A 72,089-nucleotide genomic window follows, 5' to 3' on the forward strand; every position below is an offset into this window, starting at 1 on the left:
TTTCTGTTCTTTTTGCAAGTGGATTATCTTAAATCTGATCTCCTCATAAATAATTCCTGAACAAAAATGAACAAATTATTAAAACTTGTTTGGCCACTTTAATCAAAGGAAAAAAGCATAGTTTCAGTCTTTTGCACAGTACTATTTTTCTCATTGTGAGTATTATAACATTATTCAACTCATTTCTATATGTTGTTTCACTTGTTTTAATTAATTTTATCTTGAGAAACAAAATAAACCGACTTATTCTATTAGCAGATAATTTTGCCTCTTTCAAGAAACAGTGCTTAAAACAAGCACACTTGTCTGCTTAAAGATTAAGACAGTTTTGCCATAAAAAACGACTTAAAACAAGTAAAAAATATCTTGAAACAAGTTGAATAATCTTATATTTATTCTTACAACAATCTCAAAATGAGAAATATTAGGTATATTAACTAGATTTAAAATGATTTCCCTCACCAAGATATAATTTTTACAGTGATGTATTCTGTCTCGTAGAAGTATAAATGTTAGGCATGTCAGCAATGCCATCCTAACTACTGTAAATATGCTGTTTTTGCAAAAAATGGGTGAGTTATGCACATTTTTCAGCATTTTGTATATTGTTTGACATTCCTAATGGGCCCATGCCCTCTTAATTGCTGTTGGTAATACATGCATTGGCTTGCAATTCAGATGTTTCTATTCAAAACAGCACCGCTTCAAAAATATTTTAAGCCAGGAGTTAATGAGGCTGTTATTTCTGTGTTTCCACTGAGAAACCGCAATTTTTAAAAAGCTTTAAGAAAAAGAAAAGAGTAAGCTTTTATGACTCCCCTTGACTTTACTAATTACTGTAGTTGCTTTGTGATCGTTCAGGATCACTACTGGCCAAATTAGGTGTAAATGACCAGCAATAAAATCTGTCCTGACGTACTGCGACTTTAGTTATTTCTGGCCACCCTGAGGATAAAGAACACCTTTGTGGTACAGTCTAGCCAGGGTTTCCCGGAGAGATGACTGGATCTGTTGAAGCCTCCTTGACATTTGAGTGTGTTTCCTGCAAAATGGCACCATGTTTCAGGGAGAGTGGCCGCTCAATAAGAGCTAGGGGTCCTCTGGGACTTTTTAGTTTGACGGCCGCTCCTAAGCTGGCCATGCGATCCTGTTCTGTTGGCGCTTCTGTCAGCAGAGGAGCAAAAAAGCTGTGATACACCATTTATGAATGAATAGAGTATGAACTATGATCTAAGTGCACTGAGCCATTTTTAATGAGCGCTGTTTTTGATTTCGGATGTTCAGTCGACTGTCTCCTGGAGCTAAAAAAGAGTTATACGATTGGATTTTTGGCTTCCAGATGGGATTAAATCAACTAGATTTGGAGATTAAATCAAATCAAACCAAAATCTGATATGATGACTATGAAGAAATGGCTTTAGGTCTGCAAAAGTAGCTTATAACTTATAATAATGGAAAAGAGCTTTGGGTACTGCATCTGCACCCAGTCTCTAGACCTCCACTTCCCTTTCAGCAGCACCTTTGGAGGTTTATATGAGTGACACTCGTCCACTGCCTGATTGCTCCTTTGGCAGGAAGGTCGAAACGTGTAGTGCTGCCAACTACGCAGTGGATGCATGTCTCCACTCCATCAACATCGTGGAATAGTGTGGCAAATTTCTCACAGTTTAGTTGATCTACCAAGATATGTGACAAAAATGCTAGTCCAAGCTGGTTCTCAGGTTTTTGGTGTGCGAGTTCGAGTCAATTGTCAAATATCTGGCGTACAAGTCTAAGTTGAGTCTCAAGTCTCTGGTGTGCGAGTCCAAGTCAAGTCTTGAGTCTCTGAGGTTTGAGTCAGTGAGTTTTAGTTTAGTCTCATTATTCGTTGCAGGCCTGGCATTTTACTAATGTGTCCTCCTACATATACCTGCCATGTTCAAACAGTTTCAAATAACAAGACTTTTCTTATAGAAAGACCTTCAATTGGAAGGATAGAAATGAAGCAGAAGGTCCTAATTATCAGGCTAAAAAGTTGTACGTTTTCAATCCAAGTCAAGTAGCAAGTGCGACTCAAGTCCAAGTTGCTGACTCAAGGCCGTTCCTCTGGTTTCTAGGGCTCTTGTTGAATTATGACTTTAATCCTGACCTTAAAAGCCATCATATCTCTGCTTAACGTATCACACTGAGGTTTGATGTTTTTTTCAAAGCCACAGAGAACCTAACTTGGCATTTTCTTTGTAATCCCACCCACCAAGCCTTAAAAAAACTGTTCATCCACGGTCTATTTCATCAGGAAAACTCACAGAGAGAAAGCTAACCACCAAGCGAAAGCCAACCTGACCTGACTGGGGTAGCAACAATGTCTATTCATCCATCCATTCATTCAACTAGCCCACCAGCATTCTCTGGCTTCAGCTGTGAAATGAATGAGAACGATCTTTAATACATTGCCATATAACAGCCAGATAATGTTTTAGTGAGTCATTAACAGGGTACCTGTATATATAGAGCCTGTGTCACTCCTTCTCCTTGCTTGCACTGTTAAGCTCCACTTCGGTGGTGTAGCAGGCTGGGATTGTTGGACTGAGGGCTGACAATCAGACCATCAGGATATTAGACTAAGCCTAGACAGTCCTCAGCCAAGTCTGACCAGATTTTTTAAGCTGTGTTTATTATTTTTCTACCTTGTTTTATTCATTGATTGCTGGATGTTTTACAGTACTCTCAATTGCATTGTCCTACAAAAATTTCAATATTTTACACTGTGGGACTTCAAAGAGCTAAGTGTATGTACAGGCCTGGGAACTCAGGTGCACTCTCCCACAGTTTTTAGTTATGATTATGTACCTTTATCCATGGTCCTAGATGACAGTAAGTGTCAAAACCTCATAACCAAGTCCATTTTAACCACTAAACATTGTTTGAGCCAAGTGTGTGATGCTTTATGCATGCAGTCTAAAGCTAATTGGTGGAGTGTAAGATTTCATGACTTGTTAACTATATTAGCCTCACATAGTGCTGGGCGATATGGCCAAAAATGTTATCACGATAAACAAAATTCATATCGTTCGATATTGATACATATCGCGATAAATGTCAATCATTATTTCTTTCACGTTTGAAGGCTGATTTTTGCTCCTGGGTGGTTAATTGTGGTTTTAAACTATCCTTTATGGTCGGAACATGACAAACACTCACCAAGCAGTGGAACATTTCGCAAATCTGTCATGGGACAGTGGGAGAAAGTGTCTAGTGAGCTGTTTTTATCACCTGGAAAAGCACGGCCGCAGTTTTTGTAATAGTCATAATTTAAGAAAGAAACAGATTATTTTATCTGTCTGGTGACGAGCGCTCGGCTATCCCGTTACAAATGACATCACAGTATTCAGACACCAGCTAGCGACGACTGGATTTCTCTATAGGTTACTATCGTAGTAGTTTACCGCAGTATATCTCACACCAGACAAACGGAGTCCTCCTTTAGGTACATTTAAACTGAAAATAGTGCTTTTGTGTCGTGTTTGATCTACAATATCATCAATTCTCCGTGTTTTGGAGTAACAGAGCGCTGCTTCAAGTTAGCCAGCTGCTAAAAACAGCTAGTCTGGAAAGCTAGCGCTCTCCCGCTCTCCAATGCCGCACAGCTTCCTCAGTTTACTTTCATTTAAATCAGGGCTGTAATTTACATGAACCCACTTTCTTTTCACTTTCGTTGTTGGGAATGCACTAATACTTAAATATCACTGTCCGAGCGCTGTAACAGCTTAGTTGAGAGTATCAGACGTGATTTAACGCTGCTAAAGCTGCGTTTACTGCAGGACAGTTCAGTTACACCACTGATCTCGTCACTCAGACTCGGTCACAGGAGAGCAAATCGCCGGTCGCTCCGCTCAAACAGGGAACATATAACTCCGCGTTTCAGCCGTTGCTAAAGACTCCTCTTACTCGTGGCCCCCTCCCTCTCTAATCATGTCGAAAAACTCAGAAGTGCGCCCTCTCCTGGCGACAGCAGAGTAGTGTCGCTTTCCTTGCAGTAGAAAACGCCACCACGGCTTTTGCTGAACGTGGAAGTGTGAGAATGGTGTATTATATCGAACATTTATCGAACATGTCGTATCGCTCTATCGAGGAAAAGTTATATCGCGATAATTATCGTTATCGTTTTATCACCCAGCCCTAGCCTCACAGCTACTAAAAAAACAAATCTCAGATACAAAATATGTCTTGGCTGATTTCGTGGATTTTTCACCAAACCATTCATTTAAAACCTTTAAAGCGCAGTGAGAGTGCAGGTGAGAATAACAGCACAGAGCGGGAGGGATCATGACAGAGTCATAGGCATGAAGAGACAGTTTTGGTGTTAAGCGTGTGCACAAACGGTGCACCATGGGTAGCAGCGCAGTGCAGGCCATTAATTTGCCCGCCAGGCTCAACCGGCAGGAGCCATCACTCTCGCTGTCATTCGCAGCCTTGGGATCTCAGGTGCCCTGCAGCGGCTGTTATCAGCCTCGCCATGCCATCCACCACCCTGGACGCTCCCTTGCACCGCTCCACCCACAGAATGCATTTTAATTGGTCAATCATGTTGCTGCAGCCACCCAAAAAAGATTCTTGAGTCAGTCATTCCGACTGCTTTACACAGAATTATTTTTATTATTATTATTATTAGTAGTAGTAGTAGGATCTGTCACTTGGGTTACAAAAAGATCACAGTATCCCCCACTCAGGATCACATCTTGAAACCTTCCAGCTCTGTCATGGCCCCACCCCTTCATTATCACATTCACCTGTGTCTTGTTAGGTTATCAATATTTATCAATATTACAGTGCTCTGCTGTGAAATGATTCAACGTTACAGAGAAAATGGAACCTATATCATCCATGCAAGATCTGGTAGACCAACAAAACTGTCCCTACCTGATAAACAACACTTAAAGCTTTCATCTTTGAGAGAGAGGAGAAAATCAAGCTGCTTCAGATCTGAAAACATCCACATCCATCCTTCTACTATAAGAACACAACTCAGCGCTATGAGTCTGAAAGGATGTCTAGCAGTCAAGAAGCCTCAGTTAGAAAAGGAAAGAAACAAAAACATTTGTAAATCAAACAAAGAAGCTGCTGTTTTTTTTCAGAATAACGGACTGACGACCACCTCCACATCACTAAATGTGTTTGGGATTAACTGGATTATCAGAAGCTGAAAATGCAAAACCAACTTCTACGACTGAACTTTGAAGGTGTGAAAAAAATCCCCGCAGATTTCTTTGAGAAACTAAAAGCGAGTCTCCTGAAAAGAATGAAAGCCAGAAGCTGATCTGATCTCTACGGCCAGTTTTATTATGGATCGTTATCGTAATAAATCATATCATATTATGTACTTGTCTTACCGCATCTTGATCCCTGTTATAGACTCTTCCTAAATTTGCTCCGAAAAGCAGCTCTCATGCTTGCACCCTTATGTTACAGAGATAAATTAAGGGAAATCAAATTTGACTGAAAATGAGACCATAACCTGCAAGTCTTAGACTGAGGCCAATATGAACTAAATGTGCTTTAAGATTCTTTTCAGAGGTGCTAAGTAATAACCAGGCTTGCACTTTCCAGCATCCAGCCTGCATACAGATCAGTCAAAGCCTCCTCTCAGTAATTAATCACTTCGATTGTCTCCTCCCTCATAAAGCAGGGGCCGGCCAGGGTGAATGAGACAGGCACGGTGGGAGTGGGGTGGGGGATAGTGACGATACTCAGCCTTTACTGTTAAATCAGCAGGGATAGAGAGAGATCAATCTCTGAAAGCACTGAATCCCCCCTGCCTCCGCATCAGCATCACCCTCTGCAGTCGTCACTAGAGGTGTAAAGAATGTGTCGCTGCATTGTGATGCATCAGTCCGAAGGCGGGGCTTCAACTGCATCATTGTTTTGAACATTATGATCATTTATAATCAATTCTAATAATATTCAATAATTCAGTTTTTTGCCCAAAATAATATGTTAGAATATTTACAAATGGTTTTGTTGTTATTTCTCCAGTTACTCTCCCTCGTCCATTTAAGCTTGTTTCTGTTGCCTTCTCCACCTTGGCTCCTCCTGTGTCCATGTTTAATCTGTATACACTGACCAGCCACTTCATTAAGTTGACCTCCTTGTTTCTACACTAATTGTCCCTTTTATCAGCTCCACTTACCATATAGGAGTAGTTCTACAGTTACAGACTATAGTCCATCTGTTCATCTCCATACTTTATTACTCTGTTCTTCAATGGTCAGGAGCCCCACAGGACCCCCACAGAGCAGGCATTATTTGGGTGGTGGATCATTCTCAGCATTGCAGTGATACTGAGGTGGTGGTGGTGTGTTAGTGTGTGTTGCGCTGGTGCAAGTGGATCAGATGAACTACAGTTTTTAAACACCTGTTGCTGCTGGACCGAGAACCAAAAATATCCAGCACCATCCTGTGACCACTGATGAAGGACTAGAGGATGACCAACACAAACTATGCAACAACAGATGAGCTGCCGTCTCTGACTTCACATCTACAAGGGGGACTGAACAAGGTAGGAGTGTCTAATAGAGTGGACAGTGAGTGTTTAAAAAGTCCAGCTGCACTGCTGTGTCTGATCCACTCAGACCAGCGCAACACACACTACTACACCACCACCACGTCAGTGTCGCTGCAGTGCTGAGAATGACCCACCAACTAAATAATACCTGCTCTGTGATGGTCAGTGTATCTGGCCTAACTACTCCCTAACTATTTGTTTGGTTCTTCTCCACTCGTTTCCTTTCTGTTGCTCTTCCCCTTCATGCTCTTCTTGTTTACTTTGGAGACAAATGTTCCTCATTCAGCTCCTTGTAAGGCACTGTCCTTGGTTTGTGGTTAGTTTGGTTCCTTGTTCCTAATGCATTTCTCAGTTTCTGGACATTTTTGTAAGTCTTGTGTTTGTTTCAGCATTTTTTATTTATTCCAGTGTGTTCTACTACTTGTTTTTTCATAGATTCCACCACCATCACTCTGTCTTCATGTCTCCTGTCATTGCAGTCATCTCCTCTCTTCTTGTGTCCCTGGTCTCCTGGGAAACACTGAACATTACAGTGATTTTTAGCTGGTGAAAGCAGGAGGAAGCCACATAACTCTAGGAAGCAGAATATTGTATGGAAGTCGTAGAACTAGTAATAGTCTTTAATTCCCTTTTAAAAGACAAATAGCAAAAAACTAAAGTCAGCAAGATTCAATTTGGCTTTTAAAAACTTCTAAAGTTCTAAAAACTTGTCACTGGTGTCCATTTTGTGCAGAGTCAAAGATAGAGTATGGTGTTTACTTTACGTCTTTGTTCAATAACCGAAGTTATAATAATGCCAGTCTGGTTGTATTAATTAGCCTATATAACCGAGGCTAGCAGTCGTACGTAACGCCACTGTCAGAAATCTCCAAAATGGTAACTTTACAAGAGAAGGAAAAAACCTACTTTACATTTAATGTAAGTCAATGGAACCAGATATTTTTTTTCCAAGTACTTTTGGGCCATTTCTTTTGGTCCATTCATCACGAAATTTACACACAGTATAAAGGGCAAGAGGTGTTTTCAAATTATGTCAAAATGGGAAAATAACAAAAATGGAAATACAAGGTTTTGTTCCAACCGCAACAATATACTACTAATAACTCTTAACTGTACCTGTATAATTAATGTTTATATAAGTGATATATATAATACTAAATACTAACTTTTGACTGCGCTTGTATAATTCATGTTCAAATAGGTGCTATTATATATACATATATATATATATATATATATATATATATATATATATACTAAATACTAACTCTTAACTGTAACTATGTAATTAACGTAAATCAAATAGTGAAATCTGAGATTTCAAGATGCATCAAACTGTTTCCTGGAGTATCATAACTGAAGTGAGTCACTGTCAGGTCAGAGTGAAGAATGTGCCACCACTTTTGGTCTTTTTTTTCTTGCCTTTTTTGCAATCAGCAGAAGAGCAAAGCTTTCCTTCCCCCTCATCCTGCTCTGGCTCTCCTGAGAAGGGCTCTTGGTTAAAAATTAAGAGCATGACAATGCAGAGCTTCGCCTGAGTCACCAACTCTTTTTAAAATAAAAGAATTCAAATGGACCGTCAAACATGTCACAATGTCCTTTTTTATTCTTCTAGTGATTGGCCTGGAGAGACATAGAGATTAATTATGAATACTTTAATCAGTCAGGAGATTCCAGGCTCGCAGAGCTCCGGTGCCAGACCCTGTGACGAAGCCGCCACCGTAAGCAGTGACGGACAAGCGGCCCTGGAGAATTATTTGTGCCTGGAGCTCAAATTACATCGCAAGCTTTGATAATTTAATTGAACGAGCTGACAAAAAGCTTCCAGCCAGAGGAGAACACATGGGAGATGGACAGCGAAGGTAAAATGACAGTTTTTCCATAAACGCCTCGCCATTTGGCAGCCGAACCGCTGGTGTGGACGAGAGGTTAATTGGCCTGATTTGTTTGTACTGCACGTGTGCTGAAGGCCTGATACAATGGCACTTTAGCCACAGAAACCAGCTATGACAAGGAGACCCTCTGAGAGGTTTCAAAGCAGCAGGCCAGCTGGTTAACACAAGGGAAATTTTGGCCCCTGGGCTGCAAAATTTGCCATTTGTTTTAACTAATATGAAAAAGAGAAAAAAAATGGCCTGGATATGTAACAACAACAATGAAGCAACCTGTGGAAAAGCCTGCTTAGATAGTTTATTGGTCAGACCAGCTGATAATCAGTGGCATGTTCCCTCTCAATTTTCTTTAACTTGTTTTTAGAGAGAAATGAAACCTTAATGAGATTCCTTTGTTGATTCTCCAGTAAAAAGACACTCTTTCTGAGTAGCTACTGTACTTCTATATATACAGTTCAGAACATAAAGCCTTCCCAGTAGCTCCCCCTTTTTTGAGTAGTGATAAAAGACAAAAGAGATTGCTATCCTTTTGTCACTGTGGTGTGAAACGGTAGCCAACAGCAGAAAATATGGAAACTCTTCAGTATATTGCCCTAGTGATGCACTAATTAAGCCTTAACTAGTAGTTAGTAATGTACTGGCAGCCTATTACTACATTATTACTACTTTATTAAGATGTAACTAGGGTGAATTAGTGTGTATTATACAATTTTTTGCACTTTTTGTTATTCTTTTATTACTATGCCCTTTTCAAGCCAGTAACTGGTAAAATATTCATTAAACCAATAACTACTCAGTAATTGGCTACTTATTACTACATTATTAAGACGTAACTAGGGTGAGTTAAGCATTTTCCAGAGCACTTTGTGTATTACACTTTTTTTTTGCACTTGTGCTCTTTTCAAGCCAATAAATGGTAAAATATTTATTAAACCAATAACTATTACTAAAGTTGCTGCTTATTACTACATTATTACAAAGCAACAAGGGTGAATTAAGGGTGTTTTCCAGAGCACTTGTAATGCTCTTTGTAAGCCTTACTCAGTAAAGACTGAAACCAAGTAAAAATAAATGTTTGAAATTTCTTTCTATAGAGTTCACATAAATTGTGTATGATAGACATCATAGTGACGAAATAATAAATAATTAATTTATTTATAGCTTATCTTAGTTCAACATTTTGACTTTGGGTAGCAAATATGGCTATTTAAAAATGACAATTACCAATACTTTCTTGATAAAGGCTAATCATTAGGGAATGCTTAATTCACTGTAATTACTGTGTAATAATATAGTAATATGCAGCTAAATACTTGTCAACCACTTGTTTAAAGCTTTAAAGTGTATTACAAGGGCTTTATGATGTTCCTCTATACTAAATTGTTACATTCTTTTACCAACTGTTGGATGTATTTGCAAAGTGCATGCTGGGTACTGTAGTGAAGGAACACTGATGAACAACAGTATGAAAATAATGAAGTCTGTCAAAAGTCATCAAACCAGTGGTGCCTAAAATAAAACACAATCTTCAAGTGACTTTTGTGTGTAAACCTTATGTGCTAGCTCTTCGGAATTATTGGCACCCTCAGAAAGATGAGCAATGAGCAATTTTAGAGGGCTTTTTTGCTTCTTTTTGATTGTGCTACTAATTCTGGATGGCGACATCCATGTCATCATTGCTTACAACATCAGATGTACCACACCACATAAAATGATCAGCGCTGTGTTTTACCTCAAAGTGTGACCACTTCAAGAAACAGCAGCTTTACGTTGTCCCCTTTTTTGCAGCTGAGCTTGATTCTTGGCGAGCGCAGCGAGGCTCTGGGGCTCATCAGAAGGTGCTCTGGAGTCCTTAAATTAACCACGCACTACTGAACCTTCACTACGAGCGCCAGCAGGCAAAACATCCGGATAAGAGCAAAGCAAAGGTCACAGAGAAACAGAAGCCTTTGATCGTGACACTAAATGTGTTTGAAATAAAACCACACACAAGATCGCAGAGAGGGAATCCCACACTCTCACTCCGCTACTAATTAGCCATGAATCGGTGCACTCCTGCGAGTTCTTATTTGCACCCATGTATCATCTAATATCTCATTATAATTTGCTTTACTCAGAGAGAAAGCTGATTTTACAAGGAAAAAAAAGAGGTATGGGCAAAGGCGAAGAAATGAAGCTTGCAATGAACAACAAATTGCAGTTAACATAAAGCTTGTATTATTGGAGTTCTCTGAGGGAATTGATGAGCCTGAATAGGTTGTTTGACCACATTTTGATTGACACCAGGGAACCTGGCCTGTAGCCTGACCATTTTCACCAAACTATTACTGGCTAAACATTATCCTGCATATATATTCTTGGTATTCATTTGTTATTCTACACATTCCACTGTGCACAACTATATATGCTTAACATAGATCTTATAGCTATTGGGTCACCATAGATTTTACTTGATCTCTGCTTCTGAATGATTGCTTAGTTTATTTCTGCACTGATTTGATTCTAACCAATCAGGTTGCTTTCTGAAAGCAGTAACAAACCATCATAATGTTCTAGGAGAGGAGTAAATGCACTTTGAGGTCTTGATAGCAACATAGGTTACAGTAAGTAAGTCTTTCCCTGAAATTTTTCATATACAGTCAGCTGCATGATTTTTGGCACTCTTCGGAAAGATTGTTAAAAAAAGTCATCAATAAATGTCCATGGTTAATTAGCTAAATCACACAGTAAATACAGGGAGATTCACTCCTAAGAGGTTAGGACAAAGCAATCTGAACCAAAAAAATACACTACATTCATTGACGTATTTGTAATCGATTGCATTACATGCGATGCTGGAAGTGATCTCCATTTTCTGCCAGACACATGAATGGAGGTTAAACGTCGCGATGGCTGTCCGGTGCCTACCTCATCGCTCTGACGCAGGGGCATTCCAGCTTGTTCAAAGCTCCATATACTGAGGAGCACATTGCATATTGTTTCATTCAGATTGCTTCTTCCTAGCGAGAGTTATTACAGAATATCTGGGGCCTCTATTGTGTGAATCTCCCTGTATAATAAAATCTATCCTCTAATTGAAGTAAACAACTGAAGCAGGGTGGGCTTGGCATGTCACAAAGAAAAGAACCTCATCATCACTGCTAAAGGTGGTGGAGGATCTGTGATGTTTTGGGGCTGTTTACCGCCAAAGGTCCTGGGAACCTTGTTAGGACAAATGGCACCATGGACTTGCAATGAAGTGCAAGGAAATTCTTTCTTTAAAATTTGAGTGCCAAAAAAGCTGGAATTGGGTTGTGGATGGAGCACCCAGCAGAATTATGATCCAAAATATGTCTACAAATTCATAAAGAAAGTGTTAAATGACTGTAGAATCAAGTTTTTGTTCTTGGACATCCCAATCCCCTGATCTAAACTCCTTTAAAACCTGTGAGGTAAGGTGGAGAGGACAGTCCAGAGTGGAGCCGGGCCCTGAATGTTCTGGAGAGATTCTCTATTGTGGCGTGGTCTCTGATTCCTTGATGTGTGTAATGACACACATATTTCTGTTAAATAAAAGTATTTTTGAGAAATATTTAACCACAAACAATATTTTTTCATGACCTTTTTTACTAAGGGTCTAAAAATTAAGAGTGCCAAAAGGTTCTTTGAACTGAGGCCATACAAGAACTACTTTTGTTTCTCTAAAGAATCTTTCAACAGGTTATCTATTTTTATAAATGAGATGTGTGAGTCTGAAGAAGCTTTTTGAAAGCAAAAGAACCCCCACATATCGTTCTGCACCAAGTAAAGGTTTTTGCTAGAACCATACATCCAACCCAAGCACCATATAGGAACCTGGAAGAGTGTGTGTAAGCCTCTGTGAGTTGATTTCAAGCTAAACAAAGCAAAGCAAATGCTGGAAGACACTGTGAGCATTAACTAATGACTAATGAAAGTAATAGCTCAGAAAATGAGGAATATTGCTTTCCTGCATGAATATTTTGACAATTCATAACACGTGCATAACCACATAATTATACATGCCTTGCTTCAACAGAATTTAAAATAAGCAAGGGCTCAAAGCCCAGCATTGACAATAATGAACTGTTTGTTGCCTCCAGCCTCTCACCACCCCAGGCATTTCTTTGAAAGCAGCATATTTTATCCATCTCCCTCCACCCAACTGAACTGAGGTTGGGCAAAGTTTCCGAGGTTTCAGCCAGAATCCCCACGATGTCTCGAGTTGACCACCTGGCGGATTGCTGTCTCCGGTCAAGAACTTCAAAAAGTGCTCCTTTCACATCCTCCAATGACTCAGTGCAAGAAGTCTGAGTTAATCCAACCCTAAAAAGGAGCTCCCAGACAATGTGCGCCACTGTTACGTTTCGACACGGTGACAATCGCCGCTGAAAGCGCCTCCGCTGGACCGGGGCTGAATGCCGTGGAATGGACTCAGTGTGCCAAAATTGACAAAGAGCCTAGTGAAGGCCTGCACAGTGCCATTCTCTCCTGGGCATGCGTTCTAGCTGTGCTACCGTGGAGATGCATTCCTGTGTACTGAGAAAATGAGACAGGCTGAGAGGCAGATTTCTCCTGCATGACCCACTAAGTGCAGCGCTACAGTGCATTAAGCATTTGGTTTCTTTACATATAAACAGATAATGCAACAACTGTATGAAACAGTAACATTATTAACCCTATCAGAACTAAAGTCTCAATCTAGTCAAACATTTTGAACCAAACCCAAAAAGAGCCTGAGCACATTCTAACATGTTTTGTCTGATTATCTGACTGCAACCTAACAAAAAAGATATTATGTTGGAACTGTACTGTAATTTGACAAAGCCATTTCCCAGTGCAATTGCAGCCAAACAGAATTAATATCTGAACCTATCTATAGGCTGAAAAAATTCTGTCTGAACCTCACTGCAGCCCGACAAAATTCTGATTCTGTCTGAACCTCGCTGTAGCCCAAAAAATTCTTTATGAACCCAAACAAGTTCTGTCTGAGGCTGATAAAATTCTGTCTAAACCTGACTTGCCCAACAAAATTCTGTCAAAACCTAACTAGCCCAACAAAATTCTGTCAAAACCTGACTAACCCAACAAATTCTGTCTGAACCCAACTGTAGCTCAACAAAGTGCATGTCTGAACCTGACTATGGGCCAACAAAATTCTGTCTGAGCCCAAATGTAGCATCACAAAATTCAGTCTGAACCTGACTGTGGCCCCACAAAGTTCTGTCTGACCCTGACAGTAGCCCAACAAAATTCTGTCTGAACCTGACAAGCTCAGAAAATTCTGTCTGAACTCAACTGTAGCCCCACAAGATTCTGTCTGACCCTGACTGTAGCTGCACAAAATTCTGTCTGAACTCAACTGTAGCCCAACAAAATTCTGTCTGAACTGGACAAGCCCAATAAAATCCTATCAAAACCTGCCTAACCCAACAAAATTGTCTGATCCCAAATGTAGCCAAACAAAATTTTGTCTGAACCTGACTGTAGCCCAACAAAATTCTGTCTGAACTGGACAAGCCCAATAAAATCCTATCAAAACCTGCCTAACCCAACAAAATTGTCTGATCCCAAATGTAGCCAAACAAAATTTTGTCTGAACCTGACTGTAGCCCAACAAAATTCTGTCTGAACCTGACCTGAATACAATTCTGTCCCAACTCAGCCAAACAAAATTCCATCCCAAAATGACTGTAGCCTAAAAGAATTCTGTCTGAGCCCAACTGTAGCCCAGTAAAATTCTCTTCCAACCTTACTATAGCATGACAACATTCTTTCTGAACTCGACTTCACACTAACAAAATTCTCTCCTTGTGCTGAATCTGTGCATATCTAATACATAATGTTACTGTCAAAACTAACATGAACATGCAATACACATGCAAAAGTAAAAAAGGTCACATAACACTGAGCCCAGTGGAGCTGCTTTAGTTAGTGCTTGGTGCATCCATATCCAGAGACAAACCACACTCATGACATGAACAGAACATCTGAGCTTGGTGACACATGTGCACTGTGTGGTGGAAAGGTTCAGGATCAACACAAATGAGATGATGAATTTGGAAGTCTGGAAACGCTCCTGTTCACTTCTGTGTATTCTTCGCTGAGCTATTAAATGAATGCAGTCATGCAAGGGAAAATGTCGTGGGTCCTCGTGTGGTTTGTGGGTCTAGACACATACCCTGTGTCCTGTGAGGGGTCACGGAGAGTTGAGGCAACATAGCAGTTTCCTCCGTGCCCTTACTCAGATTTGAAGGAACAGCTTTGGTAGACATACAGTCTTGTTATTGAACATATCATGAAAAAACTAAATTTACTCGAATTTTCCAAATAAAATGAAGCAAACATCACTATTAAAGCACACTTTTCACACCCTTATCCATGCATATATATTGACTAAGCTGCAAAATTGTCCATTTTGAATGTCACAACAGTGACATTGTGTGTGATGTCACAACCATGGACATATTTACATATAACCAGCCTACAGTAGTTTAGCTGTGAAATAAGTAGTGTTGTTCCTGCAGAGAGTCTGTAGCAAAGTTATTGTAGTGGAAGAATGAATAAATGTTGCGCTGTTCATGGCTGTGGGTAAGCAAATTGATCAGTACGGCTTTCCATCTAAAAGGAGCAGCTGAAGTTTATGTTTTCCCACGGCCTGAGGATTTGAGTTTGAGCTTTAAACCTTGTTTTGTACACTTCGGCTCGGACTGCTTCTTTGAATGAAAACAATTAAAACATTTACATACATCAGGCTTAAAGGCACAGTCACAAAAAAGCTTATTTCGTAAGGAGAGGTTAGAAAAAGGCCATGTTAAAAATTATTTACAACTTTTTTTCTGATGTAGAAAATAAGTAGACTTCGGTAAAAAAAGGAAAAAGGAAAAATTCAACAACAATGTAAAATATGGGCCTATTATAGTGAGCATGAATAGAACACATTAAATGTGAAATTTATATCAGTTGAGGTCAGAAATACAGTTCAAAGCAAGACAAGCTCAAAAAAACAGACTTAGTCTATATCCATGGTTTTCTGAGGCCGATGATTGTTGCATACCATTTAAAACTAAGAGATGAATTCATCCTACAGCTTGGAGAGCACAAAGAACTGCCCATCTCTCAGTGTAATCACCATCATCATCATCATCATCATCACCATCATCATCATCAATATCATCAACCTCCATGTCATTAAGTGCCATCAAAGCATTCAGAAAACACATTCCTCCTTTTTCGCATCTTATATTACTCTTTGCTATGACCAGGGGCTGAAGGCAACCTCATACTCGATTGCAATTATGTGGAAAATTGCTATTGAGTCCAGCTCGACTCAATACTTCCACCTAGCTTTCTTTTCACAGAAAACACTGATGCACAAGAGAGTTTCATTCTGAAAGCAATAACACCTGCCTGTCAGATGCATCATTGAAAAGCCCTGCAGTTTTTCTTCTTTTTTTTCATCAAAATGCATTTTTGCCATGATTTACATTTGGCATGTACAGAAATACATTGCTGCTACAAAATGTTGATGCAAAGCAGTGCATTATTGAGATTTTGATAATGATGTGCCATTAAATTAATACTAATACACCCCTACTAAGTTAACCACATGGTTATGGAATGGTGGCCTTGCATCGCTCAAACCCCTTCACACAGGTGCTTCAGGTCTAATTTGCCCTTATATGCCATTCAGAGTAGCAAACAACAAAAAATCCACAGCACTCCATGCAGATTCAGGACAAACAAACATTAAAGGTGAGTGGACGAGTTATCGATTTATGAAGCTAAGAACAATGATTCACTTACCTTCCTGCACTGCCTGGAAGGGGTTGTTGGGCTCAATAAATTTTATGGAGTGGGTGATTTTCTCACTCTGCAAAATGTCATCGTTGAGGCTGAGGTCGGAGATGGCCAGCTGGAAGACCTCATCGTCCCTCACAGCGTTCTCCTCGAAAATGGCACCTGCGGAGGCACGCAGGCGGTTATTTTGCAACTCGGAAAATCACATAATCTTGGTAATTGCTCTTGTCTCTAAGCAAAATCGTGTGACTCAGCATCACCCAGGCCAATTTAATGATATTTCCCACAAACTTGGTTGTTCGGAACGTCATTGCAATAATACCAAAGGGTTTCCTATTGACAAATGCGAACTCTGTTTGAATGTCCTGTGGAGGTGAAGTGCCCTTTTCACGGCACTTTATGCCATCATGAGCCTACACTACACTCTCAGAAATAAAGGTATGAAACTGTCACTGGGGTGGTAGCCTCAAGCGTCCATCTCAGTACCTGTAGTGAAGGAACATAGTCCATTAAAATTATATTTTCTAAATTGTATTGACTCCACACACCCCATCTCGAATCTAGGTTTTTTATTTTATTGTTCTATTTTAAGACATTAGGTTACAAAAAAGGTACAAATACATACTTTTCACCTGGAAAAACTTACATAAGGTACACAATTGGACCTTAAAACCACTGCTGTACCTTTGAGGGTACATTTACATTGTTTGTACCTTGATGAACGAAAAATGTACCTACAAAATACTGGGCTTTGTGCTCGGGTTTGAGTCGATTTTTCAGGTACAACATCAGACTTGGGTTCTCTTTTTTTTTCTTCAGTGATTTTTTTTACGTAATGTTTTTTATTATCTAAAGGAATATGCTTACGTAAATTCCATGTACTCTCTGACTGAATTGCTGGTGACATAATGCACTTATTTGCTTTCCTAGGATATTAGCAAGAAACTAGAGCAATAAAAGTGGCTTCAATGAATGCATCATAAATAAACACTGCTGTTGGTGATGTTTTATCTCAGCTCTCTGTCTCTCTCTAGATTATAGATTATAGATGACAGTTATATGAATGAGCTTCAATGAGGCATCTTGAATAAGTTGTAGACCTGTATGTAAATCAGAGAATTTCATTTCCTTCAGGTCCTCAGAAAGCTCTCCAATGCTATCATTTCAATCTGGTAAAACCTGAAAAAACTTGTTGAGTCAACCAGTTGAGTAAAATGCCAGGCCTTAGATTCGCCTCTAAACCATGCCTAACATTGTCCAACAATGTCATACGAACTAATGGAAAGTAATATTGAATATCGGAGCTTGAATGCTTTTTCTTTTTTCCATGTCTTCAATCATCGATAAATGGCCTACTGGTTATAAATGAAGCAGTCTTTCTTCACTCTTGCACAGGTGGCCAATAGAGTGAACCGGCAGGTCGGCTTCGCTTGATGTATAACTGCAGTGTTTGGCTTATTTAGCGGGAATAGAGGTGTCGCATCTGCTCATTCCATTCGCCAGTGAGAGCGACCCGAATCCTCAGCGCCTGTACTCGCCTTCCAATTACCAGGTTCGGATGGGCCGGGGCCTCTGTAAATCATCCACATCGTCCGGCAAATCGCTTTCCGTCAGCCTCTCCATTCTCAGGACGGCCCTGTTTTTCTTGAGCCCCTCGGACATAGGCGATAACGAGACCAGATGTGACAAAGTGAATGTATTGGACACATGAGAGAGCCGGTGTTTGTTATTGCAGCTTTCGTGCTGAGGTGATCTTCTGCAGGTACGGACAGGCAACTGCATGCAAGTCACAGGCTTGTTTGGTGGTGGACCAATGAATCATTAAAAATAAAGTTGCCAAAAAGGTTTACTTGCCTCCATGAGTAAGCGTGAAGAACCTTTTGATGAACCTCCACATAATGTAAAGGGTCTATATAGCGATTTTTTAATTTCTAGTACTGATACTGATATCAAAACCTTGAGTATCAGCTGCCAGAGCTTTAAAAACAGGTATTAACAAGCTTTAAAAAGAGGTATTTTTAATTGAAGCATCGCACATACCGAAAGGTAGCCTATCATACTCAAACACTCTACTACCCCACAGGAAGAAACACCAAGCAAACATCACATTATACAAAATGAGTTTGTGCTAGCTCAGGCTACATTTGTCACAGGACTGAGTTGAATTCATTCCTTAATTCCTTCTGATATCTGTTATCTGTGATTTAGAAGTCAAAAACCTATAAATTGTGGTCCGCTGGTTAGATGTTTTTCAAATGTGGTGAAAAACCAAAAGTGTAGCAGCATTTCTCTGGAGCTGTCTGTGGTCCTGAACAAAAGCTCTTACTGAGGTAAAAGTTATACTGTCCCTTCACTGTGCACTTCCTCTCATAAATCTCTGCCACATTATGTGGTTTGGCATCTACTGAACATGTTTGCGCTCGACCATCTTCTCATCTAGTAATACCACCATAAAGAGCTTGAGCTTGTGAATGAGCCTTCAGGATTGATGGGATCATATAGTGCACCACAAGTGGCAGATCCATCACGAACAGGGCAAATGTCTTTAACGAGACTATTGGCAGTGACATACAGACATACATCCAACAAGAGGAGACTCTGTTAGTGCTGTAGCCTTTAAAACAATTGACCACCCTTCCGGTCCTAGTTCTTTGTGAAGGCCTTCAATTAGTAAATAGCAAGAACATGATTATTAGTTCAGTCCCTTGTTAAAATATGCATTAAATCAAGTTGCCTATGATTTTATGGGAGCCATACTGCAAGACTCTCTCTCTCTTTTCTATCTCTCTCTCTCTCTCTCTCTCTCTCTGCCAATCAAGCCTCCACAGATGGCTGATTGGTGCATTTGGCTCAGAGCTGCAGCTGAACACGAAATTGTAATATTAACTACAGGAGGCAACTGTACTTCTTCTGCACTCTGAACTGAGGGGTCAAGTGGGACGAGGCAGAGAAAGAGGGCTTAACTCCAGCTTTAGTGCACGATAGCCAAGCTACTGAATAGTGAAAGGACCCCTCCAGCTACCCCATCCTCCACCTCCTCCTCCTCTTTTCTCTTTCCTGTAAAAGGCGAGTGTGTCAGAGCTGGAAAGAGAGAGAGAGAGTGAGAGAGAGAGACGCAACGCTCATCAATTCGCTGAAATCCTCCAAACGCTAGACAGAAGATCCATGCAGCGAAATAGCTGTCTAAATAAAGCCAAAGAAACGCGGCAAAGCCAAGAGCAAGCGGTTGCCCTCCATTCACTTGCCTCCTCAAAGCCTTCCTTAAGATTTCCCTCACGTTCCATACAAAGTTGAAGCTTACAGAGAGGGGGCGTTTTGGGTAGACGGGGGAGGGGGTGGACCAGCAGCCCTCCTCAGTCTCTCCACCTAATTGCATGTTAATGAATTATACATGTATTTTTCTCCCCCCGATCGCCACATATCGAGATCGGACTTTCAATGAGATTTCTTTAGCGGCGATGGACGGCTTGTCTGTCGGCTGCAGCGAGCTTCCGAAACAAGCACCCACACATACACATGCACATAGCCCATCACCCTGCTGCCTGTCAGCTCCCAGACTGGTCCAATGTGCTGGGTACAGTTTGTGTGGTGGGTTTTGAGGTGTATGTGGTGGGTTTCGGAGAGCATGCGGGTCAGCGACGCATGTGCGCCTGGAGTGTGGAGTGCGGTGGTCACTGCTTACCAATGTGGATGATGGAGTCCGCTCGAGCAGGGCTGCACTGCCACATCCCGAAGCAAAGCCACGCGATCAGCACTTCCATCTCCAGCAGCTCATCCGCGCGCGCTCCCTCGCGCTCCTAGATCAGATCCCACTGCCTCGCACGCTCCTCCGGGGTTGGGGTGGGAGGGGGTGTTGTTGTAGAGTGGGTATTAAAAAAATGGGGGGTGGGGTAGGTGAGTGGGTAAGTAAAGGAAGGGGGGAGGTCGGCTCAGGATGTTGATCGGCACGCGCAAGGGTGCAGCGTGCAGTGTGGGGCCGAAGCGCGCACTCCTCCAGCCTCTCTCCCGCAGCTCTCGCGCTCTCCGGCGCTCGCCGAGTCTGAGACATTAACACAGCGGAGAAAGGAAAAAAAACTGCGGAGGAGGAGGGACACCCCCGCGCGCACTCTCTCTCTCTCTCTCTCTCTTTCTCTCTTGCTTTCTCTCTCGCTCTTGCTGCACCACGTGACTGCAGAGAGAAGCTCTAACGCTGCGCGCGCGAAGGAAGGAGGCAGCAGCGCGAGAGAGAGATGGAGGGATGGAGTCCGCGCACGCGAGAGAGATAAAGAAAGCCAGTGCAAGTCAGACGCCAAGTGCTAGGAACAGACAGCATGTGGATGTAGACAGAGGGGAAGGAGGAAGAGGAGGAGGAAAGGGATGCATGAAGAGCTGATCGTGAGCTGAAGCGCCAGCCAGCAACTCTCTCTCTCTCTCTCTCTCTCTCTCTCTCTCTCTCTCTCTCTCTCCGGTAAGTTTGAAGTCTGATGAAGTCTCTCGTAAGGGTGTTGTAAGTGTTCATACAGGCTGATTAAGTGTCACCTTTGCAGGTAACTGGAGCTGCTGGTGTGGAGGAAGCGTTGGGGGGCACATGAGGAGTGGGCAGTGTGAAGGTGGCCAATGCAAGCCAAGTCCACCCCCCCCCCACTACGACCACCACTAATGCAGAAGATGGACTGGTGAGGGCATTGTGGACTTCATCACTGGAGAACAGATACACATGCTGGACATGAGCAAGATGAGGTGCTTCACTGTTATAGTGCTCTGTCTGAAGGGACTGGACTGTTTGGTGGACAGAAGTGGACAGAAGCCATGATCTTGAAGCTTGGAGGGTTGCCCATGCAGAGTGGTGAGGAGGAGCTGGAGATTTCTGTAAGGACACTACTAGAGTCACACACATTCAGCCAGCCTGAGCCTCAGTTTTGTTGAGGCTGAAACTCCAACCAGAAGAAATGATATTCTTAGTCTTACAATTAAAGGATATTTCTTTGAAGTTGATTCGAAAGCAGAAATGTCCCTTAATTGTTGGGTTAAGTATATTCCCACACGCCGAGGACTTCAGCACCACGGACAGCTCCCCGAACTGCTTCTGGACCTGAGAGGTTCAGGGGGCGAGTTTACCTATCCATCACACCATATGCACATTCCTCACTTACTTTCATCACCATTATGCATCCATCTTTTCTGCATCAGTCATGAGGGAACAATATGGTCTAGTAATATCCATAGAAAACAAATTCAGTCACTAGGAATTGGTTTGATCAATAAATAGATGAGCGCAGGCTTCAGCACGTCATCAATATTCGCCCTGATCTCCAGGGATTCCATTAAGGGGTCAATAATGCGATTTATCACTCGGTGCTGTCATCCTGAGAGCAGCTTAGTATAACATAACAGACTGTCCAGGGCTGGACGTGCAGTGCAAACGAGAGCTCAGAAATGGGGAAGAGGGGAGTGGGGAACCGAGCGTGCAGTGAAGAGTCTGGCGAGGTTTATAGGAAGGGAAAGAGCGCCCCCCCTGGGCTGTGGCAACAAGTGGTTGCTGCAGATTGCAGGAGAGAGTTGAGGAAAAATAGTCAAGATGTTTTAAGCTGTGTAAACTCAAATGGTGGCAATTCATTGAGGAAAATGGAGATTACAAAGGTTCAAATGTCTACATCATATCCACTGCATCGTCCTCATCCAGTGTTATCAGGCTGCTGCATCGGTGAAACATACAGCACCTCATTGTCTGCTCTGACACCTATCCACTAATGTCTCTGAACTCACAAAGATTTGGGTTGTCTACAGTTAAAGATGGCACGATACTGCTTTTTATTTTCAGAGCACCTCACTTAAGAGCATCTAAAGGTAGTCTATTGTGCTCAAACTACCCGAACACTAACCCCAGAGAAGGACATACATATGATGTCACACAATGTAAGTGTGTGCTATTTCAGGTTAGATTTGTAACAGCACCAGATGATATCTGCAGTACCGATACCTGGTGCCATACCTAATTACAATTTTTAAGAAAACTGTTCACTGCATCATAAAATCTGCTCAAACCTCTTAACAATCCAGTTTATGTCATACAAAGGCCTATTATTCAGTAACTACAGGGACTGCAATGCAAACTAATGGAGCTATCCTTTGGTTATAGAGGTGTGTAATAACACTTTGGGCCTGCCTGCTTTCCCGTGGCTTGTTAAGGGGTTAAGTTTTACCACAATTTAATATGATTATTCTTTTTAAAAATAAACACAACCTGAATACAACACAAAATACTTACTTTCCCAATACGTAAGTATGAATATAAGCTCACGTTCATACTAACACATCATACTAATAGGCTTCTCACAGTACTCACTGATGTTCATGGATTTGAGTCTCATTTTCATTGTGAAACAGTAGAGAAAGGTTTTCATAGATCTGTATCTCATTGTTACTTTGATAGGCCTCTTACAGTTCTCCATATTCAATGCTGTATATTAATAGTACAATCTTATCCTTTGGTCATATTGCTCTTTTGTTTTGCTTTCTTTTGTTGACCAGAAGAGGATGGGGTCCCCTTTGGAGTCTTGGTTCCTCTCAAGGTTTCTTCCTCTTGTTTTTTTTCCTGTTTTTCCTGTTGCCCTCGGTGGTGCTTATTGGTGCTTGGACCTAGCTTTTCTGTAAAGCTGCTTTGTGACAATGCCTGTTCAAAAAAGCGCTACTATGAATAAACTTAACTTGACTTGATTACATTTACTATTACTTATAGGGCAATATTGCCTGCTGTTTTGAACAATTATGTTTAAATTCGACTTTGGTCAGACAATGTGTGCATACATTTTTTCGATATTATTATGATCCACCAAATCTAATATTCCAAAAGTGATGCAGTGGGATCATCACCTTCAGTTTGACGCACCACCCCTGCTGTCCACTCCTCCTCACCGAGTCATCACCTTGAGGCCGAGAGCAACAAATATTTGCGCAGGCGATAATGTCAAACTGTTTGTTGGTCCGTTTGTTTGTTTACTGCGTTCTCTTTTCCACTCGAGGCCCACCACGCTTAGAGGCGTTTCATCCACCGAGCTGCATGCAAATGAGATCTCACTCCACAAAGAGCCCCACAAACGAATGGATAAACAATCGGACACAAAGCATAATTAGAAAGGGAGAAAATTCTCGGCATTAGCCCAGTGACCCACAGGTAGTCTTCGTTATCAATGTCATTAGCAATGATGCTGATATCAAAGTCATTAACCAAAACACCAAAAACACAACTTCCTTTTTACTGTTATGGTTATATGTATGTTACATGTAGTTCCAGTCAATGAAATCTTATGAAAACACCATTATATGCCCCCTAACTCCCCTAACAAGCATGCACCAGATAAATTTTGTAAACCAGTGCCGGAGTGGTCCGGGGCAGTCGGTACAATTCCTGGTGGGTAGCATTTTGGGCCAAGTACTGTGAGCTAATATATAAACTCACAAAAAAGCACAAGAACACTCAATCAAACTATAAATGTTACATCCAAGTGTGTATGTGTAGTAATTTGGGGGTTAAACCGGCGGCCCTCACCTACACCTACAGCTTCGGTTTGCTGACTGCAACTCATACAGTGGGTAGAGATTAAATGAAGCTGAAATTAGCATCTTATTCTTAATTCCCGTTCCACCTTAAACGATGTAGCACGTACACTCCTCGTTAGTTCAACGTTAGCATGTAACTGCTGCATTATTTAAGGTGGAATGAAAATTCCAGTAAGAAGCTAACATCAGGCTTGAGAGATTGTAAAATTAAGCGCAACGATGTGGTGCTGCCTAACACAACAGACAGCTTTTCATGGTTTATTAACTTACCGTTTTTACAATTTTCATATGTGAATTATGTGAAGATGGAGAGCAGCTGCAAGAACTGCAGGAAATCAAGGCATGAAAAAACTAGTCAAGGAAGTTGAGGAGATGAGTCGCAGTAGATGATTCTAAAATGACTGAGAAAACTGACTGGTTTCTTAATTGAGAAGTGGTTATCAAATTTTTGAGGTACATAACTGGACCAAAAAATTATACTATACAGTATATATAAAATTAAAACTTCATAGAAACTTTATAGTATATATAAAGTTACTATGAAGTTTTATGAAGTTGTATATATCGCTGCTGTCGGAAGAAAACTTTGTATCTCCATTATTGTTGTTTTTCAGTTTTTGACATCATTAGAAAATGCCTGTTGCTGTTTACAGTGGGTGTAAATTTCATGGAGAATGGACTAAAAGAAACAGCCCAAAATGACTTGGAAAAACATCTGGTTCCACTGACTTTTATATATATATATATACACATATATTTATAAAAAATTTATATTTTATATTCAAAATCTTACTTTTTGGGATCTGGTATGTGAGATTTATATCTAAATTGTTTCAGTTATAAGATACAAAATAACAAAAATTATAAATATTACAAATGATTCAGTCACAGTGGCCTCTAGGAAGACTACACATGGACTCTTGTCTATCATTGGCTCACTCCAGCTCTGGCTCCACCTATTTATTACCACTCATGCATATTATTTCATGGCAAAAGTCAGGGACCATCCTTCATTAATTTAATTTCCAGTTAAATCACCATTAGGTAAAAAGCAGATATATGAACAGAAAATCACACATAAGCCTAAAAAAAACAGATTTTTTAGGATTTAGCATTTGGTGTGTCCACTCTCTGTCTTTATCACAGCTTCCGTTCTTTTCAGGAGACTTACTTTCAGTTTTATAAAGAAATCTGCAGCCACACCTCCAAAGTTCAGTCTTAGAAGTTGGTTTAGCATTTTCTGCTTCTCATGGTTCAAACTATGGTCTTTTCCCCAGTTAACTCTCTAAATGTTACTGATTCCAAACATTTGAACTGTAGTGGACATTTAATGTTAAATACAATTATTGCTATGAAGCATTTATCAGTCAATTTTTATGATGCTATAATTCTGTTAGCAACTCATCACTACCTGCATAGTTGGAGTACAGACTAGTTGTATGAAGTCTCACAATGCCCACCCATCACCCCACCCCATACACACACACAGCTGAGCGAAGCACCTGGGAAAAACTGAAAAGCAATTGCATGTGCAATCATGCATGAGTGATTTATTTGGTTTCTTGAGCATGAGGTCTAATGTAATCCCACTGATTTCAGTGTGAATGAGATGTGATTAAAACCTGATGTAAGATAATAATAAAGTATTACTGCTCAGCTTACTGACTCTCGTTCTCTCTCTCGTTCTCTCGCTCTCTCTGATTTTCTGGAAATGAGATTTGACTGACAAATCTGTTTTTCCTCACTCTCTCCACCTGTAACACAATGAACACTGCAACAGAGTTTGGTAATTGGGAAACAGCCGGACTGTTTCTTGCTGCAAATGGTTTAGGCAGTAACTTGGGACCCCCAAGCCATCAGGGTCCAGCATTGGTATGTAGCTGTTTTATTTGTTTGGGTACATTGTTTTACTTCCTGATCAGAATAAATCATTGATTAATTTTCATTCATGTATTCATGTATACAAAAAAAATACGATTGCTACTTGTTATGACCTCACAGGTCTAGAGGATTTTAAAAGAGGCCGTACAACCCAACTACCAGACCAAAGCACCATGAACCCAGATCAGATAGTAAAATGTCAACATTTATTCTTTTCATAAATCAGACCTGAATGGTCTTTCTTTAAAGGCAACTTAGCAAGATAGAAGAAAAGTACTTCGCATTAGCCATCTACTAGATGCAATATAGTAAGATATAATAAAAGAACATAAATGTCTTCAGGGGAGAGCTAATGCCCAAAACCAGCTAGAAACAAAATCAAACTAACTGACCTAGGATGACAAGAAAAATTCAAACAAGCAAACGGTAACACACAAAACAGGGCACTCGCCCCCTACTGGGGGGGACTTCAGTGCAAACTAATGGAGCTATTCTTATGTTATAGAAGTGTGTAATAAAACTTTGGGCCTGCCAGTGGCCATTTAAAGGGTTAAGACAAGCTAAACCAAAGTGCTGGGTTTGATCTGGTCGGTGAGAGAGCGAACGGCACAGACGCAACAACCAAATCAGCCAACCACCATCTCGCTTTCCCAGGCCCTTTTATAGTTGAAGCGCCCCCTGCTGCAGCCAATCAGATGTCTCCAAGGGCAGGTTCTAGTAAAAGGATAGGTGGTACACAAAATAAGAAAGACAAGAGGGCAAGCAAAAACAGGTAAATGCACCCTAAGGGTCAAAACACCCTTAAGGGTCAAAGAGAAAAATGTATCTCAAAAACTCAAAAATGTTATACCTAAGAAATCGTATTAGCACCACATTCTCAGTTCCCTTCTTATGAACGATCTCCAAGTTAATACAGTTATGCCTAACACATGTAAACAATTATCTAATTGAGCTGTGAACCCCCTCTTAAGTTTTCTCTGTCTTCAATAAGATCACAAATGCACTCGACCAGTTTAAAGCTAGACTTACAGGCTAAGGACTTCTTCTACAAGATGGTGCCTTTAACTGGCACAACTTAAAAGAAATAAATGCTGATAATTGGTTATTTGTAGTTTGTAGTGTCTTGATCTGGCAGTTGGTTGGCATTGGCATACTTTAATGTCCAGCCTTAATTTACCCCTAGACGTTTGATGTCGTAACATACTCAAAACCTCGAGACTCAGGACTCGACTCTGACTTACTTATGAGCATCTCTAAGTTCTGAAACCATTACCAAGGTACTCCTTGGCTACTTTATTAGAAACCCTTCCTTTGTAGCTCGACATTGTACAGTGTATCCCATCTGTTGATGCCCAGTTTGTGATAACCATCCTCTGACGTTTCATCAGTGGTCAGTTTCTGACCACAGAGCTGCTCTCAGCGGGACATTTTCAGGTGGCGACCTAGCAGTTAAACTGCCATGTGTAAAAGCCCCAGCAACACCGCTGTGCCTGATACACTTGTACCAGCACCACATGCACTACCATGTCAGTGTCACTGCTGCACTGAGAATAGACCACCACCCAAATAATATCTGGACAGCAGCAGTCCTCTGGTCAGAAGCTGACCAATGGTGAACCAGGTAGAGGGGGCTGATAAACTGTAACTACACATTATCACTGTAAAAAGTGGCTCATCAGTTCAACCTTAAAACATTACTTTATGTGGTAACAAGTTAATTAACTAGTTTCATTCAACCTAAATAAATACTTTGAATAAACAATTCTTTCAATCAATGTAATTTTTTGAGTTGAAGAAAATTAGTTTAATCGCTTGATTACTACATACTACAAGAACATTTTTCTAGGTTGATCTATTGAGTGTAGTGGACATATAAAGTAGTTGTTTCTAATAAAGTGGCCAGTGAATGGAAGAACGAGATGAAAAAGCCACATAGTTTAATACGATATTAGACTACTTAACCTATATATGATGTTCCAACTGTATTTTTTACTTCATAATTTTTACCTACTGACTCTATATTTAAGTATACTTTGAAAAAAGTATGCTTCATTTGGTGTGTTCATTTGGCAATGACAAAAAAATACATACTGCCGTGTAAAAAATTGAATCAGTTCAACTAAAAATTACTTCATATCGCAAGTAAACTAACTAGTTTGAAATTAATAAATACTTTGAATGAATGATTTTTTTCAATCACTGTCATTTTGAGTTGAATAAAACCAGTTCAATTGCTTGTTACCACATACAGTAATTTTTTAGGTTGTCTGATGAGTTTGATGATTTTTTGCTTATTTAATGATAAAACTATACTCTTCTATACTATTTTACTAGTAGTACAATAAACAGTGCTTACTAAATACTAAAACTATACATTAAAAAGTATTTCTAAACAATATTTACAGTGCTAAACTTATACTTCAGTGAAGTGTGCTTGAAATAATGCTTGCAATGAAATATTCTGTATTAGCAATATGATAGTATTATTTCTAATACTAACATTGTGCTCTTTAATTACATGATTAGTACATCACAACATAAATATATAACGTTCTTAGCATTACTTTAGTAGGCTTTTATCACAAGGGGAGGTTTCTGGCAGTGAGTGGAAGAACAAAGTAGGTGTATCTGAAAAAGTGACCAGTGAGTGGAAGGACAAAGCAGTTGTTTCTAATTAAGTGGCCAGTTAGTGGGAGAACAAGGTGGGTGTTTCTGATAAAGTGACCAGTGAGTGAAAAAACAAGGTAGATGTTTCTGATTAAGTGACCAGTGAGTGGAAGAACAAGGTGGGTGTTTCTGATAAAGTGACCAGTGAGTGAAAGAACAAGATAGGTGTTTCTGATAAAGTGGTCAGCACGTGGAAGAACAAGGAAGGTGTTTCTAATAAAGTGACCAGTGAGTGGAAGAACAAAGTAGGTGTTCCTGATAAAGTGACCAGTGAGTGGAAGAACAAGGAAGGTGTTTCTGATACAGTGGCCAGTGAGTGGAAGAACAAGGTGGGTGTTTCTGATAAAGTGGCCAGTGAGTGGAAGAACAAGGTAGGGGTTTCTGATATAGTGGCCAGTGAGTGGAAGAACAAGGTAGGGGTTTCTAATAAAGTGACCAGTGAGTGGAAAAACAAGTTAGGTGTTTCTGATAAAGTGACCAGTGAGTGGAAGAACAAGGTAGGTGTTTCTAGTAAAGTGGCCAGTGAGTGGAAGAACAAGGTAGGTGTTTCTAATAAAGTGGTCAGTAATGTGGCCAGATAGGGGATGTACAAGCTCTGAGCTTTAAACTACTTTTTTGGAGGGGGACCTTATAAAGTGGCCAGTAAGAGGAACCATGGAGAAAGGTTATCTAATAAAGTAGACACTGATGTACAGTTGGTGTAGGATTTTACAGCTCTAGAGTCCCTGTTTGCTACATTTCATGCTCTACTTTTCACGACTCTGTCTACCATTAGAAAAACACAAACTCTAATAACACGGGTCGTGGCCTGCTGCTTTCATTTGCTGTGCTTTTGTAAGCACACAAATGAATGTTTCTCTTCTTGTTTGTGTCTTTTTTAAATTGATCCTAGTTATTGTTCAAACCCCAGCCTCCATTAAGGCAGCAAATGAGTTGGGTGTTGCACAGCTGTGGGTTCCATATGTGCACCAGCAACAAACTATCTCCCTCCCGTACAAACCCTCAGTTACCGCTAATGCTCCAGAAGCCTCACAGCATCCAAACCTTTATGCGCCGCTGGGTGATGGCGCGCTAACTCCTTGACTGATGAGTGCACAATTGCATTGTCGTTTGAGCAGGTCTAGTGCATAAATTATTCTTTGGCAAAGCGGTGTTGGCAAGAACTGAATATCTTTCGCAAGGCGAATTGAATTATGGGAGACTGACGTTGGGTAATGTGGAGCTGAAGGAATACACCCTTGGCCTGTTTCGCCGGTCAGGCCTGTCGTTTGGCTCGCTCCGCTGGTCAGGTCTGTTCTAGGTTTGTTATTTGGCCTGCATCACTGGCCAGGTCTGGTGACCCGTTGACCCTATTTAAATGGCAGCTCTTTGGGAATTATGTACCCATTGAAAGTACTGGCACACAAAGTAGAAACCGGGTTGCAGAGGGAACAGCATATTCTCTTACAGAGCGAAAGCTGCACTGGTCATGAACGGGATGAAACTGCCCCATTAATCCGAGCCTTTAATATGTCCCGGTTTGCCCTTTCTGTGAATATCTAAAACAAAAAGAAGCTTTTCTTTCAGAAACTCTCGCTTATTCGAACCATTTACAGAGCGTGCTGCTGCTTCCAAGTCAAACTCTTAAGGACCCTCTTGAGTGTCTTTTGAAGAAGTTGCTTACAAAGAGTCAAGTCAGGGCGAGTGCACAGAGTCACCCTATCAAATATTTAGCTCTCTTTAGAGTTGCATCAGCTAAATATTATGGACCCTTCATCAAACTAACCAGGCTTTGTATAAGTGTCTTCTGCTAGGAATTTTTGGTGTCCGGTGTCCGGGAATGACACAAATTGCCTGATAAATGAGTTCAATTTCGGTCATATATTAGTGGTGCTAATATTGGGCAGAACAAATACTGTGTTATCAGTGTTATCATAAGACATAATGGGTGTAATCTATGGCATATTCTCCCACAGCCTGTTACGTCCAAGACATTCCTGTTGTTGCCCTCTGCTTGTCTTTTGTGTTCTTCTTTCTTTCTCTCTCTCTACTTTTCCTAGGTTGTGATGCTGGTGTCATGCTGTGATTGGTTGTTGCATGAAGATTCACCCTTGAAAAGCAACAGCGATGAGACGCAGTTTGGTCTGAGGTGTTTCACCATGTGGTCCATGGCAGTCCTATTTACTTCAGCATTAAATTGGTGTGCTGGTCTATTTGTTTATGTTGCTACCTGCAGAGGTGTGGACTCAAGTCCGACTCGAGTGAAGAACATGATGACCTCAGACTCGACTTGAGAAAATCGAGAAAGACTTGGGACTCAACTTCAACACCAATGACTCGGACTCTGACTCGGACTTGAATGTCTTGACTTGGAAAGACTCGAGACTCAAGGTGGAAGAAACTGAGAGAGTCTGACTGTAGACCGCTATACAGTCGATTAATTTTTTTTTTTATGTGAATGGATTCATTTCCTGCTGTAAACTGAATAAACAGCACCATCGTCAGATGTCTCTTTCTGTGCTTATGCTCGGTTGATTTTGTTTCAGACAACAAGTGAATCGTTTAGAGTTCAAATTTGCTTCTATTAAGCTGGAAACACCTGTGCATCAACAGCATCAATGCATACTGACTTGCCTAGCACTCAAAGATTAGGACTACTGACTTGGGACTCGACTTGAGACTCGCCTTCACTGACTCGGGACTTGAATCAAGAATCGACTATCTTGACTTGGGACTTGATGTAGGACTTGAGTGTGAAAACTTGAGACTTACTTGCAACTTAGTGACTTGTTCCCACCTCTGGCTACCTCATTTTCCTAGACTAGAGCCTTGTAGATTTATATCATGTGTGGACAGTAAAAGGAGGTCATAACAAACCCTAAATAAAGCTATCCTAATGAAAACATTTTTGGCATAGCATGGTTTTGTATGTCATGGTGACATACAAACTGCCCTCCTGTGTTTGATACATAAAACCTTCACACAACGGGTATGAGCGGAGATTTGAGAGCTAATGAGGACTTGGCTTCAGTGCGTGAAATCAAGCGCCAGCCTACCAGCATCTCATTCACAAATCATTTACATGAAGCACGTCATAATTCATGTAGACGTTTTGCCAAGGAGTCTACTGACCAAACTTAGTAATTAAATCATGCTGACTGGAAAGAATGCGAAATAAACAAAAGTTTCTCATTTTTTAAGATGGTAGAATAATGTGATTATTTTCCAAAAATAACATGTTTAAATGCTGTATTATTGCAGTGTATGAGATGTTTCAGCACTAGCTGGGTTTTGTGTTGTTTATTTTGTAGGTAGAGTCAGTAGTAGAAAACAAATTTACAGTGTAATACATCTTTAAATGAAACATTGAATAGTTGCAGCTCTAGTTTTTCCCCAATTTGCATTTAAAATAACTGCATCCACTTTTTGCACAAATTATTAGTATTATTGTTATTTTCGACCTGTATTCTTGTTATTGGTTTTATAAATGATATTGAAAAAGTTCTGGTTGTTAACCAGAAATCAAGCATTTTTTCAGGTTGTTAAGCTATTATGGTCAAATTTACATGCACAAACCAGGCAAAGTTTGATCGTACAGATACCTCAAAGATGAAACTGATGAAGAACAAAACTGTGAAATTTCTAAGCGCTCATTTTACAATCAGATTTGACCATACGCAGCTTTGATGAATAAGGGTCATGGTGTCCAGCAGAATTATAACTGAATGGCCTAGCAGAGTTTTTAGTGGGCAAATACCAGTATTTACCACATAACGGAAGCCTGAGTCTGGAAATTAGAATCGGCAATTAGTGTTCTCCTCCAAGCGTGTTGAGATGTCTAATGACATCGCATTAGCAGCGGTTTGAAAAGATGCGGTGGTGCTTTATGTGTCTCAGAGAAGGCATGTGCTAGCCATCAACATTAGGAGATGTATCTAATGAGTAAAATATGACTAAATTTGGTAGAAAACTGGATAAAAAAACACCCTGTTTGCTCCATAGAGATTATTAGTAATTGATGGAAATCAACAGTAAATGCATCACAAAGACTTGTCAGTGTGCAAGTCAAAAGTTGAGCCTTATCTTGACTATTTATGTTTTGTACGACTTTGTCAGCTTTAAGGTTTTAAATGTTTGGCTTTGACACTGTTGGCAACACTACTTACTCTGCCATCCTATGACTGAAAATCCCTGACAGGAAACTGAAAACAAATGCATGAAGCTTTTTCTCCCACAACAAACCAAATGAATCACCAGCCTCAGTCTCCACATTACAAATGCAACCATGCTGCCAACAACAGTTGGAACATTACTGCATATGGAATGGTTCATACTGACACTTTGCATCCTCTATCAAGACCTCTTTCAGGACACCTTCACAAAATGCAGTCCACATATGATCCAAAGGCATTTTAAGTAACAAAAAGGGCAAAACAAATCAAAAGTCAAAAAGCCCTGACTTTAATTAATGTGAAGCATTGTTTTTAACCTCTTTCTGCAGCTCCCCTAGTGGCCCGTTCCTCCAGCAGAATAGAAATCAACTAAAATATTGTACATTTTTATAATCAAATAAAATTTTCCCCATAACTATGTTATTGGATACAGAGCTCTGCTGGTGACACCTTGTAAAAAAATGCATGGCCATGACTTAGTAAAGTGTGGGAATGAGACCTCTATGCCTTACTAAGTCGTCGCCACACATTAGGACCTTGTCCGTAATAGCTTAACAACCTGAAAAATGCTTGATTTGTGGTTAATAACCAGAACTTCATTTAATTATCATTCAATACCAATTGAAAGAATACAAATAGAAAATAACAATAATACTAATAGTACTAATAATACTGCAATAGCTTGTACAAAACGTGAATACAATTATTTTATATGCATATTTATTAAGGCCAGCATAGACCAGCATTTGAAAATGCCAGTTAAATTTCAAAATGAATGGACCAATAGAAATCACACAAAATGAACTAAAAATACAATCTTTTACATTGACTGCCATTCAACATTAAGAATGTTTTTTCCTTCTCATGTATCTCCTGTAAAGTTACCATTTTGGAGATACAAAGTTTGTGTTTTGGATGCTGTGTGCTGTTCAACCAGCAGAACCATGCAGAGTGATCAGCTAAACCAGCCCTAGAACAGTATAAACCAGCTTAGGCCAGCATGGAATTCATGCTGGTCTGTGCTATTTTTTCAGCAGGATTTTAAAATTAACTTTATAATAAATGAGTTGTATTATCATAGGAATCCGCAGCTGAGATTGAATAACTGCATTTTGTTTCCTTTAGCACAATAATGATTGACATGCCACAGGTTATTATAGAGATGTTTTTGCATAAAGGGAGATGGCAATGTTCTGTTATTTACCACTGAGGAAAAGTGGCCAATCAAATCTGACCTTGAGTTGTAAGTTGTAATCACGTCAGACCTTGACGTCAATGAAGCTTTTTCATGTTTTACAACACTTTCCTTCAGCAACATCAAAATATAGCACAAACTTAATATAGTACACACAGAGTCATTAATGGTAGTTAGAATGTTCCCTGCTGAACAAAGACCATTAGAACCAGTATCATTAAAAGCTGATAGTTTTGCTGTCTGATGGGAATTGGTCTTGCGGTTACCTTTAGAGACCACTAGTTTCCTGCAGGACACTGTCACACCTCCCACTAAGGATGCCTCCTTTGCCTGTTCTCTTTCTCCCGGGGGATCAGTTGAGTCCACGGACTGTGTAGAGGACTCCAATTCCCATGAGCCACTGGAAGACATGTGAGTCCCCTTCACCATCCACCAATGACTGTTCAGTCCTACGCTCCTCCTCACCAGAATTCTGAACTCTCACACCTGTTTTTCATCTTTAGCTAGTCAGTATTTAAGCCCAGGCTTTAGACTGACACATTGCAAAGTATCACCAGCCTTCCTTGTTGCAAACTGAGTGGGCTGTCTTCGTTAAGCCTTTTCATGTCCAACGTTTTTCATGTTTTTTGACCCATATTTTTTTCATGTTTGCGCTTATCAGTTTGTTTGTTGTGATTATTCTGATCTCTTGATTTTTGAACATGGACTGGTAACTGGTTTTATTCTCTTGATGTTCTTTTTGTTAAGGTTATTAAGCTTTCTGGTTCTGACCTTGGACTGTCATGACAACCCTCCTTACAATTCTCCAAAATCTCTAAGTAAAAGACCACTGTGTTTTTTAATCTGCGAGCATTTCAATGTCCTAACAGACACCTTTAGATCTCATTATGAGTACCAAGAATACCATCAAATGTGTCTGGAATCAGTCCCAGAACACCTGCTAAAACATTAGAACCCTTTACATTGTGATATCAGCCCATCAGGAGAACACAAAATACTATTATAGACTACTGGACACCACCAGGAAGCAATAAAATTTCTAATGGTTTCCATGATTTTTTTCAGCAGGGTTATGACTGTAATTATTTTTACACTAGTTACAAACTATAGTTATTTATTCATATAGTTACACTGCATTACAAAGAAATCTTGGTAACACTTTCTATGAATGTCACCTTTGTAAGCATCTATAAACACATTCATAACATGTTATAATGCATTCATAAGACATTATAAACATAGCTATGAATATTTATAAAAATGCATTATACATTATAGCCATGCTTATTATGCATTATGAATTAACATAATACATTATAAGTACTGATCATAACAAATCATAAGAGCTCATAAGTCGTATTTGTCCGCTCTAAGTAAAGTGAAGCGTACTGTACTAAAGCCTCCTCCAGTGTTAAGAGTGAGGCTTCAAGTTGAAGTATTTACTGAAGGATTTACTGAAACACTAAAACATTCACAGTAAAGCTCATTACAGGCTTCAAATGTCAGAGTTTAAACTAGAGCTGCCATCAGTGTTTTACCCAATGTGGGAAAGTCAATGTACACCACCGTTAGCTTGGTATTTGTCTTTACTTTACGCTCGCCAAGCTGAGACTGACTTCTTTGGCACTGACATTATAACATGTTATTAACACTATTTATAATGCATAAAGTGTAATTCAGTGTAATTCTTTTTTATAAATCCAATAACCATGTTTATAATGCCTTATGAATACATTGTAACATTATAAATGTGTTTATAGATGCTTACAAAGGTGACATTCATAGAAAGTGTTACCGAAATCTTCATAGTGCTGCTATAGCTAACCTGATTAGCATTCACCAAAGCCACTGTTAAAGATCCTCTTCTGGGTTACTGCTTTATTACTGCCTGCTATAATTTGTGCAATGTGAAAAAAAAAACGTTTGTGGTTCAAGGATCAGGAAATACGAGCACAGTTTGAATGTTTGCTAGCTTACCAGTTATGGTAAATGTGTGACACTGTGTCCAGCTTCAGCTTTAGTTTGTTTTTCTAGTATAAAACTTTAGATATTGCTGTCATTAATGTTGCTTTGACAGGAGTATACATATTTTAGCCAGCTGCTTTAAATCTAGGAGATTCATCGTTTTTTTAGATTGCCATTAAGGTAATAATAATCATCTTCAGTAATGATGGGCTAATGTCTGAGAAAAGACATGAAATGTATCATTTTGAGTTCTTTTACTTTTTAAAGAGCAGTATACAGATATGTCTTCATTTTCATATTACTAGCTGTGTTTACAAACAAAGACTTTTTCAATCCGATTGAATACATTCTGATTATAGATTAAGACTAAGGTGTTAATTCTCACTCTACTCAACAATCTGATGGAAAATCTTTGTTTACATGCACACCACAAGTAATGCGATCTAAAATTACATGCATGCGTAAAGTACCACGTAGTGTAGACGTTACCATGACAACCAGCATCACATGAGTCCAGTCAGAGTGAGATTAGCAGCAGTGAGCAGTGCTTGTGTTTTTAATTACTTTAAAATGATGTCAGACTCAGGAAAACGTCCTTCACATGTCCTTATTGAAGAAGGCCGAGAGGAAGACGTCGTGTTCTGAGACACATAAGCTGGACGTCCGTCCCACCGCCGTCTTTTAAAGATCAGAGCATAAACTTCGTCTCCTCTGCAGACCAGTTTCTGCTCCGCCTTGTTGAATGTTGTAAACTTTCGCTATGACGTGACGAACATGATCAGAACGGACTTAAACTTTCCGATAGGGAATGTAATCAGATACAGGCGTTTACACGGATATTATTCTTCTATTTAACAGATTATTTACAGGATTACCCACCTCGTTCAAACAGATACAAATTATATTCCGAATGGCCTCAATCAGACTAGTCTATTCTGATTGAAGTGTTTACATGGACGTATTCTATTATTAATGGATTATTAGGCTGCATGTAAACGTGGCTACTGTCACATCTGTTGCCAATTCTCCTCCTCATCAATAGAGGTCTCACTCTCCTGAATATTGAGTTTTGTGCTACATCTGTTCCTAATCAGTGGCAATTTAGTAAAGTATTTAAGTCCTATCCAGACATAGGTTCAGTACGAGGTCTTGTTTAGATTTTCCTGACAATTCAGGGCATTAAAGTCTTTGTGTTTTCCTTCTGGTTTAGATCTGTAGCTTTGGTATTTCGGTTCTGAGAACTGGATTATGCTTTTGGAATGTTTGTCTGAGAGTTGATGCTGTCTTGAATCATTTGCCCCAGCCTGTTTGTGTTTTGAATGCCTTAATAAACCTGCACTGGATTTCAACCACTCCTAGGAGGTTCATTGTTACAAATAAATTCCGCAGTATCTTTTTATCTTTTGTTGGTTGTATCATCTCCGGTCGGCAACATAAGGAAAAAAGCTATCCTAACTATTACAACATGCACTTACTGGGCCTCATTCACCAACCGTTCTTAAAAAGAAATTTCCTCTTAAAACCCACTTACGCAGTTTTCACAAAGATTCTGACAAGATTTCTTATTTGGGATTTTTTTTCTCAGGTAAGAATAGAATCTACACACACTCAAGAGCACAAAGGTGTGAATTATTCTGCACTTTAAGAACACATCGCGAATCTGATGTAGGGCATCTTAGGGCATTTTTCATGAACAAATTTAAGGACTTAGGAAGATAGTAGTGAATGAGGCCCATTGTTACTTGTCTCACGAAACCTTTCCTTTTTATGTATAAGACACTTTGTAGCTTTTTACAAAATGGATGTGATAGAAAACAGGTTGAAAATGAACAGGAGGATAGTCTGCTTGTTATACAACAATCTACGTCCACAAAATACCATTTTGTTCAGGACAATCTGCAGGTATAGTCAGTTGAGCCTTTGGTCTCTCAGCTTATGCATTTTAGACTGCCATCTCCCTCTGGGGAGGGTCTTTGGTTATAACACGATTAGTCTTAGTCTGGGAAAGGGCTTTAGATACTTGTATTTCTGAGTGAAAGTGTGAAGAGAAATGTTTGCTAAAACAAGCTAAGTAGGTGCAAGGCTTTGCTAGCACATGCAGCCTCAAATCTAGATGCTTAAAGAACCAGGGAACCTAAATCTGTGTTTTCTTTTTAATTAGGCTTATCATGTTCTTGCAGGCAAACAGTAAACATGTACTAAGTATAACCTTTGAATAATGTTCCAATGATGAATAAATGGCCAATACGTATTTCACCACATTTCTCTCCTCTCAATGTCAACTGGGCAGTCCTAATTTTGCGTAACACTTTCATAAGCATTCCCCTGACTAATCACAAGGCTAAAGTCTTTTGCCCCACCCACACAAAACAGTTTAATTTAAATAAAAACATATGGAATCTGATCTGAGCATTCTCATTAAAGTTGCAAGGCCATGAATTGGATATGTATCCAATCTAGGACCACATATAAAAGTGGCTCAGATCTCATTTGAAAAAATCCAATTTGTGTGTCCACACTGCTCTGAAAAATTCAGATCCCAGCTAATATTTCCTTGTGAGCCCCATGTGGGTTTTAACTGGGCAACGTGTGTTTCGCCCCACCCACACAAAACAGTTTCAAAGTCAGAGAAAGTTAGTGAGCTAAAGCTAACTCAGCATAACCAAAAGCTAGCAAGCTAGACCACCTGTCTGTAGCTGCCTATCGCCTGTTCATTCGTTTATCCATACACCAACATTGTGCATTCGTCCGTTCCTTCATTTACATGCTGCTTTGTCCATCCTTTTGTCCAGCTTCGTCCGTCTGTTTGCTTGTTCGTCCGTCCATCTGCACGTCTTGTTTGTTTGTGACTTTTTTCATCCAGTTAGCATCACATAAAAGCTGGATGATGATTTTAGGTCTGTATGAGGGGCGGGGCAGGCTAGGAGTGTTGTCTATCAATCAAGCTGTTCGTTAGCCACGCCCACACAGTTCTCAGCTCTGATCAGCAATTTTCTTTTATCATATTCATATCTTTTCTGGTCTGAGTGGATCAGACACAGCAGTGCTGCTGGAGTTTTTAAACCCCTCAGTGTCACTGCTGGACTGAGAATAGTCCACCAACCAAAAATATCCAGCCGACAGCGTCCTGTGGGCAGCGTCCTGTGACCACTGATGAAGGACTAGAGGATGACCAACACAAACTGTGCAGCAGCAGATGAGCTATCGTCTCTGACTTTACATCTACAAGGTGGAACGACAAGGTAGGAGTGTCTAACAGAGTGGACAGTGAGTGGACACAGTGTTTAAAAACTCCAGCAGCACTGCTGTGTCTGATCCACTCGTACCAGCACAAAACTCCCTAACATGCCACCACCACATCAGTGTTGCTGCAGTGCTGAGAATGATCCACCACCCAAATAGTGCCTGCTCTGTGAGGGTCCATGGGGGTCTTGACCACTGAAGAACAGGGTAAAAGGGGGCTAACAAAGTATGCAGAGAAACAGATGGACTACAGTCTGTAACTGTAGAACTACAAAGTGCACCTATATAGTAAGTGGAGCTGATAAAATGAACAATGAGCGTAGAAACAAGGAGGTGGTCATAATGTTATGCCTGACCGGTGTATTCCTTTCTGTATCATCTAGGCCACGTTCACGTTACAAGCCTTGGTCAGATCTGATCTTTTTAGCATGATGGTTCACATCTGTGTAGATAAGTGACTCAAAACTGTCATTAACGTGAACAACCTCCATGCACACATCCTAATCAATAACATTGCTTGAATAAATCATGTGCACCACAAATATCAAGCGAACTAACAAGCCGAACGAGCCTTTGTCACGAAGATAATTTGTGCTGATCAGCTCTCAGCTATGCATTATTAGAGCAAGACGAAGATGAAAAAGGGTCCGTCTTTTGTAGTGTTTACTGGCATTAACTTAAGATGAGGCGCTGCTGCCATGGTAACACTGAAAAATGGCACATGCGCAATGAAATAAAAACATATGGATTCTGATCTGAGCATTCTCATTAAAGTCACAAGGCCACGAATTGGATATGCATCTAATCTAGGACCACATATAAAAGTGGCTCAGATCTGATTTGAAAAGATCCAATTTGTGTGTCCACACTGCTCTGAAAAAATCAGATCCCAGCAAACATATCCATGTGGGCCCCATGTGGGTTTTAACTGGGCAACATGTGTTTTACTTGTGGTGGGTTTTCGATGGGCTGTATGTGGACCTGACTGGGTTATAGCTATTAGTCCCAGTTAGGCTATAATCATGGACCCTGGCTGGGTTACATTTGTGGCCCCAGTTAGGCTACAGATATTGGCCCTAGATGGGCACCAGTCAAGTTGCCAATTAATGAGTAAATCTAGGGAGTTGTTTTGTAAACATTTCTTGCATTTATTTTCATAAATATTCACATGTGAAATATTAGATGCTTTAAAATATATACTTTATTATTAATATATATTATATAACATTATATTATAATGTTATTAATATGTTATTAATTTATTATTAAATATGCCTAATAAAATAATGTTAACACAGACAACGTGGTACATAATTTTCACCCTCAGCCCATGCAAACATGAGTACAAGACAGTCTATAAACATCTCTGCTTTTCTACTTTGCTTCATTTTTAACTAAAGATTAAAACCAGTTTCTGTAACTGGTTGAAACTGGTTCAAAATGTTAAAGATTGTCAAATCATCCAGAATCAGATTTAACACAGGACAATGTTGCAGCCATCGCGCCCGCAAGCCTAGAACCTTCTAGGCATCTCCAGCCTCAAAAGCTAAAAGGCTAGCCTTCCACTGCTGAGGATCAATTAACAGAATTATTGAGGTAGGAAAGTGAGATTTAGTCCAATTTCATTGAGATTACAAAGTAAAATGGAACACTTTGTTGAAGGGATAAGATATTAGTCCGAATGACTGACGATTAAGCCTGTAAGCCAGAGAACATTAAACAAATTTGAAACAGCCAGCTGGCCGGGTGGCTAAGTAAACCATTTCCAGCTAGCTGTCTAACATCTTATTTTTGATAGTTTTATCTTTATAAACTATGCAATACATTTTATGTTGTCAATTAAGGAGTTATAAAATTAGGCTCAGTTTAAGTTCTGATACAAACTTGTAGGTAATACACTGTAATATGCAGTTTTGCAGATCGCTAACAGGCTAACAGGCTTGTCAAGTAATATTTGGAGCTGCAAGTTAAAGTATGTATTAAATGATTAACCAAAAACTGCAACATATGATGTAAAAATATGTTTCCTCAATGTGTTTTATAAGCTTTAAATATCTGTTTTAAATCTAGAATTGTCATAAGTAACATCTATTAGCTGTGGCACGAACATAACATTGAAACAAAAGGGTGCAAGTGGGAGTTAGCATTATTGCAGCAGAGACTGCATAGATTGTGGTGTTTTCATTAAGATATAATTACATATATTGTAATTATATGTGTGGTGGTCATTTAAGACTTCATGAAATATGATAAAATTACTGGCTCTAAATGTCTTAAAGCCAGTAATTTTATCATATTTTTGATTTTTAAGTCCTTGCATGGTCTGGCACCTCCTTACCTTTCTGCTCTTCTTCAAACATATTCATCTTCGCGCTCTTCCTGGTCCTCTGAGGCACACCGGCTTTCTGTCCCACCCTCCAGGTCATGCATTTTTGGAAAAAGCGCTTTTAGCATTGCAGGCCCAAACCTCTGGAACACCATCCTGCTACATCTCCATGCCTGTAGCTCCCTCTCCTCATTCAATAACAGCTGAAAACCTCTGTCTTCCAGAGGCCTTTCTCACATACTTAGTCTTTGCCTTATTATTTTGTAACTTATTATTTTATTAACTAATTTTAATTCCGCCCAGTGACTGCTGGGATAGATTGTAGCACTCCCCGTGACCATGCAGGATAAGCGGCTTAGATAAAGCCTGTGTATGTGTGTGTGTAATTATTATATTTATTTTTATTTGTTTATATGATTTTTCATCTTTAGCTTAATTTTTGTGTACAGTGTCTTTGAAAGGCACTAAAATTCTACTATTATATTAAAATTGTATTTAGGGAGTTGTCAGTGAGCAGCCAGCATTAGAAGCTCCAAAGCTTTCAGGGATGGGACAGAGATATTTTGAGAGCTATTAGGGACAGTCCACTAAGGGTCTTCCATTTAACAGACAAGACATTAATTAAATGATGCAGCTGCGATGATGACGAACCACTTTAGGCCCAGCTCTCCAACCCTGCTGTGATTAGTGGCCAAGGAGAGTCATTCCGCTCTCAACACTCATCTACACTGGGCAAATCAGCCATAATGGTTTCTGGAAAGTCCAACGAGGAACTTAATACAATAATAAATAATACAAGCAAATTTTGCTGATTGGTTATGTTTTTACCTCAGGAACAGAATGGCTCGATGCACAGTGGAAACATGTATTGTGGTCCTTTCAGGGTTTTTTTATGGAAATAATGGACATTGTGTTCTCTGGGACCATCCAGGTTGTTATCAGTGTGAAGTTCCAATGCCAGGGACTGTCATGGTATGGGGCTTTATTAGTGGGTAACCTGTACAACTGTGAAGGCACCATTAAAGCTGGAAGATATCTACACATTTTGGAGCAACATATGCTGCCTTCTAGGTGACATCTTTTTCAGGGACATCCATGCTTGTTTCAACGTGACAACACCAAGAAATATTCTGCATATGTTAAAACAGCATGGCTGAGCAATCAGACAGAGCAATCAGACAGCAATCAGTCCAGACTTTGCCCCCTATTGAAAACATGTGGCAAACAATGAAGGCAAAATAAAACAATGAAAGCAGCTGAAGACTTGTATAACGAAAGAATATCAAAAATTCTGCTCTCAAAAATGGATCAATTTGTGTCTTGAGTCCCCCAAAAAATACTAAGTGTTGTTAAAGGGAATAATTAAGTAATACAGTGGTAAACATTCTGCCGTCCTTTTATGGGAAACATTGCAGGCATCACATTTGGAATGAGCTGATATTCACAAAATAAAAACTTTTTTTTTTTCACTTTTTTTCTTTCCATGTTTTTCATTTTTCCATGTTATTTTTTTCAGAGTGAATAATTTGTGATCATTTTTTTGTGTTTCTCTCAGATATGTCACCTGTATTGGTAGAGTGACTTGTATGGTTGTAGTTTAAATTGTGCATTACATAGTCACAAATTTCAAACATTTATTCACAAAATTTAGCAACTGCTCAATGGCTTCTATTATAAGCGACTGTCAAGTCAGTGGGTTTTCTGTTAGTACAGGGAACAATGGCAGGATTCAGAAGATACAGATTAACTTGAAAATTGTAGTATTTTATTTGAAACCTACATACATAGAGACTTCATAACAAATGCATAAGCACTGAACAACATATTTATGAAGCAATACTTGTATATAAACAGTTTATGCCAGCAATCACAAGTTAACATCTGTTTTAACAAGTAAATGACCCAACATCAAAATAAAAGGCCTTAAATTAAGGTAGTAGACATTTATAACACTGTTATAAAGCATCATTCCCAAGTCATGGAACACCAAGGCCTTGTTAATGAATGAATGTACATGTAGTTATATAAACATATTTGTAAAAAAAAAACATTGAGTATAAAATGTAATATTACTCCAGTAAAAGCAGAAGTTCTCTATATGATATATACATATATGAACAGTTTAAGACCCATTTACATTTAAGAGTCGTTTACTTCATAAAACTTTTATATACTCTTGCAATTACTCGCATAATATGTTCATGAACATTTCAGCATTGCTTTATAAACCTTTTATTCCAAGCTTATACATGTGTTACGAAGTCTCTATGTAGGTAGCCTTCAAGTAAAGTGTTACCAAAAATTTTGTAACTGACCACACACGAATAAGCATGAGCCACTAAGATAGCCTTCAAATCATACACTACCAAAGTTGTTAAAATCTTTTTTAGTTGTAAAAATCTTTTTATTCAGACTCTTCTGGCTTGGTGGTCCTTCCTAAGGCTCCTCACCTCCATCTCTTTGCTAATCGCTCGGTAAAGACCAATGTACAGTACCAGAGCTGGTTAATAATGCAGAAGCCAGCCAGCAGGACATTGCAGTCTTGCTCTCCTGCAGTGCGTTATCCTCTCCCTTTTCACAGACAATCAATTTAAGGTTCCTACCTTCTGACTGTTTGATTATCCATGGACTCAGGCAGGTTTTGGAGGGGAGCATGTGGATGAGGAGCAACTAATGAAGCGGCAAACACTGATGCAGGAACAGCTGCTAAGGCTAATCAGTGCGTATGTGTGCTGTCTCTTGAAGTCCTTTAGGCAATTTGCCTGGCACTTGAAGAGGGGAAGGAGGACTACGTGGATGGGCGTGCAGGGCTGTGGTGTTGTGTAAATAAAGCACATCAGTGGTAAACACAGGCGGATGCACAATTAACTGACCTGGTTCGCCCCCAGGGGATTGAGCGAGTGTGCGAGATTTGTAGTTTGCTGTGCGAGCGCATCACCCAGTGTTCATATTCACATGTGCACATATGTAGAGGGGAGTAGTCCTCCATGTAGGCCTTGAATGAACTATGCACAACCTTGGGTGTAAATAGGCCGGCGTCCATATGTGAGTGCCAGTCATTGCATGTAAGTGCGTAGGACATGTGGCTGAGGTGAGCTGTCTGTCACTGCTGGATGGAAGACACGGGGCAGAAGGCCAAACTGCATGCTCTGCCAGGCTTCAGAGTGCTGCTAATTGATGAGAGGCCCTGAAAGAATAAAATGATGGCTGCATTACGCTCTCGCTCTCTCTCTCTCTCTCTCTCTCTCTCTCTCTCTCGTTTTTGCCTTGGCAGTGGTTCCTATGGCTGCAGCGAGAGCCCCCTGTCTCACTCTGAGCCACACATATTCATTACCACATGACAAAGGCCTATAGTTCTTTCTGATATTTCTCGGCACAAATTCAGAGAGTCCATTAATGCGTGCCAGTGCATTTCAGAACCGCTCCAAAGAATCATTTTCAAAGCCTCGTAATGACTGCAATGCTTCTGTAATGGATAAAGGACGATGAATTCATGAAGATCAAGAGGTAAAGATGTCTCAAGGTTATAGCCCAGGGGCAAAGGCTCCAACCCCTGCAGAATTCAGCTCTTACCCTAGTCAAATGCACCTGGGTGCAATATTCGGAGACTCTTCTACTTTGTAGAGTCAGTACAAAGGTCTGTATGCCCTGTGAACTCCAGAAGAAAGTCGGCCTTTTGTCTTTGCCTACCAGCAGAACCAGATTTGCCTTCAAATTGAGCTTCTTTCCCTCTACGTCCACATATCAAACGTTTGTAGTTATGTACACAATCAAAGATCGAGCAGATCTTTAAAGGCATGCACAGAAAGACCCCGGAGAGAGCTTGACCACCTGCCATTTTGCCCTCAGATTGCTCTCTTGGTGGGCATCCACGAAAATTGTGTTTCATATGGCCATTCTTCAAGATCGCTGGAGCTCACAGGCTGGCTTAGGCTTCACAAGCTTCACTGCTCTTGGATGCCCCTTCTGGTGCAGTCCCGACACCTGTGGAGACATCTTTAAGAAAGCATTATATTGCATGTGTTGAATCGAACAGAAGTAAGAGGCACTAGTAACTTGTTAAACCAGGTTTCTGTTATTACTAAAAAAACAGGGGTTTATACAAGGCTCTCTACAAATGTAATAGAGTCATAACTTATTGGTTCACAGTAATGAGAGCCTTGTTACACTCTTGTCTGCCAGTGTTGGGGTTCAAGTCTCTGCTCAGGCAGTGATGCTGGTATTTTTGGCCTTATCACTACTCTTAACAAACTGAATTATGTTCATGTTGCCTTTTTCCCCTGAGCCTCTGCCACCCAAAATGTCTGTGCATGGGCCTGAGTAGACCGTACTATCATCCAGTCTCCAGGATCTTCTTTCCGACTCTGTTTAACCTTCCTTTTGATTCTTGGTTCTTCTCAGTGGTTCTTCCTGATACTTTTAAGGAGTTTTTCCTTTTTATTCTTGGTTCTTCTCAGTGGTTCTTCCTGATACTTTTAAGGAGTTTTTCCTTTTGATTCTTGGTTCTTCTCAGTTGTCCTTCCTGATACTTTTAAGGAGTTTTTCCTTTTTATTCTTGGTTCTTCTCAGTGGTTCTTCCTGATACTTTTAAGGAGTTTTTCCTTTTTATTCTTGGTTCTTCTCAGTGGTTCTTCCTGATACGTTTAAGGAGTTCTTCCTTTTGATTCTTGGTTCTTCACAGTGATTCGTCCTGATACTTTTAAGGAGTTTTTCCTTTTGATTTTTGGTTCTTCACAGTGATTCGTCCTGATACTTTTAAGGAGTTTTTCAATTTGATTCGTGGTTCTTCTCAGTGGTTCTTCCTGATACTTTTAAGGAGTTTTTCCTTTTGATTCTTGGTTCTTCTCAGTGGTTCATCCTCATGCTCTTAAGGAGCTCATTAGTGGGCTGCACCCGCATTTCTGGACATTTCTATATGTTGTAGAAAGCACCATACAACTGACCAGAATTGTATTCAGTTCTGCAGGCAGAAATAAATTACACTTATTATACAAATTATTTCATGAAAGTGCTAACATGGTGCATGAAGGATTAAATGAAAAATGCTATAATTATGCCATTCGAGCCTTTGGGAATCAAGACTGTTAAAAGGATGAGGATCTTCACACCAAATATATGGACTATTTCTTGGACATAATATTTTAAGGATGAATATATGAGTGGAATCTCACATTCTGTGGAGGCTAGCAAGAATGTTAATAGTGTTAACATTAGCATGAACTAGTTTATATCACCTTAGTGGTTTTCTTAGAATCTTAACAAAGTAATAATACTAAACGTAGCAATTGACACATCTACATAACATTCTAGTTCACATTCTAGGGATGTAATAGTGCTTGGTGATTTTATCTTCAACTGGAAGAGTAAAGACTTTGCTATATTGTGATTGGTTTCAGCTGCAAGTACCATTAGGCCCTGTATCAATATTAAGCAGGACCTAAAAGACAGAAAACTGCAATCTTTGGTACTAGACTGGTGGCCAGTGGAAGGTACAGTTCCAGTTTTCAAGTGCCAAAGGTTCTGAGTCTTGAAGCCTTCGATTCAGCCATCTGATTGAGAAGCACTCAGTGAGAGGTACTAAAACGTAACAGCGGAAGACAGTAAAAAAAAAACTTTGGATGAATAAAATAGAGCCAAAATGGAACATGATTAATTGCCGCCCTAAGCAGTTGCCAATGCACTCATGTAAAATGCTCAGAAGAGCCAGCGACTGCATGACGCAAAGTCTCCATTAGAGCTCACTGCTCAAGCCGCCCCACAAATCACACCCCCCCCCCTCCCCCGCTGATTTATGAATAAATCAAAACCAGTCCTACTCCACTCATGATGCATTCTCAAATGGTATACAGCTTGTTGTAAGCCATTCTTTAATCGCCAATATACGCTGAATTATTTTCAGAGTAATACTGCTTAAGCTGAGCCGCTTGACCTAAAGAAGTCGTTCGGCGACGCGGTGGTTCGTGATGTCCAGGATCCACCTCCGGGGAGCATGCTAGTGACGCCCTAGTGGACAAATAAAACTTATAGATTTAAAGCCCAGATTGTAATTGAACTACAGCACTTGATAAATACTGTGTGCAAACCCAAGAGCAAGAGAAGCATCAGGAGGAACCCAAGGGCCTGGACTTCCAAATGCAATAAAACACCAAAGAAATGCTACTTTTCTCCAAACGCTCATACACTTTCTTTCTTTCCTGCTGAGAGGCTTTTTGTGCTGAGTGAGATCTTCCTGCCATCCTACACCCTCCTCATCCTCACTCTTTACTGTTTACCTCTTTCTCAGACTGGGTAACACTTGCCTACACATGTGGTGCAATTACAGCGTCCATTAGCCTTTAGATGTGATTATCTCAGGGTTCTGTTAACAGGCACTAAACAGAGCAGACTGAACAGCGGCTGAAATCCACACCTGTCAGAGATGGTCTCCTGTTCGCAAACTGTCAGACTAGGACGTGTGATTTCTACGGGCAACAGCCGGACGCTTACTGAGCTTAATGAAGTGACGAAAGTGAGCGTCATGTCAGATTTAGCAAAGCTGAAGCTCTGGTGAAATTCGAAGGCCATTCAGACCTCAGAGTAGCAGAGAGCCTCTGGCTGAAAATGCGGACACTCGCTCTACGCTGGATGACCTTGTGCGGATTTAGTCTGAAAAGAGCTGTTTGACAAAAAATAAATAAAATTTGCAGCCTTTGGTAAAGCTTTCTTTTAATAAGCCTGGAATGTTAAAGGGTTAAGCATGTAAGTGTGGCCTAGAACCTCCAAAGTGCTAGGTCATTGCATTGGGTAACATGATGATAAGTTCTAATACAGGTTCTAGCTCATTATCAGTTAAAGGACACAGTAAAATAGCTCTAAAATTATTGTTTAGGCATGAAACTAAACAAGAACTAGTTAGTTATATGGAATTTAAAAGCAGTAGGAAGACACTAGAGCCTTTTACAGTATTGCACTCTTAAAAGAAGATGGTTGTTCAAGGGTTTTTAGTAAAGACAATGGTTCCATATAGAACCATAAACACTCAAAGAACCATTTGCATGCTTAGAGGGTTTTTTGAGTCACTAAATCGTTCTTCAGATTGATGGAGAATGTGTTGTATATGGTTCAATATGGAACCAAAAAGGGTTCTTTTGTTGTTACAATGTCAAGCTTGTACCATAGGAGAAGCCTTTTGTGTGCTGTATTGAACACTTTTCAGGTCTGTGAAAGTGAAAAACAACTATTTACGATGTTTGATGAACACCAACGAGTCATGGTGTTTACAAACTGCTGCTTGGGAAAGATAACCATGTCAAATGTAAAATGAACCTTGCGCTTTGCAGCAGCAGCCTCTGCAGTCCAGTCCAGTCCAGTCTAGACAGTATATGGGCTCCTCACAGGAACACTTTATTATAAACACAGTTATTTTAAACAAGAAAGTGATCATCTAGTCTCTCTGTCAAGGTTTATTTACAACTTTGGACTAATGCAAAATGGAAACCAATGGATTGCCATTCACTATTGATTAAATATTGAATTTAAAATGTTGAGTAGCTGGGCATACTGGACAATATAAATGCGCATCTCTCAGTAAATAAGAACCATGAAGTATTCAGCCAAGCTATAGAATAAATAGCATAAACAGAATAAATATTTGAAAACATATGAAAGGAAGTCTGGCGGAGGCAGTATGAATGGGCTTGATACAGCTGATACAATGATTAATAGTATTAGCTATAATTTTTCAGGCATTATGTTTAAGTTCAGCGGTTTTTATGTTAATGTTAATATTACACGTTTCTCCAAGATTCTATAGAAAATGTTCTTTTCAATAAATATTGTTTGTTTATAGCTTATTCTGTTTTGTACAGGTCTACTTATTTTTAGATCAACAGATGGATCAAAAGGAGGGAGGATCGTAGTGGGAGCACTGGGGTGTGAGGTGTGGTTGTGTGGCAGTTGCAAATGGTTTAGATGGCTCACAGGTCAGGTAGGAGGGCCCCTTTGCAGAATTTTGCTTAGGACCCCAGGAAGGTCAAGACCAGCTCTGATTCTACACATTAAACTAAACAGGAATAAAGAACAACTCTGTTTTTTTTTTTTATTAAATTAAAATGAGTCTTTCGTATCAAATTAAAGGTTCTTAAGGGATCCAGCAGTGGATTTTCCATTGGCAATCCTTCAAAAAACTTTTGGCACCGTAAAATGTGAGATAATAAGATAACAGTATGACAGATACGCTTGATGTGTAAATATTTAATTCTGTTGCATTTTAAGAAGGAACTGTCTACATACGTCTTTGAATAAGCAGCCTGTGTTATGAACCTAATCAGTATGTCCACTTAAAGAAGCTGAGATGTTATTTTAAGAAAGTATCACACTTGTTATTTCTCAAATACCATATCTGACTTATATTTCTTCCATGCACATTCGGTTTTGGGTATGCCCTCCACTGAGAGGGTCAACAAAGTTTCTGCAACAAAGTTTCTACTGTGATTCGCAGTAAAGTGTATATATATATTCATGGTATAATCAATGGAAACTTATACTGTGGTCTGACGAGTCCACCTTTTAGATTGTTTATGGAAACAGTGGACGCTGTGATGTCGAGGCCAAAGAAGAAAAGGACCATTTAAACTTTACCAGCATAAAGTTTAAAAGCCAGCATCTGTCATGGTACAGGGTGATCAACATATGCTGCCTTCTAGACGCTGTCTTTTTCATGGCCTTCAAAGCTTGTTTCAATATGACAATGCCAAGAAACATTCAGTTACGACAGCATTGCTGCATAATCAGAGAGTGTGGGTGCTTGATTGACCTGCCTGCAGTCCAGAACTCTGCCATTGGAAGTGTGGTGCATTGTTAAGCTCAAAATATGACAACAAAGATCACATGGGGAGTTATGTCCCCAAATGATTGGGTGTTGTTAAAAGGAATGGTAAAACATAAAGTATTGTGTTTTCGTACCATTTTCAATTACATCTGTATCACTGCTTTGTGTTTTATTTGCATTTCGAACACTATCCCAACTTTTTTGGAATTGGGTGTGTAAAGAAAACATGTTGTAAAGATGCAAAATGGACGGTCACAGTGGAGGTAATGTACTGTTCAACCGTAGGATACATCCGGGCTACATCATCCAACCTCTGCCATGGCTGTCCATTGCATCCTTGGCAAATGGCTCTCAAGTCCCCACAAAAAAAAGCATCAGCTAAATGCCACAAGTATGACACACACATCAGGCATTTTTCAGATAAATGTTCCAGTCATAGAGGACTCTCTGCAGGTCACTGCATCGTCCTTTCAGCATCACAGTTAGACGTCTGAACCCAATATGTAGCTATTCGTCTCTTATCAATCTCCAAGTGAACTCTGCACCCACTGTCCACCCTGCGCTTTAATCTGACCTGTGATCTGAAATGTTCTTATTGAACTGCTACGCAAAAGACAGAAATGGTCACAGCTTTGCAAAAGAGATTTAAACTATGTCTGAGGAGAAAGAAGGGTTTGTGTGGGCGTGTGTGGTCAATGTAGATATTCTGGGTATGCAGAACCATCAAAAGGTCAAATCAACGTCATTCGTTTCATCGTCCAAACTGAAACAGCATGACCAAGTTTATCAGTGCAGGGCCTAAGCACTTTCCCTGCCAAAGTAAGCCTAGGTCAGACACTGGTCGGAACGAGGTTTTCGTCTAATTAGATAAGTCTAGACAACCGCACTAGAAACGTCTGAACACGAGTGGCCCCCTTGGCATTAAAAATGCAGCAAGTAAAAATCATTTTCTTGCACATGGTGTCAGACAGGAGGCCACAGTCATTAACTACCTCCCACCAAAGTGCACAGAGACACGCATTCGCTTGATGAAGGGGGGTGGACAAGAGCTACAAAGAACCCGGCCATCCTTGTATCTACGCAACGGAATAGTACATTACTGCAGCTCTGAAGTTGAGCTGCTACTCACCGAATATGCATCCCAAAGGCCGCACGAAGAATGTCACTGTCTTCGCGCACACATACCCAGCTGCTTTTGTTTTAGCCTCCCCAAAGACAAGTGAGAGCTTATGAAAGTAGATTTAAAGTGGATCTAGCCAGCTTTGTGCAGGTGGAGTGATGAAAGAGAGGGAGAGGAGGCTGTCAGGGCTCTGAAATACATGCATCTATGGAGCCTTCACAAGTCTCCCAACCCAGGAATGGCAGGCTGGATGAATCCTGTTTACAAGCTTGTGGATACAGGGTGTATGTAAGCAATGCAACATTAAATGGACCCTCATGAAGGCACCAAGAGCAAGATGTGCAAGTCAGGAGAAGCACAAAATGTGTCTGATGTGACCGCAACATGCACCCAAAATGCGCCTGAATTTAATGTACGATTTTCTAAAGCCACAACTAATCGCGCAAACTGATCATAGCAACTACAAGCTTAAGGCAAAACAGAAAATGAAAGTGTTAATAAATGACATTCTTTCACCAAAACATTCAAGTGAACGTAACGTGCATACTGCCGATTTATGACAGCATATTTTGCGCCACGTCTTCAGGTCCCAAGAGTTTTAACAGTGTGGTTCTGAAAGTAAACATTCTTTCAGCACATGTTTGAAGCTCTGTCTAACCACTGTGTCTGCTGCCATTGTTAAGAGAAGTCTCTCAACAGCACATCTTTTGAGACTGTAATGCAAATTTATGCCTGGTTTCAAAAGGTGGATGATAATCAACGCAAAACCAGCTTCCGCAGTAAATCGAGAGGAATATATAATCAGCCACACGTGTAATATCTCCACCTACTTTTTGTTTGATCCTCCCTCAAGTGCATGTGCAGGAGAAACAGAAGCACATTCCGCATTTTACCATCCACATGGTCCATAAACTCATTATACTTGCGCACCACATGGGCAAAATGTGCCAGATTTGCGTCTGAAACTGGTGCAGGCTTAGTAAATCAGGCCTATTTTAGGGTTGTGTTCCTTAACTTAGACAAACATCAGTGATGTTGCTGGATTGAATAACGATGCTAAACTCTGTGGACTCACGAAGTTACCATAGCACAGTGTTAGTGTACTTGGTATAACAGTTGCTATTCATCACCGAGATAAAACAAAGTGACCGCACTTTTGAAAAGGTGAAAGTTTAACGTGGAGACGCTTTCACAAAGTTGAAAATCTGCATAGCAGGAAAAACAGGGGAGTAAATTGTGCTGAATGTTTTCATACAGAACAAAGAGCAAGACAGAGCTGCATCCACCAGTGGAGCTGGGGAGTTGAAGGAGAGATTGCGAGTGCTTTTCCAGACCACCTCTACGTTTGCCTGGTGCTTGACTTCCTCTCTTATTCAGCTGGACCCGATCACGGCACCATCCAGCCCAACGCCTCCATCAGTGACTCATACAATCAGCCTGATCAAAAGTCGCAAGCAGGCCACTTTGGATAAGCCGGGCTAATCAAGCGCTGACTGACTCACGTGCCAAACATGCCATTAGCTCAGAAGAGCCCCGCTCTGAAAACATGTCAGGATGCTAATGAACGCAGGCACAGGCGTGGAGATCTCCAGCGTCTCTCGCTGGATGGAAGGCAGCCACAACTCAGATGGCCAAAAGGCTTCACAAATCGATCCAGCAGAGGAGGCCCAGCGCACCAGCTGGCGGGAGATCAGATGCCTCTCTCTGCATAATTTCAGCTTTGATATGGCAAAAAAGGACATCGTTCAAGGGAACAAATCTTTTGCTCAAATCACCTGGCAAGCCTTGTAGTTTGGCAGAAGAGCAGGAACGGGACTTCAGATGGGTTGAGCTCATGAAGATGGGCTACCCTTGAACTTTGTTTTAAGGCAAACCAAAGCTTTAATTTAATGATTTGGCTCTGATTTAACAGACCAACACTTTACAGGTGAAGAGGGTAATTTCCTACAACTAATTCTGTGCTAGTTGATTACTGGGATTCTTACAAGTACTTTTTATATTTGAGGTTTTCTAAAAAGTTACATTTAGATATGCAAATGAGATGTCTAAGTACATAAGTAAACAAGCATTCATTAAGTGAATGAGCATGGCTTTTTAAAGCCCTAAAGATCAGGTCTTTGATGTTAGAATTCAAATGTTTATTTCATTTTGAAGAGAAAACATTTGTAGAACTAATTGTTTGAATCTTATTTTTTTTTTACCTCTTCTTTAAGTTTATTCCACTTTATAAATGTTATTTTAAAACATTTTCAGGTCATTGTGTAGTACAAAATCTAGCATAAATCCAACTATTAGCAATATATCAAGTAAATCTTTTGGCATGTCCTTCGGAATATAGTTAGACATGAGCAGCAAAAGCTGAGACTTTTGATTCTGAATGTAGAAAAATTGTTTTGTTTTGAGAAAAACAAATTTAAGAACTGCATTAACCAGTGAGAGAAAATATTCAGGTATTCCAGTTAGATTCTCCAGGAAACAAGCCTTTCAGTGATTATATGATGTGTTTGTGCCAGGTGTGGGCGGAGCTAAACCTAACTTTTGGGAAACACAGTAAGGCATGAGTGGATGTGAGTTGACAAAACATTCTGAAATAAACAGATTTCAGTTCAGTTTTGAGGATTTTTATGTGAACTCCTTTCACAGCAGGGGGTTCTAACCCTCTATTTCACCCCTCATTGCTCACTAGCAGCTCAACACATCACAGCGTTCCAGTTACAAGGAAATTGTATTTCACTTGCTCATATTCATTAAAAGTATTGCTTCAATTCTGTCAATTCTGTCCCTCTATAACTGCCTCTAGGGGGCCTGCAGAAATAGTCTGCACATCCAAGGAAGCAAGAATGTCTTTGCCTGTACAGGACATCTTCCGCAATTCAGTGTCATTCCACCTTCTAGAATTACCTGAAGCTCGTAGTTAGATTTGGATTATGGGCTGACCCACTGTATGGCATCGCACACCACACAGAGTCAAATAGGTCAGGAGATAGACCCTTTTTAAACCCGCCACAAAAGTTGAGTTGCCCGGTAAGTCGCAGCTTGCTCAGAAAGGCACCATTTCATATCAGCACACCCACACACTCTTGAAGATAAGACCACAGCTGAGGCGAGAGGCAGCGAAAGGGCAGAGATTATGGGTATCAGAGCACACACACTCGTGGCCCCGCAGTTGAGCTGCTTCGGGCGCTATACTGTATTTCACAGGTCACTCAGGAAGAGCATTACCTGAATAGAGAATGAATGTAGAGGCAGATCAAATAGATTAACCTGCACTGCACTTGCTGTTTGACCCCATTAGCCTCCACCCTTCAATCACCACATTCTCTCTACATATTCCCTCCTCCAAGTCCCATTTCAGCAAAGCTCTCCGGTTCCTTTTCTCCATTCTTATCTTGTCCTTTCTGTTATTGCGGCTCTCTCTCAGTCTCTCTTCAAAACGTAGAGCCAGTGATTATACTCTTTTAGAAATCTTTGTAACAGAGCTGCTTTTGTGTGTAGTTGTAATGGCATGGATTTCAGCCAACACTCATCTTCAACCGAAGGCTGTGGCACAATAACCAGCACTTTCTAATGACCGCACAGGTCCATTTTCTGAGATGACCTTCTGTTCTCAGACTCTGATGTATTCACTAGTCTACAGATTGACTAATCTCTCTTTAACTAGACCAGCCCTGATCCGGCATTGACAGCTCGAAGACAGATCATGAGCTGAAAGACTATAGATGGTGCTTCCATTAGCCAAAGGGCCACTTCACCTAAGCGCGTGCCAGGTACAGCGTGGCCAGCCAGAGTTGATTACTTTTTGATGCAGTGGCTCAGGCCGGACAGCCAAAAACATTATTTTACAAATTAGTAAGTTTTGCGCAACCATTAAGGCTCTGGGGCCAGCTGCAATAGCTATAGGTGAGTTCAAGCATTACATGAGGTTTATACATTACTAAAACAAAAACATGCTGCACAACACAAACCACAAACTAGTTTCAACACTGATGAACCAACAAGAATGATAGAGATATCACAAGCAAGACAAAAACATTCCCTAACAAGAAAAAGATACTTACTAAAGTGTTATTATAGCTAATATCCAAAGGTCCAGTTCAGTGAGACCATAGCTAACATTTATATTTCCAGTTCAGTAGGACCATAGCTAATGTCCACAGCTCTAGTTCAGTAAGACCATAGCTAATGTCCATACGTCCAGTTCAGTGAGACCATAGCTAACATTTATATTTCCAGTTCAGTAGGACCATAGCTAACGTCCACAGCTCTAGTTCAGTAAGACCATAGCTAATGTCCATACGTCCAGTTCAGTGAGACCATAGCTAACATTTATATTTCCAGTTCAGTAGGACCATAGCTAACGTCCATAGCTCTAGTTCAGTAAGACCATAGCTAACGTCCATAGGTCCAGTTCAGTGAGACTATAGCTAACCTTTCATAGCTTCTGCTCACTGAGGCCATAGCTAGCATTGGTGGCTCCAGTTCAAGGAGATCATAGCTAACATCCATAGGTCCAGTGAAACCACAGCTAACGTCCATAGGTCCAGCTCAGTGTGATCTTAGCTAACGTCCATAGGTCCAGTTCAGTGAGACCTTAGCTAATATCCATAGCTTCAGCTCAGTGAGACCTTAGCTAACATCAATAGCTCCAGTTCAAAGAGGTCACAGCTAGCATTCATAGGTCCAGTTCAGTGAGATCATAGCTAACATTCATAGGTCTTGTTCTGTGAGATCATAGCAAATTTCTAAATGTCCAGTTCAGTGAGACCGTGGCTAATGTCCATAGCTTCAGTTCAAGGAGACCATAGCTAACATTCATAGGTCCTGTTCAGTGAGACCATAGCTAATGTCCTTAGGTCAAGTTCAGTGAGACCATAGCTAATGTCCATAGCTCCAGTTCAGTGAGACAAAAGCTAAAATCCATTCCATCCTGAATCATTCAGTCAATAGAATGCAAGCTGTTGTCCGTGTTTCTATGGCAGCATGTTTATTGATTGTTTCTGAAATTGTCTTTGTCATGTTAAAGCAGGGTTTAGCGATTGTTGCTGAGTATGCATTAAGTTAGTACCCTAGTTGTTCCTAGGTAAGACATGACTTATGGCAGTGAGAAACTGTCAGGGCCTTTTAGACATTCAGAGAAGGCCTAAATATTCTGTAACCTTTAGTTCATTTTTATTAAATATAACCATCATGCTGGTCTCTAAGTATTGTAGTAACACTCTAAATTTATTTTAAATTACTTATTCATTCATTCTTTCATTCATCATCTAACCTGCTTTTCCTCCTGGGTTGCAGTGGGTTGCTGGAACCTATCCCAGTAACCATTGGGTGGAAGGCAGGAATCGAGCTGGACAGGTTGCTAATTTTTAAATTTATATAACACTAAAAAGAAATTTGTTCAATCAGGATTGTTTTCCTCTGTGTTATCTTTGTGGATGCAGCCAAACAGGCTCTCCCATTGGTCAGGAGCTGGACCAAAGGCCTTATGCATCAGATTAACCACTAATAGAACAAGGAACCGAGAGTGGGATTAACCAATCATGTTTTGATTTTCAATCAGTGAGACACATACTGTACACCTTCTGGACGTTCTAGATACATCACTGACTGTGAGATCAAGTGGTTGCCTAACATGCTAGGGGGAGCGTCTCTGGCCTGACTAAAGCATTTCGGTCAATTTTTAGAAATGGAAAAAAAGGTGGCTACAAGGTAAAATATATGCTTATATGTTTCTTTATAAGCTTCAAAAAAGGATGTGGAAGGACTTTTACCAGCTAAAATTTCCATGAAATCAAATAGGCCATGTAAATCACCATTAGCTTAGTGTTAGTATACTACTAGAGTCCCATAGGGGTGCTAGCAGAAATTAGAATTATTGTTCAGGTGTTTTGACATTTATGACCCCAAACTGAAGGCCTAGCTCTGGTAGTCACGGTTTGCCACTGACTTAACAGATTGGTGGTGCAACTACTTTAAGTAAAGAGATAGTTTGAAACTAAGATGTGTCAACTAAGCACTTAGTGAAGACTTTATGCACAAATCTAAATACAAATTTATGCAACTGGTGCAATCCAGAGCTGGTCTCCATCAAAATGAATTCTTTATGATTGTCCACGTTCTTAATATTGCTTTCTCTTATCACAGTAAAATTACCATTCTCTTGCCATTCGGTTTGTGAAGGAGTGCATGGAGAGAAGATGCACATCGTGAAGGAAATATTCCACACCCTTTGCAATGTGGTGCACGTCTGCATGCGTAAGTAAGTAGAATTGAAACAAGACGGTGACGGAAGCCTCCAGAGTCCTTGCTAAGGTGAGCCCTGTCTGGAAGAGGACGTGTTTGTGTGCACACAGCCTCTAATCACGTCCCGGCAGACTGTTTTAAAGTCGGCGTACGCATGAGAGATTCAGCGCAGAGAGGTTTGTGAGCAAGCTTTGATTATGTGCAGTGATGGGAAATGTTTGAGGTATTTGTGAAAGAGATTAGCGTTGCGCTAAGACTAAGAAACAGGATGAAAAGTCTAAGAATGAAACAAGAGGTAAAGTTAACTACAAACAGCTTGAAAGAGAAATAATCGCACTGAAGGCTTTTACACTCTATGCACTGTATGTCAAACATTTCAGATTTAGAAATGATCAAAAAGGCGTCTGATCCTTAGCTAAGCGGGCCAAAAAGAGTAACAGCGAATCCAGCTTACTGCTAGCAATCATGATTTCTAATGGGGGAACTGCTGTATAAATGACTGTGATTAACAATTTAATGGCCATTTTTGTTAAGTGTACTCAAATATTAAAGTACTTAAGCTCTCTTTTTTTACATACATTTTTGATATTAAAGTTGTTGCAATGTAAGAGGAAATTCAAGGGAAAATAAGTGAAAAAACAGGAGTTGTCAAAGCTAGAAATAAAAAAAAACAAATGATTAAAAAGTACAGAGAAAATTAAACTCCTAACAACTGTGCAAGACCTGGTAGACCACCAGTACTAAAAGCTTTCAGGGAGGAGAAAATCAAGCTGCTTCAGATCTGAAATCATCATCCATCCTTCCACTGTGAGAAGACAACTCAGCGCTATGGGTCTGAAAGGAGTGTAGCTGTCAAGAAGCCTCACTGAGAAAAGAGGACAGACACATCAAACAAAGAAGCTGCTGGTGTTCTCAGAAGAATGCACTGACCACCTCAGAGTCCAGACTTCAACATCACTGAATGTGGATTACTTGGATCATGAGAAGCAGAAAATGCTAAACCAACCTGAATTTCGGAGGTGTGGAAAAATGTCCCTGCAGATTTAGAATCCAACAACAATATGGTGTAATTGTTTTGGTATTTTGGTCTATTACAACTACAATTACAATGATAGAGTATTTACCTGAAACAGTCGCACATGCTATATTATTTTCAGGAACCTGGGTTTCTCAGATATGTCATTATTTGACAATGGCAATGGTAATTGTTAACAGACGTCTGATATCTATCTTGTGAGCTGACAATTCAAGAATTTGATTGGTGGTTCATTCTATTGCTAATTGTTGAGTAAAAATACATAATTAGCATAAGGCAGCGATGTTCTTTATCCATTTCCTGTCCTTTTGGATTCATGCTGAGCACTAAAACTCCATCCATCCATCCATCCATCATCTAAACCGCTTATCCTTCTGGGTCGCAGTGGGGTGCTGGAGCCTATCCCAGCTGTCATTGGGCGGAAGGCAGGATACAACCTGGACAGGTTGCCAGTCTATCGCACTGAAACTCACACAGCTTTATTTTTAATTTTGCATGTTTACTGTCATAAATGTTCTGATATGTGATTTATGTTGCTTTTTTAACCCTTTGTTATAATATGAAGGCTAAAGGCCTTCATAGAGAGCTAATACAACAGTATCGAGTGGTTTTTGAGTGATTTTGGAGCTGGACTGCTGGTTGGTGCATGGTCACAGCTAGATGAAGTCACTTTGACTAGTGAGTGCTGAAGCCTGAGTGCTGTGATTTGTGAATTTTTTTATCCCTTTGTTGGAATATGAAGGCTAAAAGCAAAGTGCTAATATCAGAATTTTGGATGGTGTTTCAAAGCTGATTACTCACTTGGTGATGCTCACAGCTCAATGTTCTCATACTGGCTAGAGGGGTCTGGGTCTGCTGAGTGTTCTGATTTGTGTACCATGTCTATAGCTTAAACCATTCTGAAGTTATGAAGGCTAGAAGGCAGCTTTGCACATTGACAACAAAATACAGGATTCAGGTTCAATACATTAAAAATTTCAAGGCTATGGGTCTGAATGTGCGGATGTGTAGCTGTCAAGAAGCTCTTACTGAGAAATAGACATAAAGGAAGACTGATCACCCCAGAGCCCAGACCTGAACATCGTGGATTGTGTTTGGGATTACTTGGATCGTTAGTTATCTAAAACTTTTTTAAGGTGTGAAAAAAAAATCCCTGCAGATTCTTCTGCTTTCCTGATGCTGAAAAATGAACAAGCTGACCTAACTTGGCTTATTGTATAGAGATAGTTGGCCAAGGGTGTAGAGTTTCAGGCAGGGTCTTTCTTCCAAACTTCACTAAATGAATGAATGTTTGTTGTCAGCATTTTTGGTCAAACTGTCCCTTTAAGAAGAGCAGGCTGAAGGATTTGGAGCGTGAGGAGATGGGAGTGAGCAGCACCAGTGCGACAGGCACTTAAACTTGATCCCTAGATCAGCCTGTGGCAAACCAAGCTCAGAACCTACTTTACTGAGCTCTGCTGTTTGGAATCTAATTTCGCTGCTTTTAATACACCCACATGGTGACGCACTGATGAGCCGATGAGCTCTGTGCCATTTTGTCTGTTTAGCTTTTGGTGGAGACCAAATGTCAGCAGGATGATAAAAATATGAACATATTGTTATTGTGGTGATGTGTGGCTGCTTTCCGCAATTAAAAAAAAAAACAACTTTTTTCCCCTAAAAAGTGCAGCTTTGAGCTAAAAAGGTTAGTTTTGGATAACCTAGGCTTTGGTTATGTGGGCTGTGTAAAACTATCAATTATTTTCAGTTATATGTTGTGTTATGCAGTTTTGTAGTGCAGCATTATCTCCCTCAGCCTCATCAGTTTGACAGAATTCACCATTTTACATAATTTTCTTGTTTTCGTTGATCAGTGTTCTCACTACAATATCCAGCATGCAATATGCAATATGTCCTACAATGATTGGGAATCCCTGTGGTGTCTCCCAGTCATGGCTGGTAGCCTAGCCTGATCTACTGCTAAGCTACCATTAGTGTAAGTCTAACCTCGGTTAGATACATATGTATTCTCTGATTGGTTCTACTTTTTGTCGGTATTCTGCATTATTTAAAAACCCAAAAATAATCAAATAGTTAACTTACATGGACGCCAAATAAATGAAAGCAGTGCAAGATTTTAAATCTACCATGCAATACACATCAATTAAGCTTCAAACTAAAGCCAAAATTCGTAGTTGTTAAACAGTGCTGCCGACCAGGAGAGAGTAGCTGAATTAGTATTGGCTTAGCTAGCATGCTGCCAGCTATGCTTACCAAAGAACAAGTTCAATTCTGACTAACAGTTTAACTGAAGTTTGGATGATAATAACTCAACTCTGAGGAAACAAAATCAAGGTTTGATTCGACAAGTGCAGATGATAAAAATTTATAACAGCGAGAGCAAAGTCAACTGATTGACGTTGGTGTGACAGAAAGCCGAAATCAAACCTCTTCTGCAGTATTTTGAGCTGTAGCCAGCTAGGCTAAGCTAACATGAATGTATGATGCCTCCCACCGCAGTACAGGCTCGGTTCCAGCAAATCGATGCTTAAAAGCACTCCTTTAGAAGATAAAGACTCACACCTGAGATAAAAAATGTGAATATCTGGTGCTGAAAGATAAGTAATAGACAGAAAGATAAATAATTGAATTGTTCTGTGGTGCTTTCCCTGCAAGAAAAACCAGCATAGACCAGCATGGCTGGTCACCAGCAAAACCAGCGTATGTTGTGTTTTGGATGCTGGTATGCTGGTTTACCAGCATGACCATGCTCGGTGACCAGCTAAATAAGCACCAGACCAGTACTAGACCAGCATAAACCAGCACAAACCAGGTTACAGCTCAACCCTACTGAGAAAAAAAAAACAATCTGTACTGTTTTTTCAGTAGGGTTGAGCTGTACCCTACTGGGTTATGCTAATGCTAGTGTATTTAGCCAGCTACAAGTCCAACCCCCTGCAATACAGGATTGGTTTCATTAACTGATGTTCAAACACAACCCGTTTAGAAGACAAAGAACGTCGAGTGACGGGTGTTGGCATGACAGATGGAATCAAATGTGTTTTGTGGTGGGTGGTGTGTGTGTAGGTTTTAGGCTGTTAGCAGTTCGCCACTCTTCTATGTAGTTTTCTTCAGCAATTCCTGGTTTTAATTTAGCAGCACAGCAGATAGATAAAGAAACCGTAATCCACCAGCGTGGAATGGAACAGTACGGCCTTAAAAAACATTTTCTCTACAGTAGGAAAGAGGCTACTGATTCTATCTGTATTCAGCTCACTAGAGGTTTTTACCTTTTCAGCCAGAGAAAAGAAACTGAGGTAAAGTAATCTGCCAAGACATGTCAACTCTCAGAAAAAAGGGTGCCACACTGTCACTGGGGTGGTACCCCTCTTGTCACAGGGGTGGCATCCTCAAGGGTACATCTTCAGAAGCTTTAGTTAGGGGATATAATTTTACTCTATTCCTTTGCAGTTATATTTTCTAAGTTGTATTGACTCCACACACCCTGTCTTGACTTCAGGCTTTTATTTTATTGTTCTGTTTTAAAAACATTAGGTGAAAAGGTACAATATGTGCCTTTTTCCTGGAAAAAAAACATGTTTAAGCAACACTGTTGGACTTTAAAACCATGGTTGTACCTTTGAGGGTACAATTACATTGTCTGTTCCTTATTGAACAAAAATGTACCTGTACAGTACCTTTTTTTCTGACAGTGCAGGGTTCAAGTAAAGTTTTATCATCTTTACAATGGAAAGAATGGGTTACTCCATCAACAGAAGATGAGGAGAACAAGCTAAAGGCTAAGGTACCTGGCTGTCTACATACTTTACCTCAATAATTAGAAGCTTTAATCAATAGAAAATTAGAAAAGTTACTTTCCAAACCAGCCCTAAAATCAACCCCAATCCCGTTGCACTTTTTCAAAACCTCCCTCACGTTTAACACACATCATCAAAAGGGAGTTTCCCACATCTCCAACCGGGAAATCACTCTAGAGACTACCGCAGCACCACTGCGGGCATGCTTACAACAGATATAGCACCAGTTACATTTTTCATATTGGCTTCGGTGTCACTTTAACATGCAAAGACCGGAATACATGCTAGCGTACGTGTTTGTGTATGTGCACATGCTTAGAAGCTGAGGCCAACACTGGACGTGCAATATTGATGAGACGTCGACGCTCTGATGCTCGCACACATCCACAGACATCTCTCTCTCCCAGCACTGTGCCAGACCAGGCTTCAAACAGCAGTGGCGAGAAAAGAACGCATGAATAAAAGAGCACCACCGCCAACAGGTGTTTTTGGGGAAATGTCATTGGTCTTCAAAGGAATGGAAAGGGGGCAGGGATGGGGGGGAGGGAGCTGAAGCAAGTAGTGCAGTGGGGTTTTTAGGTGGGCCGAGTGCATTTTTATTAGATTCGCTGAAATCAATTAGACCGCTGTCAAGCACTATTGAGATGTCATGAATTGTTGATTGCGAGAAGCGGGGAGACCGCCGTCGGCAGCGAGGCAATCTGATTGGCTGGCTAATGTTTGTGGACAGCACATCCTCCGTTTGGAGCACGACTGTGAGCTCTCTTGTTACCGTGGTGACTGGAGATTAGCCACGCTGCCCACGGAGCTGGCTCTGTATGTGTGTGTGTGTATGAGAACGTACGTGAGCGAGAGTGCACTTCACCACAGTGACACCAAAACACAAAGCTGACCCAGAGGTGTAAAACATAGTAACAAAACCCAACACTGCTGTTATTTGTCCACTACACGTTTCCGGTCAGTTCAGGCTGGCTTTCGCTATCTAGCCAAAAATATGCTACAAAGCCAGACGCTTTTACTGTGGAGCACTTCTGAAATGATAATGAGCTTCTGCAGGGTTGAGTTGGGTCCAGTTTCACTGCATCAGGTCAAGAAATCCAGGCAATGGACTCAATGGGTTCATTGGCTCCCAAATGCAAATACAGATACATTTATTGGAGAGTTTTAGGCTGGGAAGAGAATTTCAATTCTCGAATTGGCAGAATGAAACTGATATTGATTCCTAACCTGGGCTGTGGAATAGTAGCTCGAGCATGATTATGTAATGTATTTTTTAGGGCTGTCATGATTACTCAGTTTAAAAAAAAAATGTATCAATCAAAATTTACATTTTTTTGTGAATCTGCTCAGTAAATAGTTTGCAGTTTGAATGCTTAACATGGTATCCACAAGTTATTATAAAGCCATGTTTGGCAGACTCACAATTCTCCACAAGGGGGAGCTATTTACGTTCCAATAGCTTTTGTGTCCATTATTGAAAGGGAGGAAACCCACTGGCAGGATCTCATGAAATCACCCATCTTTGTAGTTACAAATTGTATGTATATGAATAAAAAAGAAATGTTTATTGTAACAAAATACCTATATATGACAGATGATGTAGTTGTATCTTAACAATCTATGCAACAGTGATGCAATCACTGCTGATATACTGGCTGTTATAAATGGTTTGTGGTAGTACAGCTTATGTAAATAAAAATGTGTATTAACTTTGTTTAATAGCCATTTACACTGGTCACATTATGGAATAGTTTAAAGCCAAAACTTTGGTTAGGTTACCACATCACAACAAGCATACTATCCATCCATCATCTAATCCGTATATCCTTCTGGGTCGCGGTGGGGTGCTAGAGCCTATCCCAGCTGTCATTGGGCGGAAGGCAGGATACACCCTGGACAGGTCGCCAGTCCATTGCAGGGCAGACAGACAGACATACACATTCACACACACACGCACACCTAGGGGCAATTCAGCATGTCCAATCAGTCTGACTGCATGTCTTTGGACTGTGGGAGGAAACCGGAGTACCCGGAGGAAACCCACGCAGACACGGGGAGAACATGCAAACTCCACACAGAAACGATCCTGGCCGCCCGGCCGGGAATCGAACCCAGGCCCTTCTTGCTGTGAGGCGACAGCGCTACCCACTGTGCCACCGTAGGTAATAACAATCAGAAAAGTCTTCAAGCAGTTCAATTTGTTACACGTTTAATTGAAAATAAGCTGTTACAACTATCAGGATATGTATTGAGATGTAATTACATGAGCAAAAACTGTAGTTGATACACATGTATGTTTACATAAGCTGTACTACTGTAATCCACCTGAAACAGTGAATACGTCAGCAGTAGTTACATTGTTGTTATGTGTATTGTGAATGTGTAACTACATGGTTATTAGAGACATATAATATAAAGTGGGACTGGTTTTGTTTAATTAGGTCCAGGTTGAACAGCTTGGCTAACAGGCTAAACAGGCTATTGCAATAATATTCAGAGTTAGGATTTAACAATGAATATACAAAGCAAAATACAAAGTAAAGAATAAGCCACTTAAGTGTTTGTCAGAAGCATCAACTGCTAACTAGTGTTAAACCCAGTATGGGAAAAAAGTTAGCTTTGTGCTAACATAACACTGAAATCCCCATAGAATAACCGACATTATTATTGTTGTAGCTGTGGTTATGAAGTGATGATTTCCACATTAAATACTGCTATATAATGAAATGCATTGCCGTGAGAAGTTCATGAAATGATTGGCTCAAAGAAGCATTAAAGATCTCAAAATCTCTCAAATTAGCAATAAAACATTATATTAAATTTGTTGATACCGGCTAATGTATGTCTCTAAGTTCAGATGTAGCCTTCAGTGTATGGTGGTAATACAAGGGGAGGCTGTGTGAACTCTGGAATTCTGTTTGGACCTAGAAGACCAGACCCCCTCTAACATCCCCTCGCCCACCCCTTGGGTCGGTGGTGGGATTGACAGATCGATTGACGACTAAGGACTGAGGAGGAGATAGGATGGTGGTGGGGATTGTGAAATCACTGTAAAACGATAGGTACAGATAGTATTTTATCGGGCATAAGATTGGAAGGAGGAGGAATTTCAGACATGGTGCATTCCCAAATTTCCATTATTACATAAGTTTAATGGTAACACTTTATTTGGATAGTCCACTTTAGATGCTTTGTAGATACTCAATCTCCTTTCAAGTTACATTCAACTAAATATCTACTAAATTGATCAGAATCTTCTTTAACTCTAAACCTGCTCTAATCCTAACCCTAACCTTAACCTCAACCCAAACCCTAAACCCTCACCCTGGTCCAAATCCTAATCCTAACCCCACCACTGTTTAGAATCAACTAGTTTCAACTGATAGTTTGTTAACAATTTGAACATCTGTAGATAATCTATAGTAGACAATCCAAATAAAGTAAGACCAGTTCAAAAACTCTTTCCTCTAGTGAGTCTCCTAGTCTTTTCAAAGGCTTCGTTTTATCTATTTTCAGTAATTAGTTAATGTATTATGGTTCAGTTAGACCCATTTTAATGCATAGACATAAAAAAAGACTGTCAAAATAAACACTAGACTATTCTATTACTAATATGATTCATAGTGACAGCCCTAGCGCTCTTACTTGAATCAACAATGAAGTGAACAAATCTGGCCCGTCACAATGCTGCTACTGCTTTTTCTACTTCAAGCACATCAGTGTTTGAACTGACCTGTGGCTTCTGGAGTCCCTAAAGATAGTCATAAAGTCTTCCATGACAGCTAGCTCTTACTCTACTACAAGGCTTTTCTGCACTTGGCCTAAAAATACAGCTGACTAGGCCAAGCACAGGATAGCTGTAGAACTGTATGAGATATATAGCAGAGCTCCTTGAGCCAATATCAGCGGCATTTTGATCCCAGAACACTTTCAGCTCCTCGGCACAGAGGTGGTCAAGTGTTCTTTTATCCCAAAAAAAAAACCTCTTGCTTTTATTCCCATGACAAAACTTGAATATTAGGTAAAAATAAGCCTATTCTGCCACACATTTGTCACACGGTTGTCAGCTTAATAGCTGCACAGAGTAAACTGCTCTCCGCTGAATTTCTGTCAAACCTTCTAGCATGTCTTCCCAACTATTTTTGGTCTTTTGATGCCAGCTTCATGGAGCAGGGACGATAGGGGGCTGCGCGCTATCGCTTAATCTGAGCTCATTTTCAAGGATGAAAAGTGCTTAATCTACAGACAAAAGATTAAAGCTGACAGAGGATTTCAGGTTATTTATTTATTTATTATCATTTTTGCTAATCACGTCAGAGCCACCAAACTCCTGTGATTAGCTGAGCTAGCAATGCAAGTGACATCAGCTGGTCATGACAGTTATGCTAGCTGTTCTGACTCAAACAACGTGACAATGAGTGAAGACTTTCATGATGATAAAATAGTGAGATTTCTAGTCATTTTTTAAAATCAGACTAAAATGTATTACTGCATTTGTGGCTTTTTTTTACAAGGTTGCTGTTGTAAACAGAAAAAAAAACAATTCAGAAAATCACACATGTAATATCCCTCCTAACCTGCTCGCAGCTCCCAACACCCCGTTGGGTAATTTAGCACAGCATGACTAAGAGAAAGGTTTAGAAATGTATGAAAAGCACCCATTTATGATATCGGTGATGTAATATAGCCCAGAAAGTACAAATCACGAATGGGAATTCAAATGGCGAGATTGTGAAATAGAAACATAATTGAGAGAAATGGATATAAATTGAGTAAAAAGTCATTTCAACATGTTTGCACATTAGAATGAACATATATAACATCACATGCAAAAGCTTAACTAAGCACCCTCAGATTCCTCCCCTATCTAACACACATACACCAATCAGGCATGACATTATGACCACCTCCTTGTTTCTACACTCATTGTCCATTTGATCAGCTCCACTTACTATATAGGTGCACTTTGTAGTTCTACAGTTACAGACTGTAGTCCATCTGTTTCTCTGATACTTTGTTAGCCCCCTTTTACCCTGTTCTTCAGTGGTCAGGACCCCCATGGACCACAGCAGAGCAGGTACTATTTGGGTGGTGGATCATTCTCAGCACTGCAGTAACACTGACGTGGTGGTGGTGTCTTAGTGTGTGTTGTGCTGGTCTGAGTGGATCAGACACAGCAGTGCTGCTGGAGTTTTTAAACACCGTGTCCACTCACTGTCCACTCTATTAGACACTCCTACCTTGTTCAGTCCACCTTGTAGATGTAAAGTCAGAGACGATAGCTCATCTGCTGCTGCACAGTTTGTGTTGGTCATCCTCTAGTCCTTCATCAGTGGTCACAGGACGCTGCCCACAGGACGCTGTTGGCTGGATATTTTTGGTTGGTGGACTATTCTCAGTCCAGCAGCGACACTGAGGTGTTTAAAAACTCCAGCAGCACTGCTGTGTCTGATCCACTCAGACCAGCACAACACATACTAACACACCACCACCACATCAGTGTTACTGCAGTGCTGAGAATGATCCACCACCCAAATAGTACCCGCTCTGTGAGGGTCCATGGGGGTCCTGACCACTGAAGAACAGGGTAAAAGGGGGCTAACAAAGTATTCAGAGAAACAGATGGACTACATTCTGTAACTGTAGAACTACAAAGTGCACCTATATAGTAAGTGGAGCTGATAAAATGGACAATGAGCGTAGAAACAAGTAGGTGGTCATAATGTTATGCCTGACCGGTGTAGACGCAGTTGATGAGTTGTGGACACATTGAGGCACTGTAGTGTTTACATTACAAGTGTTATGTGGTTTGAGTGACTGGATCACAATGCAAGATGCCTTGTTCACACCTGTACCTGTGATAGGATTACCCAAGATGTATGTTGATGCCAGGTGTAAACGAGGCCTGAGGGGGCACAAATTGGATTCATTAACCTCACTGTTACTGATAATGACCTTTCCAAGCTTAAAATCTACTGGAGGTCCCAGAGCCCCCTCATTACAAACCCTGCCACATGTTCACGCTGCATATTCATAACCCATTCAACGCCACTCTACAGTCTTTGACTGCCTCCATCGGCCAGATCGCTAATGCTGATGTTGACTAATGTGGCAGGAGCTGGTCACGCCGGCTGAAGATGGAAAGATGTATTTTGCATCAGACCTGATGAAAAATACAAAGGGGACAGTGAGAGATCAGCCTGGGAGAGTGACATGGAGATAAATGGAGCACAGCTTCAGAGTCAAGCCACAGCTGCCGGTCACGTTCTGCATTAGCCCTGATTGGGTAGCGGCCACACCCTGCAAGCCAGCTGACATGTCAACGAAAGTTCATGCATGAAAGCTTTAAATGACTGAGATGAAGTGATGGAAAGTGCCAAGCATAGAAGTATTCATGCGCAGCCCATGTGTTCATCTGTCCTGCTGCATATGAGATGGACAGCAGTGAATTTAAAGAAAGTTTAGTTTTAGAACTAAACTTTCAAACTTAAAGGGACTTGACGTCATTTCCAAATGGCTTGGGTCGTGTTCGGATTTAACTTTTGGGCCATTAATTCATTTTACCCTGCATTTCCCTTTGCTTCAGATTTTCTCCTTATTTCCTTCCACCATACGTTTAGTATTTTTAAAACAGTTTATGATCAGGCAGAGTCGCCCTCTTGTGTTGATGACAGAATTTAAATGGGAAATAAAATAATACAGTTTAGTTATTCATTTCATTTGTTTGGCCAAAAAAAAGTGTGTTCAACATATGACATGTTTAGTCACTCAGTTAATTACTCAGTCTTGGGCTGCTCACTGGATGGTTTTGAGGTGGTGGTTGAAAGGAGGTCCCTTAATAAACTCACTGCTATCCTGGACAATACATCACACCCCCTCCATGACCTACAGGTCAGACAGCAGAGCACCTTCAACAACAGACTCATTCACCCCACCATAGTGAGGAATGGTACAGGAGATTGTTTGTACCAACAGCAATTGCACTGTACAACACCTCCTCACTGTATCAGGGCATTACTGTGTACTGAGCCTCTGATGGGACAGGCTCTATATATCTCTACTCTTTACTATGCACTGCCATTTTTTATACATCCATAAACATTGCATATTGCACTGCCACTTGTTTATACACCCATATTGCACAACTATTAACATATGTTATTGTTTACAGTGTGTTATCATTAGGATTAATTTACTGGATGTAACATTGTTTGTTTTAGTACATTTTATTATATATCTTTACTTCTTCTATTTATGCATCTGTATAATAATGTATGGCAATACTTTTGCTCTTGTTTTGCACTTAACTGTACTTTGTGCTGGTGTAATAGATGACTTTCACTCGGATTAATAAAGTGATCTATCTATCTATCTATCTATCTATCTATCTATCTATCTATCTATATGACATGTTTAGAAATAGTATTTGGATTAAACAAGTTAAACTCTTGCTACAGCAATGCACAGTTTGAGCGCACGCTTATCCAGGCTGAAAAAAATATTAGAGATGTTGTTTGAAAGTAACGCTTGATGAATACATTTGTTAAAGTGAACTTTTAACAATGGACCTCAGTGACGGCCATTATTGTCGCTAATTTCACCAGTACTACTAGAAATATCAGGTTTTGTTCTGTGCTTTTGGTGATGTTCGGCCAGTTTGGGTTCATTTCAGACAAAATTTTGTCCGGCTCAGGTTGGTGTCAAACTCAAAACTTGATGTTTTGGTTTATGTGAGGTTTAGACAAGATTTAGTTTGGCCTGGGTGAAGTTCAGACTCAAAACCTAACAATGTGATTTGCCTCAGATTTGGACAAAATTTTGTTGGGCTTGGGTCGAGCTGGTTCTGAAAGCCTGATAATGTGGTTCATGTAAGGTTTGGATAAAATTTTCTTGGGCTCGGGTTGGATTTGGACTCAAAACTTGATGATGTGGTTGATGTTAGGAATGGACAAAATCCTGTTGGGCTTAGGACGAACTTGGAATTAAAACTTTATGGTGTGGTTCGGGTCAGGTTCCGATAAAGTTTAGTCAGGCTTGGGTCAGGTAAACTGAAAACCTGAAGATGTGCTTTATGTCGGGTTCAGTGAAAATTTTGTTGGACTTAGATTGGGTTCAGACTCAAAACTTGATGATGTGATTCAGATTGGACAGTTCTCAGGCTGTATTGGACCAAAGGTTTAGGCCTAAATAAAAATATCTAGTTAGTTCACGTGGCTAATCTATTTGTTTAAACAAGATAGTTTAGAAGTGTTGCTGTAAAGAGAATCTTCCTCAACACATGACTGGCATTTGTGCCAGGTGAAAGATGCTCAGACCACTACAAATAGTCCTGTTGTAACCTAACTACTGGCACTATTTCTAGCATTTACTGAACTGTCTAAAAGCACAAGTCCTCAACTTAACTAGTTTTTTTGGGAATATATCTAAAGCCAGAATGTACCAGCAACGGTTAATCCCAATTGTGATTCACTGTAGAGATGGACTTCCAACCTTGGTAGCCAAAACTGTTGAAAAAGTTGGAAATGGGTCACCACTTTTGCGAACAATGGTGGCTGTGCTGGAACTGCAGCAAGGCCACCACAAACTCCTTGCAAAAGGGGCAGTTTATTGCAATGAAAAAGGTCGGCTTTGGTCAACCTTGCTGTTAACAGCTTTTTTGTAGTCTGAAGGACAGATGTGGTATTTCAGAGCCTCTTGGGTCTTTTGAGCCATGTTCACGCCCTAAAGAGTGATGGGACTTTACTCAAGTGAAAATCATCACAGTCTAATCTCAAAACAATTAGTAAAATTGCATTTATTTAGGTTCCAATCAAAATAGCCATAAAGTAAAAAATTCTCAGTTTTTCAGGAGATATTTCAGAGATTTTTTCAGATGTTTTCAGATTTTTTATCTTACCTAATCTTGTAAAATTAATAACTTGTACTTAATGGCTTTTTCTGACTGTAAACTAATTAAATGAAGTGTGGTTTCTGACTTCTGCACAGCCCTGCACTTTCTGTCCTAGTGTTGAAAAAATAAATATGAATTAAAAGAGGAGGAAAAGTAAAGAAATAAAAAAAAAAATTGTAAATTTGCTGATCTGGTGTCTCTCTCTACCTTTCTCTCTATCTCACCTACGCATCCTCCCACATAAACACACCCCCACACACACACAACCACACACACACACACACAGAGTGCCCCAAAGCATTTTGTTCCATCAGGAAAGACAAATCCATCTATTACTTCTTCTTTCCATAATGTCCAATAGAGAGAGAGGCAGAGAGAGCAATATTGAGTGACACCTAATTGCAAAACAGGGGCAAGTCATTCTTCTCTCTACTGCAGCACAAACAGTGCTCAGTAATAAACCACCTGTCCTAAATACATCAGTCTAAACAATGAGAAAAGACTAGACTAGACATCTACGTCCACGCCACATGTAATACCTGAGTTAGTCCGCCCCCATACATAATCCGTCAATTAAAGCCCAGTTACCAACACTTCGCTGGCACGGTCCAGCTCCAGTGCCTTCGGCAGCATCAGCTCCAGCAGGGTCTGACCACAATTTTGGCCATTGCAGTTTTCGCTGTAGGTGATTGTCACACAACCGCATTAAACGAGTCATTATGGCGTAGGCCAAACTCATGGACAGTGACACATTAGCGGTGAAAACTGCAGAGTTTGCAGCACGGCTAGCCCTGCTAAACTGTCAGTGATGCGCTGAGGGTAGGAAAGAGAGCAGAATTGGTAAAGGCAACTGCAGGAAAACAAATGAACTAAGCAATAAGCGCTGTCTAGACCTTTTTCCAACATGCTACCGTGGGTTTTTTTCTCTTTTTTTGGGGGGGGATTTTCACCATTTTCTTTCCAGTTTAGTCGTCTTCAGTTCCACCCACTAGCTAGTCTC

This window comes from Colossoma macropomum, unplaced genomic scaffold (genome assembly GCF_904425465.1).
Source record: "Colossoma macropomum unplaced genomic scaffold, Colossoma_macropomum, whole genome shotgun sequence".
NCBI classification, from domain to species: domain Eukaryota; kingdom Metazoa; phylum Chordata; class Actinopteri; order Characiformes; family Serrasalmidae; genus Colossoma; species Colossoma macropomum.